Source organism: Hylobates moloch, unplaced genomic scaffold, assembly GCF_009828535.3.
Source record: "Hylobates moloch isolate HMO894 unplaced genomic scaffold, HMol_V3 SCAFFOLD_1, whole genome shotgun sequence".
Classification (NCBI taxonomy): Eukaryota; Metazoa; Chordata; class Mammalia; order Primates; family Hylobatidae; genus Hylobates; species Hylobates moloch.
The window spans coordinates 78,355,109-78,427,197 of NW_026652276.1; the positions used below are offsets into that span (position 1 = coordinate 78,355,109).

General features: G+C 36.2%; 1 protein-coding gene across 1 annotated transcript; it reads right to left on the reverse strand.

The window, feature by feature from the left end:
* Positions 1-19,672: 19,672 nt before the first annotated feature.
* Positions 19,673-28,450, reverse strand: LOC116810117 (ribose-phosphate pyrophosphokinase 1-like). Its single transcript, XM_032754064.1, has 3 exons — positions 28,386-28,450; positions 20,238-20,334; positions 19,673-19,906 (listed from the first exon to the last, which is right to left on the reverse strand). Exons 1-3 carry the CDS (start codon positions 28,448-28,450, stop codon positions 19,673-19,675), a joined length of 396 nt encoding a protein of 131 aa, XP_032609955.1.
* Positions 28,451-72,089: the final 43,639 nt, after the last annotated feature.

The window sequence follows — 72,089 nt, forward strand, 5'->3', positions numbered from 1 at the left end:
TTGATTCTTTAACCATAATCCTACAAAGAGTAACTGGGACTCTCTTTGAGGGCTAAATTTAAGGAAGATTTTTTTTATATTAAAATGATCAATTAAGGTAATGTGTGTCATAAGTAGTAAAGTCTGCTCAACATTCCTCCCAGTTCACATACAGAGACTTAATTTCAATTAAAAATCTTACTTATTTCATGTTATATATCCAATTAACATATTACGTTTCTCAATTTTTAACTAGTTCCAAATTGTCAGAGTTCAAGTTATACCCCAAGCTGATTTCTGTACTATACTAATATACAGTGTACAGCAGGAGACTGTGGCCCAGAATTCTAGATATGAATACAAGCCAGTCAGATCCTACTTTATGTTTTCAACAACATGAGTGCATGCTTTAAATGTTCTTCTATTTACAAATTTTATTTCCTTACCAGAATAAAGAAATAAAAATAATTCCCTGAATTCTGAGACCATTAAACCATTAAAATAAAATTTGTATCTTAAAGGGAGTTACACTCATTCATTGTTCATTTACTCCATAGTTCAATGAATGATCTAAATAATACTGTGAAATTAAATTTTTATTTAGTGCTGATGAAATATTTATTAAAAATGTAGTCATCTGCAATCAAATTTTTACTTCAATCTCTATATTTGGAATCTGCTGATAGTTACTGGAAGCTGTTTGGGGACTGGAACACTCAGCACTATTGTATTGTGATCAATAATTAAATTTAGTGCTGACATGCATCTAGTTTATGCAGCCGTCTCTGACAATCCCATCTTGCAAAATTAATCCTTTCCAATTTATTTAATAGAGGACATGAACAATAAAATAATTCAGATGAGTACCAATGCAGGATTATTTCTGGTCAATATTACTTTATTATAAATTGGGTCCACATACTCATTAGTAAACTAACTGTCAAATCTGAAAACAGCCTTTTTTTGTTTAAAGGTAATTATTGGTACTGAAGACAAGAAGGCACTTAACCTTGCTGTACAGTTGTCCTTACCACAGTGTTTTTTTATTCCAGGCTATAACTAACCCATCAAAGCTGCAGAGGGAAAATAATTAGTGATATTAAAAGGATAAATTTTAACTATTACAAAGCCATAACTGTTTAAATACAGAAAGTACGGCTAAATAATGGCAGAGTTTTATAATTAAATTTGAAGTCTGGGTTCATTTTGGAAATACTCTATCTTTTGCCACCTGAAAAATCTACTGGAAAGAAAAGAAACACTGATGCAGAAAGAATTCTATTTGAGACTCATAGGTTAAAAGTGGCAAGGTTTTGTTTTTTGTTTTTTTTTTTAACAGGAAATGTTATCAAAATTGCTTCCAGTTTTCAGTGAGATTTAACAATTTGGAAGTTCTTTAGAAAAAGCTGTTTTAGAAAAATAAAGTCTCTCTCATATAAGATGTTTTGTCACAGTTTTCAAATTTTTTTCACCATATCAATTAACCAGTTCAGTCCCTGCTTGAATCCACGAAATTATTTTAAAGAGGTACTTTACACAGATACATTAAACAATTCATTTTTAAACTCTGCTTTATTATTTGCACAGAAATTTGGAAGTGTCTTAAACAGACATAATCCTATTATATCAATGCAGAGAAGTAGAATTAATGCAATTATATTTTTAAATAATCATCTTCAAACAGACTTACGAATGTAAAGCATATTGCATGTGCAGAATGACTGCGGTGGGTATCTTTCAGTATTATACATTTTTCTATATTAGAAAAGTAAGAGGTATTTTTTTCAATGTTTTTACCAAATACAAATTTGATGGAGAAGTGCTGAGTCTTATTGTATTCATCGCTGCTACACCTATTAAAGAATTGAAACGGAGTGAGGAGAAAGTGGCAAATATTCATTCTATTGATGTTGTGTGCTATCAATAATCTGCACCTCAAGAAGTCCCCAAATCACATTTGTTAGCTGTTTGATCTATTTATTAAATTGTTCATAATACACAAGGAACACCAGCATATTATTTGTATCTTGAAAATATACTACACCTACAATTTAATCACTGAGCTCGTATTCAGACTAGGGGGACCATGAACTAGATGATAAATAATGAAAATTCACGTTGTTAATAATACACTATTGACTGAAACAAAACGACTCTAGTTTATTCAGCTCACTCACAGATTCTTAGAAATAAGATAGAAAAAATATAAACTCCCAGAGAAATGTCTTACGGTTATCAAAATTATTTACGTAACTGAATGATGGTTTGAGATATTTCCAAGCTCAGACACTCTTGTCACTATTATGGGATGGTGGCTGGAAAGGGAGAGATAGAACCAAGGTGCTCACTCACACTTCAAAACATCATGCAGACTGTGGCTGTTTGTACTGTTACATGTTCTTTATCTTCTTTATTTCTGTGTTGACTGTGTACCAGCTTACAGTAAACCTCCCCACTTTACACTCTTGTTTTCACTATTATTTCTAACATCATTTCAGATCATTCTTTTGCAAGCATGATAAAAAAAAGTCATCTACTTAACAGGCTTAAAATAATTGTTAGCACAATTAGCATTGCAATATTTATTAAATAGTGTCTTGCTAATGACAATCTTAATGTAGTTCTCAAAAGTTAAATACGGCCTTGGAGTTATCAAAATTTACCACTTAAAAGGCTGAGGTGCATAAATGGTATAAAAGGCTTATACCATTGCAATTTGCTGAGAGTAGGTGTAAGAGGAAGACCTATAATATACTTTATCCTGTCTTCATGGTTTAGTATTAATAGGTTTTATATTGTGAAATATTAAAGGGGGATGTAAGTGGCTTCCTCTTCCATTTAGTCAGGGAAGGTTTCATTCCGCATGGTTGTAGACAGTTGTGTATAAAGCAGTGGCTCTGTTCAGCCTGGAGCTGCAGATCCCCCTGGTAATATTGGAGGATGCGAGTGGTGTTTGCCCCGTAAGCTGTGTTGACGGCCTTCTTCACTGACTGTGTTTCACTTGCAGCATTCCAGGATAATAAATATCGGTTGTGTGTAAACAAATCAAGAAAGTCAAGCATGTTTAGGGACAGACTTGTTAATGTCATAAAACCAAAGCTACATCCAGGCAAAGGGTGTAATGTGGTTTTGTAAATTTCAGGTATCATTTATAAAGCTGTGCAACTAGAGTTTGAATACTGACTGGAAACATCAAATGGCAGTAAGAGATGGAACATGTCATTTGCTTTGTTTGAAACTGCAATTACTCCCAAAAGGCAAAGTCCCTATAAGAAGGATTGATTCCAGGTTTCATCCTTGCCCTTCCTCTCTCCACCAGCACCTCCTCTCACTCTGCCAACTACACTTGACTGCCTCACTGTCTCTATATCACACCAGGCTTTCTTCTACCTCAGGGTCAAGCACAGACAGGGTTACTCCTTAACCTTCCACAAGTCCTTGCTTTGATCAACCCCATCCTGTTCTATTTTTTTCTCCATAGTTCCTTTTATATAAAATGTAGCTATAAGTAATACATTTTACATACAATGTAATAGATGTAATTTATGTATTTGTATCACATATAGCTCTATAATATCTGGGATCTCTCCAGTGGTGTGCTGGTAAACGTTTAACAATCAACTCTCGGCTGGGCCAGGTGGCTCACGCTTGTAATCCCAGCACTTTGGGAGGCCGAGGCCGGCGGATCACGAGGTCAGGGGATCGAGACCACGGTGAAACCCCATCTCTACTAAAAATATAAAAAATTAGCTGGGCGTGGTGGCGGGCACCCCCCACAGTTCCTAGTCAGTTCTGAGGGAGTCCCTTACTCTCCTCTGCATAGATGTTGTTTCTTTGTTATATGTGGTTTTGCTGTAATTTTCACTTTGCACTTTAAAAATGTTCACATTACAAAAGTAACACATGGTTTTCTTTAAAAAGTACAAAGAAGGCCCGGCGCCATGGCTCACACCTGTAATCCCAGCACTTCGGGAGGCCGAGGCAGGCTGATCACTAGGTCAGGAATTCGAGACCAGGCTGGCCAATATAAAACCCCGTCTCTACTAAAAATACAAAAATTAGCCGGGCATGGTGGCAGGCACCTACAGACGAGCTACTTGGGAGGCTGAGGCAGGAGAATGGCTTGAACCCGGGAGGCGGAGGTTGCAGTGAGCCGAGATTGCGCCGCTGCACACCAGCCTGGGCGACAAAGTGAGAATCCGTCTCAAAAAAAAAAAAAAAAAAAAAGTACAAAGTAAATAGAGACATATATAAATTAAAAAGCAGAAGTTTCCTTTAACTCCTATATACGTCCACATGTAATGTTAATGACTATCAAACAAGTTGGTATTTGGACCATATCTCAAATTACCTAGAAAGATCTTACATTATAATTCTATAAATATTTATATATCTATCTATCACTAGTCTGTGAGCATCTTAAGAATAGTCTGCTTTTGCAGCCCCTAACACGGTGCTTGGCACAGGAAAGTCAAAATAAATGCTTGATAATGAGACCAGAGCATCCATGCTTGTTAAGCCTGCAGCCGCAGCAAAAAGAGTCAGACCGTTGATGTGTGGAGGTTATTCTGGAACTATTGTAGAGTGACCTTCAATAGCCAGTCTTCATTTTCTTCCAGACCATAAAAGGTACAGCTATAATAATACCGGCTTTTAACTGTCTTTTAGGCTCTCATTAGAGGGGATCTTGTCCGAGAACAGTTTTTAAGTGTCGCTGATAAAGTGGGTTCAGAATCCGGATGTGAAGTCTATAATGCATTGCGAGTATGTGATCTTACACTTGCTAAAATGTTTATGGAGGGTTGCTGGATGAAGGTACCTCATTACACAGAAACTCTGTGTATCACAATTACTGGCCGCATAATATATAAATGAAATAAGCGATAACATATACATTATCTGTAGACTCAATTCACAGAATTTAACGTCTCTGAAAAAAAAAAAAAGGAAGCTCAATTTGGAGCAGAATCACTGGATTAGAATCAGTTTTAATCCTTAGTAGGCATCTGAATTTCAGCAGATCCTTTGTCTCCCCGAGCCGCAGATTCTTGGCTTTGGAAAGATAATGATAATACCTGCCGTAAACTTTTAATAAAAAGTATTATTCCTTTAGGACTATTTTTAACACGTTCTACATGCTAGTTGCTGCCCTCAGAATTTTCTCCTTCCTTCCTTCCTTCCCTTCCTTCCTTCTTTCCTTCCTTCCTTCTTTCCTTCCTTCCTTCTTTCCTTCCTTCTTTCCTTCCTTCCTTCCTTCCTTCCTTCCTTCCTTCCTTCCTTCCTTCCTTCCTTCCTTCCTTCCTTCTCTCTTTCTCTCTTTCTTTTCTTTCTTTCTTTCTTTCTTTCTTTCTTTCTTTCTTTCTTTCTTTCTTTCTTTCTTTCTTTCTTTCTTTCTTTCTTTCTTTCTTTCTTTCTTCTTTCTTTCTTTCTTTCCAGTTTAAAACACCATCTATTTATTATCTCTTAGTTCCTGTGGGTCAGGAGGCTAAGTACAGGTTAGCTAGCTCTCTGCTTGGCTTTCACAAGGCTGAAATCAAGGTGTCAGCTGGAGCTGCCTTCTCATCTGGAGCTCAGGGTCTCCTTCCAAGTGCACTCAGGTTGCTGGCAGAAGTCAGTCCATACTGCTGTAGATTTGTCTGAGGTCCCTGTTGTTGTTGGCTGGGTTCGTTTTCCCTTCTACTTTGAGGTGCTTCCATGTGGCCCCCTCCATCTAAGCAATGAAGCAACTCCTTTTGAATCACTCTTATGGTCCAGTCTCTCTGACTTGTTTTTCTACTAGCTGGATAAAATTCTGTTCTTCTTTTTTTTTATTTTAAATTTTAATTTTAATTGTAAGTTATGGGGTACATGTGCAGGACATGCAGGTTTTTACGTAGGTAAACATGTGCCATAGTGGTTTGCTGCACCTATCAACACATTACCTAGGTATTAAGCCCTGCATGCATTAGCCTTTTTTCCTAATGCTCTCTCTTCCCCCACCCCATTCCCTGACTGGCCCCAGTATGTGTTGTTCCCCTCCCTATGTCCATGTGTTGTCATTATTCAGCTGCCACTTATAAGTGAGAACATGTGGTGTTGGTTTTCTGTTCCTGTGTTAGGTTGCTGAGGATAATGGCTTCCAGCTCCATCCACATCCCTGCAAATGACATGATCTCGTTTCTTTTTATGGCTACATAGTATTCCATGGTGAATATGTACCACATTTTCTTTTCTTTTCTTTTTTCTTTTTTTTTTTTCTTTTGAGACAGAGTCTCACTCTGTTGCTCAGGCTGGAGTGCAGTGGCATGATCTTGGCTCACTGCAACCTCTGCCTCCTGGGTTCAAGCAATTCTCCTGCCTCAGCCTCCTAAGTAGCTGGGATTACAGGTGCATGCCAACACGCCTGGCTAAGTTTTTAAAATATATTTTTAGTAAAGATGGGATTTCACCATGTTGGCCAGGCTAGACTCGAACTCCTGACCTCGGTACCACATTTTCTTTATCCAGTCCATCACTGATGGGCATTTGGGTTGATTCCATGTCTTTGCTATCGTGAATAGTAGTGCAATGAACATACACATGCATGTATCTTTGCAATAGAATGATTTATATTCCTTTGGGTATATACCTAGTAATGGAATTGTTGGGTAAAATGGTGTTTCTGGTTCTAGGTCTTAGAGAAATCACCACATTATCTTCTACAATGGTTGAACTAATTTACATTCCCATAAATAGTTTAAAAGCGCTCCTATTTCTCTGTAACCTCATCAGCATCTTTTGTTTCTTGACTTTTTAATAATCACCATTCTGACTGGCGTGAGATTGTATCTCATTGTGGTTTTGATTTGCATTTCTCTAATGATCAGTGATGTTGGACTTTTATTCATATGTTTGTTGGCCCTATGAATATCTTCTTTAAGAAAATCTAGGCAATACCATTCAGGACATAGGCACGCGCAAAGATTTCATGATGAAATCACCAAAAGTAATTGCAACAAAAGCAAAAATCGACAAATGGGATCTAATTTAACTAAATAGCTTCTGTACAGCAAAAGAAACTATCAACAGAGTGAACAGGCAACTTAGAGTGGGAGAAAATTTTTGCAATCTATCCGTCAGACAAAGGTCTAATATCCAGAATCTACAAGGAACTTAAACAAGTTTACAAGAAAAAAAAAGCAAACAACCCCATTAAAAAGTAGGCAAAGTCCTCAGCATTTTCTAAACCTTTACTCATTTAATCTTCTTAACAATTCTTTGAGTTGTGTACAGTTATCATCAAAGTCCATTTACAGATGAGGAAACCAAAACATATTAAATAATTTTCACAGAGCCACACAGTGTTTAAGACGTGGTGCAAGCTTTCAAACCAAGGTCATCTGTCTTCTGAATTATTCTGAGATTATTTTTTGAAAGTATCTTATAAAATGTAAAGAACTTTGAAAATGAAATGTATAATTATTACAAATTAATATTTTAGTATCAGTGTTTGGTTCCCACTTTTCTTCCTGCTAATAAGCTGTAAGGCCACACATGAAAATAACCCTAGCTACTATGATTTAATATTTTCTGACAATATTGTTGTTATTACAAATAATAAAATGTTATGTGAAAAGCAGAATTTATCTTTGCCCAGAAGTAAAGGGCAGAGGGTAAGTAGGGGTCAGTGTGGAGAAAAGTCCAAGCTGATTCATAAACCTTTAATAATATTATGCTCTGAAGCTCTTGGATCAAGCTCGGGTTTGGGAATTGTTTGATAGTTACTAAAGCTGTTCGTTTCCAAATTTCATTTGAATGTAAACAGAAATGAAACAGGTAGGCTGCAAATTTGGCCTGTGTCACAGCTTGTCCTTGAGCATCTTGTATTTGGGAATTTAAAGTTCTTGGGGAGTTAATGAAGAAGTTTTGCTGATATTTAAGACCTACAAACAGTCTTCTATAATGATTTAATGTAATCTGATGGCAAGATTTAATCCAGCAGGTAGCAATCAGGCAATTCAATAGATACAAATTTCAGGAAGATCTTTTAAGAATTTTCAAGTAAATAGTTAAGATGCTAAAAGTATTTTAATATAAAGAAATGCAAGGTACAATTTGGAAAGTAAAATAATCCAAACTGGACATAGGATTCTGGGCTCATTATAATACTCAAGAGATATTAAGATTCTGATAAAAATAAAATTTAATACATTTCTGTGAAGAAAACATCCAATAGAATGCTGACTATAATAATAATAATAAAGGGCATTGGAAACAACAAAAAAAGGAAATCTAATTGTACAAAATCCCCCCTAATGTATCACCTGGGGTACTATTTGCTATTGTTGTTACTATACCTCAAGAAAGACAAGAATCCTTGCGGGCACAGGGAAGAGTAGCAGACATCATCAAAGGAAGTGAGCCACTGATTCCATTGCTTACAAAACCATCAAAAGCAGCTTAGTGTGCGTTAGTCATCATCACAAAGGTGAAGGCCAATGGTGATTAAAATCTACAGCACCATTTAGAGGAGGGGAAAAGAGAGGAGTGTACCACTTGAAGCTTAAGAGACATCAATGTAGAAAAACTTTAAAAGAAATTATAAACACATGGGTTGGGAAGATATTTAAGGAATTTATCATCCTAGTGCCGAAAATTCAAATAAATTCAAAATAGGTTTAGATTAATACTTAAATGTGAAGCCTAAATCAAGTTTCCATAAGAAATGAAAGTTTGGGGAGTGGGTATTTTTAAACTTTGAAGAAAGGAGTATAACATACTCACAGTTTCTCTGTAGTAAAAATAGCCATGGGTTAACTCAATGAGGGCAGGCTGGAGTTCTTTCATTATACCAAGTTGTTATTAATAATATATTTTTATTTTGATCTTTTAGTACATATTGGTGTTTGTTGATTAAATCCTAGTACTATGCTATATTATAATTGGTCTGAACTGGACTTTTTTGGTTACAAAAGTTTTGGGACATTAATTTTTTTTAAATTTTGATAGTTGGTACTATAGTTGGTAAAAATGTTCCTGAATTCTGAGATGAGAAACATTTGATGAACAGAAGTTAAAGCAGAAAGCATAAGATTGAGAGAAATAATTTATTAGAGAAAGAAAGTACAATGGCTTTGGAGTCATGAAGACTTATAGTTTATTTTGACATGTGCTTGTTATACGTCTGAGCTTGGACAAGTTACATAACATTCTTGAGGCTCTATTTTCTGATCTATGCAATAAAGTAATTATTAGGATTAAATTAGAGAATCTATGTAAAATACCTGCCTTGTGACTGACACAGAGTAAATACTAGTTAAATTTTGGCTAATAATCATGTTAATGACACTATGCACAAAAATAACACCAAACGGGTCTGACGAGAAGTTTGACGAGGGTACTCATGAGTACTCTGAGTACAAGAGTATATTCAAAGAAGATTTCTTAGAGATTGTCCTATACCATTTTATAGTTGAGGAAAATGGAATCCAGAGAAATTGAAAACTTTGTTGCCTTTTATTAGGCATTACAATTCATTAAATGGCAGTGGTGAAACAGCATCAGGAGAAAAATGAAGATTTTCTAAAACATTCTCTGACCACAACCTACAGAGTTCTTTCAGTCAAAGAAATACAATTTTATGAATTGTAAAAGAGAGCAGATTTGATGTGCCCTTACTACTATTAATTGTCATTTCTGATAATATTGCGTGTTCTGGATGCTTTTTGCACATGATCTCTTGTAATCCTCACAATGACTTTTGGAAGTAGGCACGGTTATTATCTTCTCCATTTTACAGATGAAGGAACTGAAGAACAGAAAGGTTTAGTGACTTGCTGAAGTCTTACAACTGGTAAGTAGAACAGGAATTTGAGTCTAAATCTGATGGACTCAGATTATCCTTTTAACCACTGTTCTACACTATGATAAAGGAAAAAAGACCATCTTGAAAAAAATGTCATTTTATCAGGGCTATTCATACAGCTGACACTAGAGACAGGTCAAAATAGCTGATGTAGACATTTTCTTCCAGAGAGGATGCTTGATTTCCATTTTATTACTGTGTAATAAAAGTATCTGAGTAGGGCCTAGTACATTATTGCCATCTGCCTCTTTCCCTACTCTGTAAAATGTGGGTAATTATACTTTAGCAAGATGCTTAGAAACTTAATTAATATGATTGGTTAGAGATTTGCAGATCAATGACCCAATTTTGCTCATAATAAACACATCTGGACATGTTTCACTGTCTTCCACAGTTCTTAAAATAAGAAATCTTATTCATAATAGTCTCAATTTATTTTTGGTCATCATAATTAAATATTTGTTTCTGTACTTACTATCTGTAAACATCTGGATTAGGTAGTGGTGGTTCCTAATACATAATTCTTGTCTTCAAAGAGCTTATAATAGATTTAAGGAGCAACGGCCTTTCATTGTATATTAAATAACAATTGACAACATTGAGATAATTGTAGTCATAAATGAAATGTGAGTTGTTAAGATGGAACAAACACAGCATCTGCTTTGGCTGAGGAAAGAAATATCTTAATTTACTGAATTATAAGTTGAGATCATTATTGACTGAGAATGCAATATGTGTACTTATTAAAGAGGAGAATATAATTTATTTTAGATTGTTTTATTTCTCTGAAACTATTCGATATATTTAAAAGGTCGCTAACCAGAATGCCTCTTCAAGGCAAGGACATTTACTGTAAAATGGGTGATACATCAACCAGTGGGGTTTTTATATTTGGCAGTGGGATGCTGGAAAGAAACTGAGAGCAGAAGGAAATGATTCCCAACTTTCTGTGTGATGTTCATCACCAACTGTGGCCCTCTTGTGGATTGGGAACTTGAAATCAAGATAGATTATCAACAGGAGAAATTAGTACTATATATAACCAGTGCAGATAGTTAGCAGACCCTGAGAATGTGTAGTCTCAAATATTTGTTTTCTGAAATTTTAAAATAAATTCTCTGTTAAAGGTGATTTTACTACAAACTAGTTAGTAGGTTTTGCACTATGACACTAATTTGGGATCCTATTTACAATAGAAAAACCTTAAAAATAGTTTGTTCAATTAACCCAATTCTGATATGTGTGGGACAAAATAGCAACCTAGATTATACATTTAATTCTGCAATCTTAAAGGTGGCATTAAAGCCTTATACTAAGACCTTCATTTATTACCATTGTCTTCTCGCTAATTCAAAGAAGTAACATAATTTGAAGATCATGCTCTCTTGTGCATTGCTGCCAAATTACATCTCTTAGTTGGCAACCATTTACTTATCGTCTCCAACATGAAAATGTAGTATTAATTAGATCATTGAATCAACTTCCCAACTGAGAAAGAAAATGATCCACAGGGGATACAAAGAAAACTAACCTGTCAGTGAGCATATTTAGTAGGGAATCCTCTCTGAGTGATATGACGGACCAACTCCCCATTAGCCACCCTTTTCTGGAATCTCTTAGAAACAAGATAGCTGCCATTGTTCTTCAAAGGTCTGGGTGCACTCATGCTTGACGGGAGCAGGAGAGACACTTGCATCCTTATGATTTTGTAAAAAAACCAGCATGGCATTTAGCATATTATATCACCATTCTTGTGTGCCTGTCTCTTCCGCTAGGACATATGTTCCAAGAAGGCAAGGGCTGAATCTTATTCATCTGTGTATTTTAGCACTTGGCACAATTTTTGGCATATTATCAGGACTTAATAAACGTTTATAATTAGTGCCCAATTTCCTTAAATGTTTTCCAATCCTGTGTTTTTACCTCTGAATAAACCATTTATTAGGAATGGTTTCTGCATTTGAGATAATAGCTGCATAATGCTCATGACCACATCTTCATTTTTCTGGTTCTTGGAGTATGTACATTTCCAGTTCTATATATAATACATTTTAAGATGTATTCTATAATACATAGAAGTGAATGATTACATCCTTTAAGAGTAATCCTTAATCTAAGAATATTTACCCAAAAGCTACATTCTTTTTAAAATTCATCTATAACTGTAAAGTCAATTCATGATGAAATCACCTGAAAGCGACCTTTTATCAACCACAGAGTTTGCCAAGTACACCTGTCCTAATTTTACATGCAGAATGTTCCTGTTGCTATAGAAAAGAAAATGAGAGTTCTCTGGACCTTATAGGAAGGGTTAAAACTCAGTCATTAAAATTTAAAAATAAGAGCAATGGCTAAATTACAAGGCAATAAAAAAAGTTACATGCTCTGCATGATTTTTAATGGCTATATAGTAACAAGAAGGCTATTTAATTATGATAATTTTAACATATTTGGGGTCCAATATGCTTTTATTATTTTATTATTGTCACAGACTAGAACTGTCAATTTATCATAGTATGATTTTTTCATTTCAAAGTTTAAAATTTATGTTTGTTTGCAAAACTTCAAATAAAAACTGTGTATTTTTACATTTCCTGTGGAGGTCTATTAACTCTGTTTCCTGACTGTCATAAAAGTCTTGGTTTAGAAAAGTCTTCAAATTATCAGCTAGTTGATATCACTATTTTCAGATAAATTGTGATCCTGTTGATTTCATAGATGTAGCATTGAAGCCCAAAGAGGTAGCAGGCATAGGAAAGGAATAGAAGTTAGATCTGATAAGCAACTTTCTCCATTTTTTTTTTTTTTTACATCTGACAACTCATGTTCAGTACAATTCATCTTTTCACTGCCTAAACCCTACTTTCTTTCTAGCCTCAAATACTCTTCTTTTTTTCCCCTATATGCTAAAATAACTGTGGTATTTGGTCTCAGGCTATTTAATCTCTTAGGTGTTCATTCTATCTTGATTAAACCAAAAGTCTCGGAAAGAGAGAGAAAGGAGTTTGCATCTATCAATTTATATTCCCTTATCAAAGATTCAGAAACATCTGGAATCAAGGCCCTAGACATTTAAAATTTCTATTATTTTAAAACCCAATGGTATTCAAATGAAAAACTATTAATACTGATGATAATTTATGTGTTAACCATCAATTCCTCAGGTGTGTATTGAATCAGTTTTAACCTGGGAGAGAAAATTTAAAAAACTAAAAACACCTCATAAATTCTTTTGGAAGCTTCCTGCAATTTTTGACATTAACTGAAACAAAAGGAGAAAAAGGAGGCCACTTCAGAATGACATTAAAGTATTTGTCTACTGGATAATATAAGCAATAATATCTTCTTCTTCTACCCATACTGGTTATGGTGATGTCCACATCACGACATGAATTTATTCTTAGATAATGACACTCTTTATAATGCTGATAAAATTTATTGCCACTCGTTTATGTTTACTGCATTATCTTTCATCATGTATTACCCCTTTTCCTCAAGTATTTATACTTTAGTATGATCACTAGAGTGTGATCACTAAAGTATAAATACTCTAGTGTGATTAGTATAAATCACTAGTGTGATTCCATTGAATTTTCCCAATTGCAGGAAGAATAGGAGCATCCCATTTTATGTCCTATATACATTTGGTGAAAGTCTACAGCTTTATAAATAGCTTTCAACCCAATATACATGCTATTTACAACATGAACCGTTATTTGTTTGGCCTCCCTTGATATCTTACTCTTCAATTGTTTCCTTATGCCTCATGCCCTGCTAATTGATTTCTACCTTAAATTTCTCCACTGCAACTTTCTCCAGAATCTCTAGTCCCTCATCTCAAAATTCCCAAAACTCATTTAGTCTAATCTCTCTGGTCAGCGAAAAAAAAGTCTGGAATTCTATGGGATAATTTAGCTACTTCGCAGAGATGGCACATATCCACGAAGATTTGTAAGTGATGAGTCAGCATGTAAGGTTCATTTTAAGATATCATTAGGAGAAAAGTCTAATCACTGAATAGATAAAGATAAAACTTTTTAAGAGGTTCCATTAGAAACACCCTGGTGCTCAAGCAGATCAGGAATAAAATACTAGAAACCTGAGAAGAGTAGATGAAACTCAAAACCCAGCTGCCTTGAGAGCCGTGCCACATGTCCCCTCTTGAACCCACCCCAGATTAGGCAAGATTGGGAGGAGGTGGTGCAGCCATGATGGACTAGAGGGAGTGGCCCTTAATCTAGAGAGTAGTAGTAATAGAGACAGTGAACCTCCTTCTGTAATTTTGACTTGAGCTAGCATCACCACAATTTTGTCTTCTCTTAGCTGGTAAGACCTTAGTGTGTACTATATTGATTGAATACCATAATCAACTCTGTCTTCCACTTTTGTGTCCCCCAGCACCAGTGATGATGACTTGAATACTACTGATGTTTAAAAATTGTTGTAGAAGAAAATAATTACACAATTTAAATAATTTGATAGAGAGCTAGTGTTCCTCAAAACCCAAAATGACACAGTAGATACTTTTATTTGCTATTGAACATCAGCTATTCTATTTCTGCATAGTTAATTTACTGAAAAACTAAATATTGGTTGTACATTAACTTTCTCTACAACATCATTTTCACTCAGTTGCATTTTAATATTTTATCTTGACTTTGAGGTTCTTAATAAGAAAAAATCAAATACGAGTTATTTCTACATTTGTCATAAATCTTTAATTTGAATGTCATCAGATAGGGTATTCAAATAATAGGTATTTAAAATGACAATGTTAATTGTCAATGTCAACTTACAAGGTCTCATATAAGACAATTTTTTTAGAATTTATTTTAAAAATATTTCTGTCTTAAAAATTTAACATGCTTCTGTGATATATGAAATCAATACATTTCCCTTTTTGCCCTTGATTCCAGAGACTTCAGAATTACAATTTATGCAAATTACATTGTTAATGTACTCCAACATTGTTGTGTTTATTTCCTCTTTCTTCCTTTCTTCTCAATTCCTTGTTTGATTTTTATTAAACATATGACTATATATAATTTTAATACTTTTTCTCAAATGATTTTTTGAAAGATTATATAAATACAAAAATAACTCATAAGATAGGTATATTATTCTCCTTTAAATGAACAAATAATGGTAGAGATGATTTTTAATAAGTGATTTTGCAATATTTCTGCAGTACTAACAAAGTAAACTTAATATTTATTTAGAAGTTAATTGATCTTCTTTGATTGTATTGATAAGCCACCTCCTTTAATGGAGCTATTACAAACATTCTTGTTTGAGTCTGCAGCACTACAATACAATAGCATTAACAGGTGCCAATTTTAAAACGCCCATTCATTTTAATGGGAAATTAGATTTGGACTTACTTGTAACCATTTAGAGATTTGTACTCCTTGGTCACTTGTCCAATATGCCAATACTCAGCTTGAAGAATTGAAACTCAATTATAAGCCTTCTTGGTGCTAATCTTTATTATATACATCGAGTCCCTATTCTCAGAAACAGGGCTTTCTAACTGGCCCCTTCAGAAAAACTAATAGACTACAAAATTGGAAGAATAGACAGTCATCTATAATTTATGGCTGATTTTTTTTGAAACATAAATTCATTTTTCTGAGCAACTATATTATCTTTATAAATCAAATAAATGATTAAATTCAACTTTATTGCTGATAAAAACCTTTTAAAAATAGGTGGCTTCTTCATTAACTTCTCCCCTCCACCACACAGCCACACATAGAAACCCGCAATGTTACGTTTATGCACAAGTGAGAGAGCAGAAGTTTTTTCTTCAACTCGGGAACAACAATACTAGTTAACTCCACTGCCCAAAGCAGTTAACCAGAGAATGAAATTCTACGTACAAGTATGAGAATGGAATGACAACATTATTAGTTCTAACTAATACATAGAAACTTTATAGTAATTAAATAAAGCATTAAATATTCAGTGCATTGTGTACAGTTTTATTTTAAAAGTTGAAAAGAATTTTAAATATTGTTTACTTTGTTTATTTTTTAATGTATCATCAGAATAATTGATTTTAGGCATCATTCTGCTGTCTTTTGTTTAATTTAGATATTTAATTTACACTATCTATATCCACTCATCAGAGGGAATCTGTTATGCCTCTTGCTGTCTTCCATTTTTCTGCTGCTTACTATATGTCTCCAAATAACATGGTACATTGATCTATTTCTTGATTGATCTACCTCGTATATTATTAATGACTAACTGATATAATAGGAAGGGATTACTACATGTCGAACTCCCTCTCCCAAAACACACATATACACCCTTTTTTTCCTACACTCTACTAGTTCAGCTATGTCACTAGTAGCTAGTTTGGGTTTTGGTATTTTTGGTAACAGCTTTAAACTACACTTTTAGTGTATTTATACTTTTGTGAGTGTGTGTGTTCATTCAAGAGCAGTAGCACACTTCAGTTTCCTTAAGAAGGTAATAGCTGCCATAGTTTTACTATCTCCTTAACTACTTACATTTGCACTTCTGTTATTTGTACATATATTTTTACATTGTCAAGTTTGATGGCATATTTATTGTATGAACCACTTTATGTGGAATTGCTTGCATACATATATACATATGTATGTGTATTATGTCATTGCCAGCAGGATGTTCCACCATGTTAACTGTAATTATTTCTGATAGTGGTATTTCATGTGACTTTTCATTTCTTGATGGTTTAAAGGAAACCATTCAACAAAATAATTGGGATGGAACTAGAAGAAATGACAAGCTGTATGATCGTCACCTAGAAGAATGAGGTGGAATGGGCATACTGATCTACATTGTCCTGGGCATGGAGAGAAGTGTCAAGCTTCATGAATGACCTTTCATGTAGGCGATATGGAGCTGAGGAAAATAAAAATTTCCATGGTCAAGTAAATTGTAAATTTGGAAATATGAATTCCTTTTAAAGACACATGTTTTTACACATTTTAAGAATTATAATGAAAATGAAAAGACATTCAAATATATTACATAACAAAGCTTAACACATAGGAAACTATCGATGAAGTTCAACAAATTTGAAAAGACAGAAAAATAGTGGTAGGAAGTATACAACATACACCACAAACTTCCCTCATGCCACGAACTCTCCTGCTTCACCTCATGTTTGACTTTTCTGTTTATTTCCAGGACCCTGGGCAGTATAGACCAATATGCCCCATCCAGTAACTCCTGTGGGGAGTCATCATGCACAGCTCTTTTCCCATTTTTTCCGCTGGTAGTTTCCCTCCAATCACTGTTGATTAAAAGTATAAAAAACACACACAAATGGTAAATTGATTTTGCATTTTGCAAACTGTTCAAAATATTTATTTGTTCTAGAAGTTTTCGTGTCGATTTCATAGATTTTAACAATCTAAAAATTAAGATTATTTAAGACAAATTACTTGCTTTCCAATAACTTTATCTTCTTTTCTTTCCTGTGGCAATGGCTAGAACAATATTGAACAGGCATGAATGAAAGTGCTGAGAGTGAACATTCTTGCTTTGATCCAGGTCTTAGAGAAAGAACATTATATTTTTCAGAATCAAGTATGATATTGTTTCTGGGTTTTTTCATAGACACCTTTCATCAGAGAAAGGTAGTTCTATTCCACACCCAATTTGCTGATATATTTTATCAGGAATGGAACACAAATGTCAAATATTTTTCTGCATCTATTGAAATGATCATGGATTTCCTTTTTAGTCTGTTAATACAAAGAATTATATTTTTAAATTTCTGAATGGTAAACAAATGTTGCATTCCTGAAATAAACCATGAAATTGGTAACAGTGTGGTATTTTTTATATATAGTAAGTCTTGATTTTTTAAAATGTTTTTTAAAAATTTTTGCGTCTATGTTCCTATGATATATTGATATGTAATTGTGTTTTCTTGAAATGTCTTAATCTAAATTTGGTATCAGAGTGCTGCTGGTCTCATAGAATGAGTTGGAATGTTATTTCCTCCTCCACAGTTTTTGGTAAAAGTTTATATAGAAGTAGTATTTTTTTTTTCTTTAACAATTTTATGTAATGCACCAGGGAAGCCATCTGGAGCTAGAGTTTTGTTGTAGGAAGGTTTTCAACTAAACATTCAATTTCTGTAATACACATAGGGCTATGCTGACTACCTATTTCTTCTTGTGTGGGCATTGTTTTTTATTTGTTCTTTTCCCAAGAATTTGTCTATTTCATGTGACCAGTCAGAAATACTGGAAAAATATTTTTCATAACATTCCCTTCTTAGCTATTTAATATCTGTAGAATGTGAAATCATATCACCTGTCTCTTTCCTGCTACTGATTATTAATGGCTTCTTTCTCTTTGTCCTGATATATCTGAAACTAGGTTTGCCAATTTTATTCATCATCCCAAAGAACTAGTTTTAGGTTTGAGTGATTTTATTTATTTTTTTCTGTTTTCTAATTCATTGATTTCACGATCACTCTGATTTTTATTATTACCTTTATTCTTTTAACTTTGATTTTGTTTGTTCTTTTGCTAGTTTCTCTAGATAGAGTGTGAGGTCTTTAATTTCAAACATTTCTTCTTCACTGATATAGATGTTTGTGCTATAAATTTATCTTTAAGAACTACTTTGCTGTGTTCAATAATATTTTACATATTATGATTTCAATTATCTTTTATATAAAATATTTTCTAATTTTTCTTATGATACTTTTCATGGATAAGTTATAAGTGTATCATTTAGTTTTCAAATCTTAAAGATTTTTAAATATTATTCTGAAATTGTTTTTCAGTTTAATTCCACCAAAGGAGAACATACATTGTTTTTCTTTTACATTTAGTTAGGCAGCTTTACAACTCACAATATAGTCTATGTTGGTAAATGTATAGACCAAATATAGTTGTGGATTTGTCTCTTCTTACAGTTCTGTTAGCTTTTGCTTCATATGTTTTGAAGCTCTGTTTTAGGTGCATAAATGTTGGGGATTTGTATATCCTCTTTTATAACTAACTCTTTTTTATATGCAATGACCACTTTTCCATGAAAATACATACATTTTTGCTCTGAAATCTGCTTTATATGATGTTAAACAGACTATAGCTTCTTTAGATTAGTGTTATCAGGCATATCTTTTTCTATCCTTTTACTTTATTTGTGTCTTTATATTTTAAGTGTGTATCTTATATGACATATGGAGTTAGGTCTTACTTATTTAGCCAATCTGATATTGTCTGCCTTTTAATTGAAATGTTTCACATTTAATGTGAATATTGATACAGTTGAATTGAAACTTACCAACTTACTATTTGTTTTCTTTTTTGCTTTGTTTTTCAGTTCAATTTCTCAACAATACACTTTCATTTTTCTCTCCTGCCCTTTTGAGCTATATTATCATCCACATTTTACTTCTACATGTTACAAATTCCAACACTTTGTTATCACTATTGATTTAAATAGTCAACTGCCCTTCAAAAGTATTTGTATAATAAAAAGTAATTGTTTATATTTACCAGTTAAAAAGTAACCATTTCCTGTGCTCCTCAGTCCTCTGTACCAGATGGATTTCCATCTGGTATTATTTTGCTTCTGGCTTAAAGAACAGTACAGTAATAATTTTTGGTCCTGTGCGAGCTCCCATCATTTTTTCCTCTGCTTCTTTTGGGTGGTTCCTTCATGAGCTTTGAGTAATCTCCTCATATCCATGTACCCCTTTGTACTCAGATGAGGACTTTAAAAGTACACTGTGTAGATCTCTGGCTATCTCTCTCTATGTAGCTCTTTTTCTCTTTCGTACTCTGTACTGCAAACTGTAGCCAACTTGACCTTCTCAAATTTCTGCTGAAAGGCTCCTATTTTTAAAAACAGAATTAAAAGTTAATATGTTTTAAGAAGATATGACGGATCTGATAGGAAGTTTCCCCAAGTTGAATTCCTTCAGTGCTTTCATCAAGGTTCATGAAAATATTGAATAGTTTAATTTTGAAGCAACAATTTATCTTGCTCTCCATAGGTATAATATTGGTGACTATCACTGCATCAAGGCACAAATTATTGATGCAAGAAATGGCTAGGCCAGAAAAGAGTCCATGAGTCAGGAGACCCTGAAATTAAAGTATTTTCATCATAGAGAATACTATGGCTTTAATGGCAAAAACTAGGCCAACTAGCACTTTGAAACCCACAAGAGTGGTCAGTTGATCTTTTGTGTTTCCTGATATTACAAGGAGGTGCTTGTCCATGGCCTACTTCTCATCTTTATGAATCATGATAAAGGCCACATTAATGTGGTCTTCACTAGAGATTATGCTCTTAGTTCCATGAACAACAGGTGAGAAATAATGTCTTCACTGAGAAATATTATTCTTCATCCACTTTAAGAATAATATGCCGGTTGTCTTCATATACAAGTTATGAGTTGGTATGCCAACAAGCCCTGAATCTTAGGAGTGTATATGTCATAGGGATGGTATGATCACTGCCTGCTGTACATATTATATTTGCAACAATTTTGGTCACAGTTGGGGCTTGGCTTTATTTTTTTTTATGTTCCCAGTCATAAGGGAAATGTGGGTAAAATGTAGTAACCCAGTTGGCTGCAGCAATCTACAGGCATTAATCATGATTCGAAGTTCCAACAGATTGCTACTGATTTTGCCACAGTCACTCTAAGCCATGTAAATGTCTTCCTCTTCATTTACACTCTCACCAATTTCCACAGATATCTCCCAGTCGCCCAATTTTTCAATAAACATTTTGCCTAATTCCAGTCCCAGGCAGTAGGCAATTTTCTGACATAAGTCCTGGTAACAGCTGCAGGTAAAGATTTTGCTATTTGGCACTTTGACCATCTAGTTGGCAACATTTCACTCAAGCAACACTGCTTGTGATGCAGAAAAAATCAAAGTCGTACCACAGACTAAGTTACTAATTGCTTTGTGTTGTTACTCTATTATTTTTTACTGGTTATGTTTTGACTACATAATTATTGTTCACTGTGCAATCAAGTAGCACACAACTATCATCTTACCTTTTTCTTCAAAATAAAAAGAAATTGTTTTGAATTAATTTTGAATATAGAGAAAAGTTGCAAAAATAATATGGAGAGTTCCTATACATCCTTTACTCTGCTTCCTTTATTATTAACACTGCATGTCCATAGTACAGTGATCAAAACTAAGAAATTTACATTGGCACATTATTATTAACTAGTTTACAGGCTTTATTCAGATATACTAGCTTTATTGAACAATATTTTTGAGTTTCTTAATGGTTTTCTTTTTCATGAATTTTTGACATATTTAAGAGCTTCTTAATGCATATTTAAAGAAAAATGATTAATAATAATATAAAATCTCTAAAACTCCCCCACTATTTTTCCTCAGAAATCCTCCTCCTTCATCTTCCATCTGGACTAAATTCTCTCTAGGCCTGAGCATCTCTGGCACCCTGGATTCTTCTTTATTGCTCTCCTAGTTTGTACCCATTGTTTCCTGAATATTGTATTATTGTTTTTCTCATTTTTCACCTCTTTAGGTAGAACACATCTGAAATACTTTTAGAAGAAAAGAGCAAGGGAGATAAACTGTGTGAGTTCTTTCCTGTCTGAAACATATGTATTTCTAGCCTCACACTTGGGTTATAGGTTAGTTGGGTATAGCATTCTAAGTTGATAATTATTTTCCTACAGAACATTGAAGTTTGTTTTCTTTCTCTTAGTTTTCATCGTTGAAGATGATAACTTTGATGCTAGCTTCATTTTCACTAAGAGATCTAATTGTTTTTTTCTGGAGTTTTTTTTTTTAAGTTTTTTACTCTGCAGTTGGAAAGTTTACAATAAAGTGTCTACTTCTGTTTCTTTTTCATTAGCTGTGCTGCACACTTAGGGATTTTTAGTCTTTAAAATCTCTTTCTTGCTTTCTGCAATTACTTTTCTCATAGCATCATATTCTTTTTTATGGTTGTAATAACTTCTTAAAACTTTCTGATTATACTATTTGGAGCTTAGAACAAAATCTTGTATTTATTGAGTTATCTCTGTTTCCCTCTTGATATTTCTCTCTCTCTCTCTCTTTTTCTGTAGCCCAGGCTGGAGTGCAGTGGCATAATCTCAGCCCACTGTAACTTCTGCCTCCGAGATTCAAGATGGATTAAAGACTTACATGTCAGACCTAAAACCATAAAAACCCTAGAAGAAAACCTAGGCAATATCATTCAGGACATACGCATGGGCAAGGACTTCATGTCTAAAACACCAAAAGCAATGGCAACAAAACCCAAAATTGACAAATGGGATCTAATTAAACTAAAGAGCTTCTGCACAGCAAAAGAAACTACCATCAGAGTGAACAGGCAACCTACAGAATGGGAGAAAAATTTTGCAACCTACTCATCTGACATAGGGCTAATATCCAGAATCTACAATGAACTCAAACAAATTTACAAGAAAAAAACAAACAACCCCATCAAAAAGTGGGCAAAGGATATGAACAGACACTTCTCAAAAGAAGATATTTATGCAGCCAAAAAACACATGAAAAAATGCTGATCATCACTGGCCATCAGAGAAATGCACATCAAAACCACAATGAGACACCATCTCACACCAGTTAGAATGGCTATCATTAAAAAGTCAGGAAACAACAGGTGCTGGAGAGGATGTGGAGAAATAGGAACACTTTTACACTGTTGGTGGGACTGTAAACTAGTTCAACCATTGTGGAAGTCAGTGTGGCCACTCCTCAGGGATCTAGAACTAGAAATACCATTTGACCCAGCCATCCCATTACTGGCTATATACCCAAAGGATTATAAATCATGTTGCTATAAAGACACATGCACACGTATGTTTATAGCGGCACTATTCACAATAGCAAAGACTTGGAACCAACCTAAATGTCCAACAACAATAGACTGGATTAAGAAAATGTGGCACATATACAGCATGGAATACTATGCAGCCATAAAAAATGACGTCCTTTGTAGGGACATGGATGAAACTGGAAACCATCATTCTCAGCAAACTATCGCAAGGACAAAAAACCAAACACCGCACGTTCTCACTCATAGGTGGGAATTGAACAATGAGAACACATGGACACAGGAAGGGGAACATCATACACTGGGGCCTGTTGTGGGGTTGGGGGATGGGGGAGGGGTAGCATTAGGAGATATACCTAATGCTAAATGATGAGTTAATGGGTGCAGCACACCAACATGGCACATGTATACATATGTAACAAACCTGCACGCTGTGCACATGTACCCTAAAACTTAAAGTATAATAATAATAAAATTAACAAAAAGAGATTCTCCCTGCCTCAGTCTCCAGAGAAACTGGGACTACAAGTGCATGCCACCACACCCAGCTAATTTTTGTAGTTTTTAGTAGAGTCGGGGTTTTGCCACGTTGGCCAGGCTGGTCTCGAACTCCTGATCTCAAGTGATCTGCCCACCTTGGCCTCCCAAACTGCTGGGATTACAGGCTTGAGCCACCGTGCCTGGCCAGCTATTTCTCTTTCAGACTGAAGAGTTTGATCAAATGTCTGGTGGTCCATAGTAGCTTATTCATAGTTAAGAATGAAATGAGGAAAAAAATCTACTTTTCCATTGTTAGACTTCACTACACAGGGAGTTGTCAATGAGTCAGCTATTACTCTGGGCACACATCCTGCACTACAAAATAAAAATGCTTTTGTTCTGTGCTCTCAAGGTCTGCACAGCTAACCTAGCTTCAATACATACATAGTTTGTTCATTTTCTTTCTTTCTTTCTTTCTTTCTTCCTTTCTTTCTTTCTTTCCTTCTTTCTTTTTCTTTCTTCTCTTTCTTTCTTTCTTTCTTTCTTTCTTTCTTTCTTTCTTTCTTTCTTCTTTCTTTCTTTCTTTCTTTCTTTCTTTCTTTCTTTCTTTCTTTCTTTCTTTCTTTCTTTTTCTTTCTTTTTTTTTTCAGAGTCTTCCACTGTTGCCCAGGCTGGAGTGCAGTGACATGATCTTGGCTCACTCTAACCTCTGCCTCCCGGATTCAAGTGATTCTCCTGCCTCAGCCTCCTGAATAGCTGGGACTACAGGCACCCACTATCATGACTGGCTAATTTTTGTATTTTTAGTAGAGATGGGGTTTCACCATGTTGGCCAGGCTGGTCTCGAACTCCTGACCTCGTGATTCACCCGCCTCAGCCTCCCAAAGTGCTGGGATTACAGGCGTGAGCCACTGCACCCAGCCTCATTTGTTCATTTTCTTTAAGTGAACATTTGTTTCATTCTTCTTTTGTTTTCTTTTTTCCTGGGGTTTAAACATCTGGTTGCTTCAGTTCTGTGCACAGAAGTGGGAGGAGAAGTGACAATTTAATTGTTATGTTTATTGACTTTCCATTAGACCTCTTGATTTCAAGTTCTTGTTCATTTTTGTCCCCAGTCATTCTTTGCCCTTTTAAATCCCAAGTTTCGCTTTAAAGTTTTGCAGGACTTATGGACTCTTCTTTCTGGCTGAGTACCCTCTGCATGGATCTAAGCAGTGATTTTACTTGTCCTGCTTTATGAGTCACCAGTTATCTATTTGCTTTCCACTTTCCAAATTTTTTTGGGGGGGAGGCATTTGAAATTTTTTTTTTACTCATATGCTTGTCTCCCATTTTGTTTTTATGTGTGATTGGTTTATGCCTTTAAGTATCTAGTATTATTTCAATTGGATCTTGGAGGGGTAAAGAGAAAATGTGTGCAGGAAATCAAGCATCTTGACATAACAGCCATAGATTTCTGTTTTGAAAAGATTATCCTTGCAGCGCTAAGGTGACTAGATTGAGGATAAAGGAAGAGAAAAAGGAGAAACCCTTTAGGAGTGTTTTGCTAATGCATTAAAGGCATTATGAAAGTTGAATGGCATAGTGGCAATGAGCAGGGAGGAGAAAGGAGGGATTCTAGAAGTTAAGGAGACCGAATAGACAAGACTTAATGTCAGACTAGATGGAAGAGTATGTTAGATTGCTATTGCTGTCATAACAAATTATCACAAATTTAGCAGCTGAAACAATACTCATTTGTTATCTTGTAGTTCTGTAGGTAGAAATTCAATGGGCTTAAGTGGGTCTCACAAGGCTGAAATCAAGGTGTCCACAGGGCTAGGGGCTTTATGAGAAAATTGTTTCCAGGCTCATTTAGGTTGTTCACTGGGTTCAGTCTTAAGTAGTTTCTTGCTGTCATCTGGGGACTGCCCTAAGCTCCTCTCAGCCTCCTTCTCATCCTTATCTGTAGCCTCCTACATCTCAAAACCAAAAAACATCAGATTCTTCTCGCACTGCCTCATCTCTCTGACTGGCTCTTCTGACTTCCTCTTCTGTTTATAATGGCCCATGTGATTGCATGGATCCTCTTGGATCATCCAGGATCATCTCCCTATTTTAACATCATCTGATTAGTAACCTTAATTCCATCTTCAATGTCCCATCATGGAGGTTCCTAGATTAATGTTTGACCACATAACTAGGGGGCAGGAGTCTTGGGAGTTATTGTTAGAATTTTTTCTATCACTAATAGGATAACTAAAAGAGGGAAATAGAAGATGACTCCAGGTTTCTAGTTGGGATGGTGTCCCTTAATTAAATCCCTCAGTGTCCAAGTTTCCATTATTTTTCATCTGATACACACATACTGAGCATCACAGCATAAGGAAGACCCTTGACAAATGCTTAATTTTGAATCCTGGATAGATTACTACCAATGAATCATTATCTATCTTTTTCCTATTAATCTCAAACAAAAAGCTATACCAGAAACCTAAGAAAACAAAGAAGTAAGCAAAAAAACAGCTTTAAATTTAGTACCGAACTCAACAGCTTCTCTTATTTGGCCCTTTCCTGAAGCTTCTTAGCTTTTTAGGGTTAAAGACCACATCTCAGGCAGAAAGCACTTCCAGAGAAAATAAAATTAGAGGGCAGAAAATTATCTGGGTACCAAATTCAAAGTTCACAAGTATTCCAAAAACTAACAGTCACTAAGTCCTGCCTAAAGTCTCTTTTAGCTGTTAAAGAATTATGTAAAATTCTTTTCACTCAGAAGATAAGTATTCTACTCCCACCACTCAATGTTTTAATTTCTGTTTTGTCTATCTTTATCTCTCTGTTTACTCCACATAACAGCCTACAGACTATCAAGCTCCCTTCCCAGGGGAGATGGGCTGGCAGAATGGAAGATGAAGAGGGGTACGTGAGAAGAAAAAAGAGAAGAAGATAGAAACTGATATCATATAAATAGACATTATTGATATATACTTTCTTCTCTACATAGTTACATTGTTTCTTTAAAAAAGAGACAGAAATAAAGACAAAGGCATGTCTTTACGACCTTGGAATCAAAAAATGTGCCTTTGTGTGGTGTGTGTGCGTGTGTGTGTGTGTCAGTGTGTATAAATTAGCATTTGTCCATAGATATTTTTGTAAATCCAACAAGAAAACATAACCTAGTTGGCTTTGAGAGTGGTTGAATAAACTGCTTTCTATAAGCCAGATATTGTATTTGGTCATGATATAAACAAACTTGTGTCTTCTTTAACAATAGTACCTTTGCTTTTCATAAAGAAGGAGTGTCCCCAAGGAATCTGCCCCGATGCCATGGCACAGCCCTCTCTGTGGACATGAGATTGCTATCTGCTGGATGCTTTTAACAGGGCTAATTAAGTTCATTCACAAATCCTCTTTATTAAAGGCTTCACACTGAAATATCTCTGAACATGCAATAGAACACTATTATTGAAATGTCTTTGTTTCTAATCACAATACCAGGGTGATAATTAAAGACATTACAAAGTGCCCTCATGAGGGTAAGGATTAAGAACGTCATCACTATCTGCTAAAACACTGCAAGGGGACCTATTTGGGCAACAGTACTCCATTAGTGCAGATGCTAGGAATGATTTTGTAAAAGTCTAGACTCTACAAATTTCAGATACTATATTCTGAAATTTGTAAATGTCTTGTTATGTAAGCCATTTTTGTTAATGCTATTCAGAGTATAAATGCATACAGATTACATGATAGAGCCTTTCTTTTAATAATCCTTCTGCTTGTAATTGCCAAATAATTTCTTAAAATAAAAATCAAACCACTAGATGTTTAAGCCAATTTCCTTCGTATTTTTAAAAGTGCTATGCATAGGCTGTGCTAAAATACTTGTATTGGGAGAGCTGTTGTTGAAAAGTTACTGTGCTAGATTACGTAAAAATATTGCCAAACCATTTCTAGAAAGATTAAGAGTGGGAAAATACAATGTATCTTTATTGGAATCTGTTATTATATTTTACATGCCTATTTTAATGTCTTCTTTTCCTCGAGTTTTAAATAGAAAAATTTTGTTTTGATACCTAAGAATTTCAGAGGAGGCATTTCTCAAATTCTCTGTGAAGTCAATTTAAAGTACATTAGCAATGCATGTGGATATAGTCAGACAATCAAGATGTGAAATTTTCAACATATTTCTTTAAAGGTAGACTCTTCAAGTGATTACTGTGAAAGTAATTTATTCCAGCCAAACACACTTCCACATATTGTTAACAGTACTATGTGCTTCAACTCATTTAACAGCTTTTTAATTCAGTAGTTATTCCGATTTAATAGAGCCATTTCTTCATCATTTTGCATTTAGTGATAAATGGTGCCAGAATTTATGATAAATTAAACGGCAAAGGACCATGTTAAAGTTATCTTAAGGGTTTCACATAAAAGGAATCAGCACCTATTTTGTTCAGAACAGCCACCTGAAAGTTCACGTGGCGAAAAGTGCTTCTTGCCAGGTATAAACTATGCGATCTATTTGAAAGTTAAGTTTTAATTATACTTTTCCCTCACCACTTACCTTTGGCAGTGGCCATCCAGCTGGGGGACTAGCAACACGGATGCTTTAAACTAGGGGTTCTTTCTTGTTTTAATATTGGTTTAACAAGTGGAAGAACATTCAGGTTGAAGCTTTGATGAAAAATCCTTACATGACAAGCCACCAGATACAGGGGGCAACTTTGTAAAAGTTTGGTGAAGAGACAAGGCATCACGGGGCTATGGAAGAGATAAATTGGGCAGGGCCAAGTGGTGGGAGAGAGGAGAGGTGTAGTTGGACAGCCCTGCCAATTACTGATCCTATTATCCTTTCTCCCTCCTCACTAATGCACTGGCTGAACAGCTACTGCAAAGGGATATGAGAGGCTGAATTCACAGGCCTCTTCTTTCCTTCCTTCCCATAGGCACATTTTATAAATGAAAAAAAAAAAAATTCCTTGACTAAAGTATTGAAAATGGTTTGCAGCCATTAACTCTACCATTTTCCAGACCTGTTAAAATGTATAAACTAGCTTAATTAGGTTTTTTCCCTTGCTCACCTATACTCCCAGGCAGGCGAGCTGGATAGTCAAACAAGGCGAACTGTATTAGGACAGAGATCGGGACAAAACTATGTAAATGAAAGACTCTGTCCTTAAGGTTAAAAACCTTAGGTCACTCTTGACAACTAATGAGAGACCAGGGACAGCCTGCCCACAGACACATTCACTCGTACCAGAAGATAAATTTCAGCCCCCAGAACAGTCATGAATAACTTACCTGTGTCCGTAACTGTAGGCAAAACGTTTGCAAGGATGCGAGGAGTGCAATCTGCATTTCCTCATTTGTGAAAAACACTTCCTTAGTATTCACCTTTGAGTTTTCTGAGTTCGAATTTTCCTGTTACTTCATGATTGCCTATTTGCCATAAAGTTTTTCTTCCTTTATGGAGCACCTTTTATTAAGAACTTACTATGTGAGGGGGTATTGGTGTACAAAGATAAAAGCCATGGTCTCTTCTTCAGAGAAGCACCTAGTCTGATATGTAATAATAATAAGTAGATATCGAAGCAAATTCTGCGTTCATCAAGGTGGAGGAGTAAGTTGCAAGCTGGGTTAGTGTTGAACTACCAAAAAGAGCAATTGCTTGATTATTTAAAGGGAAGTCTAAATACTTTTGGAAAATAGCCCCAAACTCATTAACCCTGCCTTGTAACTCTGCTTCACCTCTTTTCTTACTCTCAACATTTGTGTATGTATTTGTGTATCCATCTATGTGTATATTCATGTCTATCTGTTGCTGTCTGTTATATAGCATTAGCAGCAATTATTAGGCACTATCTCTGTGCCAGGCAGTGGAATAAGAACATTGTATGTCTCATCATATTTAATGAAAGAAAAAAAGTGACGGATTGGGAATTTGAATGTTCCAATCACAAAACTAGAAGTAGAATATTTTACATCTCTATTTTTAAGTCTTTAAAATAAGAGGAGTCCATTCTAAGTCCCTGTCCAGCTATCGCAAGTCTAAAAAGTTGTGATTCCTGATGCTTTCCTATATGTTTCTTTCACAAGGAGGAGATAATGCTTTATTTTGTTAACTCTCTAACATTCCCTGCTGTATGGATACTTTTTAAGAGAAATGGAATTGAATAACAGGCTACTTTGTAAAAGCTTCACTTTTAATAGGTGGATTAAATTTGAGGACTAAAACTGTATAGGGTTTTAAAAATAAAAATTTTAACAATCATATGCATGTAGAAACAATTTTAGCAGGTAGAAACATTTTTTATTTCTCGATGATTTCCAAAAGGTGTTCCATTAGCCACAAATTTTTTATAGATGAAATATTTGGCCTTTAAAAGTGTAATTTTTAAACTCCTAAAATATTCATGAAATTATTCCTGTAACAAAAGCAACAATTTTAGAAACATTAATATACATTACTTAACCTGAAAAATAGAATACAGGGGATTTTCTATTCATTAAGTTGCCCAATTGCACTGTCCAGGGCCACTCGTCTACCTTCTTGCTGTGTATGTTGCTTGTTATATTTTTCTGGGCTGTTTATTCCGCAAAGGGCAATTGAAAAAAGAGTTTGAAGTAGTTTTTAGTGCTAGGCTATTCTCTAGCTTAAGTTCATGCCCCTTGGTTCTCATATTTAACAGAAGCTCAGATAGCCTGCAGCATCTGTCCTTTTGGTTCCCTTCAGGATTGTGTACATTTCTTTGTCATATCGTCATTTCTCAAACCACAGAGTTTCTTTAAATAGCAGCCCTGTCCCAGTAGAATTATGGGAAACCACAATGCTATAATTTGAAAAAAATTCTTTTCAAAGTACATTGTCATAGTTGACTTAAATATTTGAGACATATATTATAGTGTATTTTCCTGTTAAAGGGAAGTTTAGTATAACCATGTTTTTTGCAATGAAATAAAAAAGAGGATAGTAACTACTTTTTTCAGTCCATATTTGGTTAGTATGATCAATTTCATTGATTAGGTGAGAACACAATCTCCCCAAAATAATCAAAACACAAAGCAAATTTGGCCACTTCACAAAAGGTGAAAAATAAAATCCAGCCACTTATTTACAAGAGTAGTACTTACATATATTTTCATACCATTGTGTTGACATAGTCCAAATAAATAAATACACACATCTTATATAAACAAATAAATATGTCACAGTTTACATCTGTCCTTTAGAGCACAAAAGAAGAATTCCAGGAGCATGAAATTCATCTTCATCACTTCCTCTGTTCCTAAGTTTAGAAAAGTTATCTTTAGAGATAATAATGTTAAAAGAGCCTTATTAGTATGATATACTGTTTTTTGACTTAAGGAAAAATTGACACTATACCAGATGTTTAGGTTTTAAAAAGCTCTTAAGTGTTTTCAACTTTATTACTCACATGCAAAAAAAAATGTCTATAGAAGATTAAACAATGTTTCACTTTTGATCTGGAGAGTGTGATGAAGTATAATCAGACTTGAAGCCTGATACTTTTTATATGTTGGGTTTTTCTGTAGGCACATTTATAAATGGATAATTCTTTTGAGATTCTTCTTGTTCAGTCTCAGTGTTTTTTGTTCTTTTTTTCACAGTGAATTGCAAAATGCCATTTAACTTCAAAGTTGCTAATCGTACAACTGCCCAGCTACCCACCCTTTTATTGACTGCCTTTCCTTGGGTTTTTGTTTCACCAGCCAGATTCTCACCTTACTGCACATTCTTTCAACTCGGCCATCAATCTATAAAGCAGAGAAAATTTTCTAAGTCCTGATGCCTCTAGTAGCATTTTACATACCACTTTTTTCCGTCCTCAGAGAACAGCTCTATCTGAAATGTCTGAAGTGGCTGTTGATGGTGTCTTCACTGCTGCTCCATGGAACCCTTTTTTTTGAATACTATCATCTAAAATCTCCTGAAGTCCAGGAAAGTCTTGTCAGACTGTTTCAGCAATGTTTATATTTATTTGCTTCGGTGTCTATCTCTCCCTTCCTACCTCTGTCCTCTAATTTTTCCTTTCTTTTTAATTTGTGACAGTGAAGTTTTTGGAAATATTTTTATGGTAGGCACACAAGGGCACACGAGTAAACATGAATATATTTTGGTTTGCTTCCTATATCCTAATTTTTGGAAACTACTGGTTTTTTGACCACATAATTATTTAATATATCATATTTATTTAACTTAAAATGTCTGTATGTTTATAATCTATATATATAAAGTTTACATGCACTTACACACATAAAAAACACATACTTATATATATGGTTCTCCTAAAATAAATGTGTATGTATATGTGCGTTTCTTTTGTTGCAGGAAAAATATAATTTTACTCAAAATTAATCGTGTCTAGTATATATCAAGAAAGTGCTTCAGAAATCAGAGATTAAGAAGAATCTACCTGGCCAGATGTGGTGGCTTATGCTTATAATTTCAGCACATTGGGAGGCTGAGGTGGGCAGCTTACTTGAGGTCAGGAGTTCGAGACCACCCTGGCCAACATGGCAAAACCCTGTCCCTATTAAAAATATAAAAATTAGCTGAGTGTGGTGGTACACACCTGTACTCCCAGCTACTTGGGAGGCTGAGGCAGAATTGCTTGAACCCTGGAGGCGGAGGTTGCAGCAAACTGAGATTACACCACTGCACTCCAGGCCAGGTGACAGAGCGAGACTCCATCTCAAAAAAAAAAAACAAAAAATAAAAACAAAAAGAAAGAAAGAAAGACAGATCTAGCTATAAATCACCCACACAAACACATTTAAACACACACACATGCATGCACTCACACATATAATATGAAGTACACATTATATGATATTTTATAAATGTATCATACACGAAATAAAGGCATTCAGGTTCTTCCTTCCTCTAGTGGGAATTTTAATCTGCACTGATCCAATCATGTATTTCAACACATTGTATAACTTCGGCAAATACTGGCCTCTTTTCACAAATCCAGACAAATCCAGAAGTATGCTTGTGATATCATCCCAAGATTCATAAAAGTCAGTTGCATTATTTTTGTGTTGGCCACGTTTTGGCTGTGTCATTTAAATAATTAAAAGTGAATAGATTCATTCCTCTTATAGCTTTTATTTCATAACAGTAATTCATAAGGAGAGGCCAGAGTACTAAAACAGGAGACAGAAGGTCTATAGGAACAAAGAAAATGCATTGAAATTTTCTTGGAAGATGCAATCATATAATAAACTGAGCCATTGGTATTCAAGATGTTTTTTATTTACATGATACAAGATTTTGGTTCATTTCTAATGCTAAAGACAATAGTTCTTGAACTATTTATTTAAAATTTCAGATTGACCAGTATATGTATTATGTTAATGATGAAAATACCATGGCCTTCAAGATATATACTTACCTAGCAACAGAAGTTCGGGTATCAGATCTATGTATCAGAGTTAAAAGAGTTTTGAGAGAGCCCATGTGATGATAGACGGAATATAGAACAGAATCACTAAGTGTTAAAAATTGTATTTTTTAACTCATTTTTCTTTAGAAGTTTGAATAGGGAAAAATAGACAAGAATAAAGATAATATGCTGATAAACTAATATTTTTAAAGTCAAAATTATTTCAATATATTGAAACATGAAAGTGTAATATAATAACTTAAGAAAATATTTTAATTTAGACACTATTTGTTCATAAAAATACCCTTAACTATAAAGGTGAAAATTAATTTAGAAATTCAGAAAATACAGTATTATTGAGCTGAAAATCTAACTGTAATGTGTATAACATAAACTTTTTCTATTATAAGCTAGATATTATAAACTAGTTAGAATAAAATTTGATTTATTTAGGTACTCCACAAATCATAAATTGTAACTATGAATTCCAGCTATATAACTTATGAATAGAATTTAATCTTTTAAATGATTTATTTATTGAAACGTTTTGAATGGAAACAAATTTTAATGAGCTATCTTTTTTTGCCATTGAATTTTGCAGGAAATTCAAGAGCAGTTAATATGCATCTATATTCTACATGTTACTAGCCAATCTTTTAACTTACTATCAAAATTGTATTCATGTACCTTATTATATTACTTGTGTGATTTTTTAAAAATTTGTTAAAATGTATTTAATGAGTTCGTTAGATAGTATGGGTATAGATGAAACAGCAATTTGGTCAGTGGTATAAAGCAACAAAGTTGGGCCATCTGAAGACAGAAAAAGTAAAAGCATTACACATATATAATTTTCCTTTTTTCCGTTTTCCATCTTGCACCTCTCCATGGTACTGTGAGACCAGGCAAAACTTTGATTTGCAATTTTTTCAAAATTTTGACTGCTAAAATTATTGCCTGCAATGCTCTGAGTACCGTAAATAGTAAAGCATTGAAAGGATGGATTTTAGAGACTGTTTATGTGAGTATGATGGAAAGAAATGAGTAATTGTGCATAAAAGTCATTGCATGGGAGAAGTAGAATGAAGACAGAGGCTTCAGACATACTCTTTAATCATAGACACTTGGTCTTTGAGCATCAGAAGACCTTTAATTAGGTTTCATTTTCCAGGTGGTGTGAGAACTTCCCCACCAGGAGAGTTCCCTGGCTTTTACAAGTAAATTTAATGATTCTGCTTGTAGGTAGATTCCCAAGGACAAGCACTGGAAATTAACATACAACATAAATGTGTCATAAGGAAAAGTTGCAAATTGTGGCTTATAATGAGTTATCTGTAAATAAATACACATACTTCTATCAAGAACCCTTTAAAATAATGAGAATTATTTGAGATTATGTGTTCTGTAATTGGCAATTTCAGTTTCAGAAGAGAAAATTATTTACAATATTGCATACTTTTCGTTAAAAGTGAATGACAGAAAACAGCTTTTTGTGGCCTATGAGGCAAATATATTATTTACAATAGACTTGTGTAATTGTTTTATTTATCTATTTCTTTTCTCTTTTTTATTGTAGGAAAAACACTTAACATGAGATATACCTTTCTTAACAAATTAAGTGCACTGTACAATATTGTCAATTATAGGCAAAAGGCTGTACAGCAGATGTCTAGAACTTATTAACTTCATGTAAATGAAACTTTATACTCATTAGATGGCAACTTCCCATTTCCACCTCTCCGTGGCCCCTGGGAATCACCTTTCTTTCTACTCTCTGCTTCTATATGTCTGGCTATTTTAGAGATCTCATATAGGTAAATAGAATCATGCAGTATTTGTCTTTCTGTGACTGGTTTATTTCAAATAGCATAATGTCCTCCAGTTTTATCCATGTTGTCCCATGTGACAGGATTTCTTTCTTTTTTAAGGCTGAATGATATTCCTTTGTATGTATATACCACATTTTCTTTATCTATTTACCCATTAAATGGTCATCTATGTTGTTTCCACATCTTGGCTATTGTGAATAATGTTTCAATGAACATAGGAGTGTAGATATCTCTTCAAGACAGTGATTTCAATTCTTTTAGATATATATCCAGAAGTAAGTTGCTGCATTACATAGAAGTTCTATTTTTGTTTCTATTTTTGAGGAACTTCCATGCTGTTTTCCATCTTGACTGCACTATTTTACACTCCTACCAACAATGTAGAAGGGTTTCTCACCAACATCTTATCTTCTTTTTTTTTTTTTTTTGGACAATAGCCATCTTAATAGGCGTGAGATAATACATCTGAGGTTTTGATTTGCATTTACATGAGCAGTGATTTTGAGCACCTTCCATACACCTGTTGGCCATTTGTATGTCTTCTTTGGATAAACATGTATTACTTCCTATGTATATATTTGAATCAAGTTATTTGTATTTTTGCTATTGAGGTATGTGAATTCTTCATACATTTTGGATATTAACCTGTGATCGGAAGTATGGTTTATGAATATTTTTCCCATTCCATAGGTTACTTTTACTTTTTTTTCCTTTGCTATGCAGAAGCTTTGTAGTTTGATATAGTCTCAGTCATCTGTTTCTACTTTTTTTGCCTGTACCTTTGAGGTTGTGTCCAAGAAATCATTTCCAAGACAAATGTCAAGAAGCCTTCCCCCTATCTTTTCTTCTAGGACTTTAATAGTTTCAGCTCTTACTTTAAGTCTTTAATCCATATTCAGTGGATTTTTGTGTGTGGTGTAAGATAGGGCCCAATTTTATTATTTTGCATGTAGATATCCAGTTTTCCCAATAACATTTGTTAAAAAGGCTAACCTTTCCTCTTTGTGTACTCTTGATCCCTTTGTGGAAGATCAGTTGATTGTGTATGCATGGGTTTATTTCTGGGCTTTCTATTCAGTTCCATTTGTCTATATGTTTGCCATGCCAATACCATGCTGTTTTAATCACTGTAGCTTTATAGCATATTCTGAAATCAGAGGCTGTAATGCCTTCAGCTTTGTTCTTCTTTCTCAAGATTGCTTTTGTTATTTGGGGCATTTGTAGTCCCATATAAATTTTGGGACTTTTTTTTGTTCTGTGAAAATGGCCATTGGAATTTTGACAGGGTTTGCATTGAAATTTGCGATAGATTGCTTTGGATAATATGGCCATTTTAACAATATTAAGTCTTGTAATCCATAAACACAGGATATCTTTCCATTTATTTGTGTCTTATTTAATTACTTTCACTAACATTTCATGTTTTAGTGTACAGGTCTTTCACCTCCTTAGTTAAGTTTATTCCTAAGTATTTTATTCTTCCTGATGCTGTGGTAGATTGTATGGTTTCTTGATTTCCTTTTCAGATAGTTTGTTATTAGTGTGTAAAAATGTAACTGATTTTTGTGTGTTAATTTTTTGCCCTGAAAACTTACTGAATTCACATTTCTGACAGTTTTTTGTGGCGTTGTGAGGATTTTCTAAATATAAAATCATATCATCTGCAAACATAGATGATTTTATTATGTAATTGTTTTAATTTCACTTAATAAACGATTTGCTTTGACTTTTTCATGATAGAAATAAGATATTCTAGATATATAAGTATATATGCTGGCTGTTTTAAAGAGGTTATTTGACTTGTAGAAATATATTTAAATTAAGGTATTTATATAACACTTTTGAATATAGGTAAAAAGATACATAGATCTGTTTTATTAAAGCCTCGTTAAGTTTTCTTTAAATACTAGATTATAGTGTCAATGATTTACTTACATGGATATTGTTGCTGTTTTTCTCTTAACACAATTATATTAAATTTTAATGACATCAATTGTAATATCTAACTGGTATCTGGAAGCTTGTGGAGAGCCCAAAGGTTTTATACAAATTTATATGTGTAAAGCTTTCACTGATATACTTTGCCAGTAGATATTTTACCTTGAGTAGTCAGCTCTGCAAATCCCTTCCCACAAAAGATTAAAAACATCCTCCTATTACATCTAGAGATTTCTTTTTGTTATTCAAAGCCATGAATAAATTTAGGAAAATGTATATGATTTTAATGCCTTAAACCAGAAAGCTTCCTTGATTCCTATTAAAAAATGGAATATTTAATGTTTTCCTTCTTCTGTGGTACTTTTTTTGATATTGTAGCAAAGAACAAAAAAGAATTCTGAGAACCTATAAAACAAAAAACTGTGTTTGAAGTATTATAATAAAACACCCTTCTTCCTTTAATGCTAAGTCCCTTTTTAATGAAGATCCTCTGGCAGCTCTTGAATGTATAACTAGTTTATATCATGGGATGAAGCTGTCTGTTCTGATGATTGACATGAGCCCACATTACAATGTGATTCTGAAAATTAGTCCATAGAGGTCCTTTTCAGGTACTTCTCAGACTGAGAGCTGCCCTCCAACTACAGTAGAGCCTTTTTAACCCCACTCATTGGTATTCTAATCTGGAAGTGCTGTCCTGCCTTTTAAATAACTCAGGCATTCAGGCTTGTACCCCCCTTGACACATTACTTAGCCAAAGGATTCAAATGAGATTCAAGAAACATGCAGTACAGCACAAAGGGATTGGAATATGCACAATTAATAATCACACAGTTAATTCATTTTTAATGCAAGGAGGATTTCTGAAATTTCACATTCAGATTTGTAACACAAAGTAATAGCTGTCTATCCTGATTACATTTTCAAAATCTCAAAATATAAGCACTGCTCTTAAGTAATTATTTTTATTTTAAATAGATTCTCCTGAAGGAAAGCTTTAAATAACATTAAGGTAATGAAGCAAACTGATAAAATTTGAAAGTGGGGCTCCCTTCAATCCAGATATTGTTTAAGTAAATAAACAGATTTTGAGTATTTACAAAAATGGAAAGAAGATACACCTCTGATTAGGAAAGGCTTTGATGGGGTTTGGATTATCTTGGGTCCAAACCAGTCAGCTGCTTTACACAGTACCGTCATTCATATCTCACATTGTTTTCTTTTTGATATATATTCCTATATCCAGTGTTAAAGGTCATGTTGCCCGCGTTTGAGAAGTGTGTATGAGTTTATTGCAATAAGCATGTCTGTAAAACTACAATTGTCCTAAGATTTTAGAACTACCCCCAGGAAGACAACCAGTCATTGAATCAATAATTAGTTGCTAGATTCTTTCTATGTATGGGTGAAAAGTAAATTCATTTATTCACCATTTATGGATGGCATGTCTTCTACATGCCAGATCCTGAGGAAGAAAGCAGTAAACAAAACAGATAAAGTTCCAGCTCATACAATGTATATTCTAGTACACAAATTAATAAACAAGATAAATTCAAAGAATAGTAAGTTCTATGCAGGAAAAAAAAAGCATGGCTAAGAGAATGGTGTGACAGGTTTGGGTAGGAGGGAGGGGAATTGGAATATGAGTAAGAGACTTAACAGAGTAACATACAGGTCAGAGAAAGAAGCAGGAACAAAGCCCTGAGAAGGTCGTGAGCTCCTCAAGTTTGAAGAAGACAAATATGGCTGGAGCAAGAATTGAGTGAGCAGATAAAATATCTCACAATCAATTGGTTCATCCATTTTTGAACCTAAATGAGCCATTATATTATTGCATAATCTATTTAGATCTACTGTGTTTCTCCTTATAGAAATGGCCTGGGAATTAGCAGGATAAAACATACAGAACATGGAGCAAGCAAGGTAACACTGTAGGGAATTGGAGTAAAGTGATGACCTCTTTTTTTTAAACACTCAGCTGCATTGACTGCCTGCAATAATTATTGGGTGGCTTGATACTTGCAGCATCAACATTATTATGTATTTTTAAATCATTTATGCTTTATTACAATGACTTGCAATCATAGCTATGGAAGCTTCACAGTGAACTTAAATTCTGCAATTGAACATTTAATCACAGGATATTTGTACCAGTACTTTTCCAAATGATTCAATACCTCTACCTTAATTTTTCTTCCTCATCCTTAAGCCCCACCCCACTTTAACCCGAAGTAAAAGGAGGAAAAGTCTGTACAATTGTTCTTTCATGCAAGCTAGGCTGTGTCTGAAATCTTAAACATGGTTGGCATAACCCTGTCGTATGGAATAAGGGACTTGTACGCTTTTGGAGTACACACCGTGTCTTCAGACTCTGGTTTGGAAAGTAGCTCCAACCAGGGATCTGATGCTGTCTTCCAATGATTTCTGCAACCTGTTTCTTAAAAGTGCAAGCAGCTTTTTGGCACCTGCTATAGAGTCTCCTGGACTAATTCATTGCTGGCTGTCATCAAGAAAGGGAAGTGGTTCCATCTTTTTTCTTTCCTTCTGTCTTTTTCCATTTTTCTTCTATCCTTTCCTTCCTTTTTTCCTTCTTATTTTACTTTACTTATTGTAAATTATTGAGATGGACACATGACCTTAACCTAGACCACCAATGCCAGTTTTCAGGCATGACTTGAGCTCTCAATCTCCACATCACAGTAAAAGATAAACTAGTTTTATTTGATGTCTTACTTTTACTAGTGTCCTGAAAGGTGAAATCATTCATGCATAGGTAATTGCTCCAGTGAGTTTCCTTGATCTGCATGTGTGATTGTAATTTTTAAATATCAAGTGTGTAGTTGCTGGGAGAGATTTTAAAAGCAAATGTTTTTAATGCATGGTTGACACATTTCATTCCCAACTGATTATATTATTTACAATATTAATGAACCTGATATTCTTTCCCCCATCAAAGGCAACATTAGGTTGTTCTAATGCTCAGTAGTGTGACCAATGCATGCTTTTGTCTGGGAGAAAACGAGGAAGAAAGTTTAGCTCCCCTAATATGTTATCCTCTGCCATGCTTTGCACAACCCATATGTTGATCTGGTGCACAGAGCTCAAATTAGGTCACAATCTTGAATGCCTGAAATATAAAAATTGAGAGGCATTTAGCATTAAACCCTTAATATCATTGTCCTTGAATAAAGTTGAATATTGAAGTGAAATTATGAAAAAAATTGGTAGGAGGTACACAAAACTCCCATATTAGTTATATCTTTCAGGAGATTAATTCATTAAAAATTATTGCTATTAGTGAATTTTAAAGCAATAAAATAAATTGAAATCCCTTCTATGGAAGCTTTCCCCTTGCAGGCTGTGTCAGGTCTAATGTCAAAAGATACAATTTTAGGGCTGATTTGATGGCTCCTGCTTGTCATCTTAGCATTTTGGGAGGCTGAGGTGGGAGGATTGCCCAGGAGTTTGAGACTAGCCTGGACAACACAGTGAGATCCTATTTCTACTAAAAATTTAAAGGAACTATTAAATGCGTATGTGTGACGGCATGCACCTGTAGTCCTAGCTACTTGGAAGGCTGAGTGAGGAAGATTGTTTGAGCCCAGGAGTTCAAGGTTGCAGTGAGTTATTATCATGCTACTGCATGCTAGATTGGGTGACAGAGTGAAATCTGATTTTTTTTAAAAAAGATGCCATTTTATATTCATGATTTTGTATCCACGGGCATTTCCTTTGTCAAACACCACAACTGGATTATTTAGAGAAATCTGATGCCTAATTGCATGGGTGGTCATTTTGGTGATGAAATAACATTACCTCAATATCGTGAAGCAGATGTAAATAAAATCCAATTTAATTTTGTCCTTGCCTTTTGAAAAGCACGATGCCTCCAAAGCAAGGAAGGAGAAGAGAATTCCTCTCATCAATTTCTACATAACCCCAACTACAACTTAGGAATCAGAATAAACCACAAAGCATTTTATCCATGTGGCTCTGCCTGTCCATAGGTCAGGTATGCTTCCTAAGATCTGATTACAGAAGGCCAGTGAGACAGAGTGTTCGAGATCATCTTCCTACAAAGCTGTGAGATGCAGCCTTCGGCTCAAAGTGAAGAAGACGCAGAGGGAGCAAATAATCTTAGCAGTCTCTACAATAGTGTATTAGTCTGTTTTCATGCTGCTAATAAAGACATACCGAAGACTGGGTAATTTGTAAGGGCAAGAGGTTTAATTGTCTCACAGTTCCACATGGCTGGGGAGGCCTCACAATCATGGTGGAAGGCAAAGGAGTGGCAAAGTCGTATTTTACATGGCAGCAGGCAAAGAGAGCCTGTGCAGGGGACACGTTCCCCTTTATAAAACCATCGGATCTTGTGAGACTTGTTTACTATCATGAGAACAGCACAGGTAAAACCTGCCCCCAGGATTCAATTACTTCCCACAGGGTCCCTCCCATGACACATGGGAATCATGGGAGCTACAATTCAAAATGAGATTTGGTGGGGGACACAGCCAAACCATATCAAATAGCAATTCAACCACCCCACTCCCATCATATATCTTTAAAAGGAAAAGCTGAATTGACTGAAAATGGGCATCTTTCATGCCATGTTCAAAAAAGAGAAGGAAAAAAATTATTTGGGTTTTTCAGTTTTAATCTCTCTACCATGAGGGGGAAATATGTGGAAAGACAAGGCAATTGCACTTGTTATTTATACTTAGGTTAGGTAAGGATCACTTTAAATGTGTAGGCTTCCTAATTATCACAACACATTTAATAATGGATAGGTTCATAAAGAGTTGTCATAGCATATAGATTAGAAAGAATTCATATTATAAGTAAATTTATTTACAGGTCCGTATCTACAGGAGAATTGCACAAAAAGATAGTCATAATAAGTCATAATAAGTCTATCACTCTCTATGTGCTGATAGATATTCATATTGTGCAGCAATAGTCAATATGACTATAATATTGACTAATGTTAAAGTAAGAAAACTGAAATGTCTTAACTAGAGGGTGTGATTCTTATCTCACTCATTTTTTAAAAAATTGTTTTCAGATTCTTTTACCCTTTTAAGTTCAAGGTACAAGTATAAGTTTGTCACATAGGTAAACTTGTGTCATAGGGGTTTGTTGCACAGAGTATTTCATCACTCAGGTATTAAAACAGGACCCAATATTTATCTTTTCTGCTCCTCTTGCTCCTTCCACCCTTCAGCCTCAAGTGGACCTCAATATCTGTTGTTTCCTTCTTTGTGTTTATTAGTTCCCGTCATTTAGCTTCCACTTAAAAGTGAGAATATGTGGTACTTGGTTTTCTGTTCCTGTGTTGGTTTGCTAAGAATGATGGCCTCCAGCTCCATCCATGTCCCTGCAAAGGACATGACCTCATTATTTTTTATGGCTGCATAGTATTCTATGGTATGTATATAACACACTTTCTTTATCCAGTCTATCATTGATGGTCATTTAGTTTCATTCTAGGTCTTTGCCATTGTGAATAGTACTTTAATGAATATACAAAAGATATAAACCATTCTGTTATCTTGTTTATTTTTATTTATTTGCTTATTTTTGAGACATAATCTCACTCTGTCTCCCAGGCTGGAGTGCAGTGTCCTCCAACTCCTGGATTCAAGCGATTCTCCTACCTCAGCCTTCCGAGTAGCTGGGATTACAAGTGCACACCACCAAGCTTGGTTAATTTTTGTATTTTTAGTAGAGATAAGGTTTCACCATGTTGGCCAGGCAGGTCTCAAAGTCCTGACCTCAGGTGATCTGCCCTCTTAGGCCCCTCTAAGTGCTAGGATTACAGGCTTGAGCCATTGTGCCCAGCCTATTACCTTGTTCATTTTTTCTGACTACTTCTGCTCTGAGTCTGTGTATTCACTAAAGAGAAGACAATTTGGGATACATTCATAGATGTTTATTTTCTATTCCACTTTAGATTTATGTTGTCATCTCGTCCAAAGATTTTGAGGTATTTTCCAAAAATGTTTGGGAATATAATTGACTTCACTAACAGGAATTCAAAGGAATTAAACAGAACAAGAATAATAGCAGAAAATCAATCACCAAGGTACTTGAGTTGAAAAACACATCATATTTTCTCTGAATTAAAGTGCTCACTATTCTGCTCTAAAAAAGTTTTTAAGTGAATAATTTATTCTGTATACTCCAAATTTTAAATATCTATATACTCCAAGTTCTCACCTTTGAAATGAGAGCATCTTTCTCTACCAGGACTTGCTCTAGGTAGTTAAGGTGAGAGGCTGATTTGCAGACCCTCATGGAGACATAACAATGCTGTGATCGTCAAGCACTTGTCCTCAGCAATTCCCTCTCACAGTTCATTTTATGGTTTAAAACAGCATTACCAGAAGGTTCCTATTATGTGAGAGATATATCAAATTAATGATTTGGACCCCATTGATACATTAACTAAGACGCATTAAATACTTAGCGTGTATTCCACAAAATACTAGATACAACAGTATTTGTGAAAAGAATAAAATTATATCAAGAATTCAAACTTCATGTAATCTAACTTTTTTCATATATTATTTTCCAATCGTTGATAACACACACAGCCATATAAAGTATTTTAACAATATTTTCTCATTCAATTTATAGTTTCTGTCTTTATTATAATTCTTTGTGGCTACCTAAGTTTGGAGAGCTGTTGTCCCATGGTATTTGACTGTTTAGGTTGTATTCAATTGTTTGAGCTATTTTTAGATGATTGTGAATGTAAATAGTACCTAAATCGGTACATATTATTATCTCTGGATTAACAAGATTTCCCTTCTTAGCAGAAATTGCAAGTAGTGCCTGTTGCACACATTTAAAAATCACCTTGATTTGATGATACTCTTGGGTACGATTTCAATTCTCTCATTTTGGAGAGCTTTCTCATCATAAATATATTTTAAAACACAAAACGAGGTGATTTGGCCCATTTTGCTATGTATATAATTTAACCTTCAAAGGCTTATGGTCTATGGAGCAAACAGGTTAATAGGGAGGTTTTAAAAAGACATTTTTTCATCTGATGGGACATAATCGTTCCTAAGGAGCTGTTATGGTCCATTGTATAAATCCTTCAAATTCATGGACTATTGGCCCAAAACACAGTAATGGAGCTTGTAGAGCATTGAAAATCTATCATGTTAATATAGCTGCTGCATATGCAGAGTATGAAGTTTACTCTCCCGTCCATGCCTTAGGGATTTGTAGGTAATTCTCATATTAATAGGACTGATTTCTTTACCCCTGATGGGATGTTTTGCCAAGCCCGTTACAAGCTAAGCAAAAAAGAGATCTTCTCAGGATTTGCACTGAAACTAGTGATAATAACATATGCCTGGAAAATACTGTCATGTCTAACAAAAATATTTGCTTGCTCAGAATTCCCAGAGGAATCACACCACTTCACATTTGTAAAGCAACAAAGAGCTTTTTTTAAGTTGTTAGTTTACAAATCAGCACCTGAAATTATTCAGTCGTATTCAGTTAAGTGCCAAAGTACAGTCCCTTCAAAACTTCTTTCATTGATGTTGGCAAGAATAGTTTTGTTCTGAACACATGTGTATATTTCTAATTTTAAAGACTCGTGGGCCTTTTTGGAAAACATAAGGGGCTCTGAGCCGCAACGTCTCAATTCCCCTTAATCTTGTTTTCCTCCTTTCCCCGCATAGCTGTAAAAGCCAAGGCTACTGGCAGTGGCATTTTATTGGTCACTCAGAGCACAGATCTGCAATGTCAGAGAACCCTTGATCCTAAGCTCTGTGTCTGTCCTTAGCTGCACAGACGTAATAGGGATGAACAGGCTGGAGCCAAAGCAGGGTATAATCAAGTCTATAAGGACCCCCTTCATCCATTTAGGCCCTCTGATGGAAGGGTGCTGACAGTTGAAGGAATATTTCTATATGCTTTTAATCTAACTAGAAAGGAACAAAGGAGATGAAATAATGTCTTCCCTGTGTATTAACAATGTTAAACCATTTTCCAGAGGTATATTATCATCAATAGATTCAATGTGAGTCTAACAACTGTTTTTACTTTAATTGACATGTCAAGGGCTTGGCAAGTATTAATTTCTTCATTACTATCTTCACTACCCTTCTGCCGACTGTGCCACTGCCAAAGGTGATTCTCAAAGGATTCAGGCAAAGCCAACCCTCCCTGCAATATTCAGGGCATTTCTTTGTTACATGATGTGAGAGTTGCTGAGGCAAACACAAAGGTGTGCCAAGAGGGTGCTATCTCAGTTCTGAAAACCTCAACCAGATTCAAAGAGTGGAGCTTGTCTGATCATTTTTATTGATGAGTTTCTTGTCATTTTTTCCAAGTAGGAGACAAATTTGGCAGGAAGTTAGACTGTACATTTTTATCCTGGTTTTTACATTTTTTATCTCTATAGCGTTTTGTTACTCAGATTTGTTGCTGGGTCCCACATTCACTCTGCCCAGCTCAGGATGGTGAATTTGTTATCTACTGCTACTTCCCGGTTGCCAAGGATTCAATATCACATCCCCCATTGAATCAAGTTCACTTCCTTGCTGTAAATGTCCATTAAAAAGTTAAAATGAGGTTGTACAAATCCCCTTTTCTACTTAACTCAGTTTGAATTGGGTTGTCTGTCACTTGCAACCAAAAGATCCTAACAAATTCATTGAGCAATTTTGGCAAAGTCACATCAGTTTTCTCTTCAGAAAAAAAACGGAACTAGTAATTATTTCTTGTGAAGATGACAATGGTTTATTTAAGTCACTATCTTACCAAAAATGTGGGCTCAAAAATATTTTCTTTAAAAAGTTAAAATGAGATTGTAATTTTTAAAAAGTTAAGCAAGACTTATGTTTGTGTTTCCTTACTAGTTCATAAGAAGAACACTTTTTTAAAGTGTGTATATAGATGCTACTAAATTGACTTTATTGATTCCGTATGGCCACCATCCCATTTTGTAGAGAAAGTATCTTCCTTTCTTTGAAATCTAGCCCCATCTTTCCACTTCTTTCATCTGAATATAGTAAGCTACCACGTAGTATGATGACACACAACTGCTGACCACAGCTGATTGATTCAGGAAAGGGTTCCTAATCCAAGTAAGACAAATCAATTGATTCTCTAGTTACTGTCCCCTGGCTACAAACAGCTATCCATCAGTAGGCACCCTGCTGAAGCTGAACCCATGAAGAACTGTCCCAGAATTTTAGAAAAAGAAAAATGTCTGCAAAATCGTTTCTCCCTGGGAATTTGATGCTGTGCTATATGCAATGAATGAGAAGTCATTTGCCATGTCCTCTGCTTGGAAGACCGGAAGAGCAGTGATAGCTGGTCTGCTATCCATGTCCAAAGACCATGGAAGACAGATATGTAGGGAGAATCCTAATACTACTTTTGTCCCTGAATGCAATTGTTATTTTGTGCTTGCTTTGTGAAGATCATGGTATCGCTAAAATAAATTTCTCCTTCTTAAATTAAAACATGAATTAAATTGTTGTTACATACAACCTAAAGTCCTAATATATACATAAGTTTATTTCTTAATTATAAAATATATTTTAGTAATAGAATAATGTAAATCGTTTTATAATTATTATATAATTAGTCCTATTTGGAATAAACAAATAGTTGAAATTGATTTTAAATACAATTTCAGAAAAATGTAGATCTCCTTCTAAGTTTTTAAAATAGCACACTAATTTTGATGTCATATAAGCCAATCCTAAATTCTAGGGCTCAATTGACAACAGACGCCTCAGTTTTACATTTTAACTGTATTTAACTGTACTTAAATTAACTTTGGTTGATGATGTGTTTATTTTAGGCCTTAAGGTAAGCCTCAAAAGTCCTCAAAATACTGTGTCTAAAATGTATTCATTGATATAATTTATTCTGGAGCTAAAAGTAAACCCAGAAGCATTCCATACCTTCCATTTTTTTTTCAAATGGTATAGTGGTAGCTAAATAAGGGGTCTCAGTGAGGGATTTATGAGTTGGTCATTAAAATACATCAATGAGAACAAGAGTCTTCTGTCACAGGAAATATAAAAAGTTTTGCATTATGGTTTGGGTGTGAAACGACCCCTCATCAATTGCTTAAGCCAGTGAAAGTATTTAAAAAGATGAACATCTTCATATTTTTATAAGCTAATCTAAACTTAGATGGATTTCAAAAAAATGGAAAAATGAAAACAAAAATAGCATTAATCTTTTATCTACTATGTACCGGATATTGAATATTATTTGGCTTCCTAAGATTGAGTGACCTATACTGGCAAAATAAAATAAATATAAGTTGAGAATATTGCGAATCGACTCTGATTCATTCTTATTTAGCTCACTTTCACAGGTTGCCTCCATTAAATTCCTTTAATATATGACTCATGAGAACATAGAATTTTATTTAGCTATTAATGACATTGATTTATAGAGGTAAGATGTGTTTTATAAAAACAGAAATTACACTTTCTTTTTAAATAGAGGTAAAGAATGTACAAAAATAATTCAGACACATTTGTAGTCAATAAAGCATTCAAAGTTACTCCTCCACCATGGTTCACAGATAACTTTTTCTACATATGTGTTGCAAATTTAACAGTAACAACTAAAGTAACAGAAATGGGGCAAATAGCTTTGAAGGAAGCAGAGAGGAGTAAAAAAGAAAATTAAAATAGTTTTTTTTTCCAAAGAAAGGAAGGAAAGGAGAAAATTATCGAATAAAAAAAAAAACATGGTAAGCTGAGAATATAAAATAATAATATAGAAATTAGATCAAATATTTTAACAATTATAATAAATGTAAATGGCTTAGACTCACCAATTAAAAGTCTGAAATTCTCAGATTGGAGTTTAAAAATCCAATACAGTAATACAACTGAAAAGAAAATCATAGACCAACAATGCAATAACCAAAAGAAAGTTGATGAGGCAATGGTAACATTGGCAAAATAGAAAAGCAAAACTAACATATTAACAGAGTTAAAGAATACAGAAAAGAAAAACAAAAAAGGTCATCCCAAGAAGAATAAAAATCATGAATTTGTATGCAGCTAATGATGTAGCCTAAAAATAAGTAACAGAAAAATAAACTGAACTACAAAGAAAAGTTTGATAAATTTAAGCCATAAATGAAGATATCAAACAATTTTCAATCATGTGAGTGATTTATAAATCATACATAATAATTTATAGCAATATGTGTATATGAAATATTAAATATGTCTTTAAAAGTCTTAGCATGAGGGAAAAATATTATTTCAAAACAACAATCATGTATGGAGAATTTCTTGAATGCTTTTCTGGGGGAAATCAAAGGATATGTTGCCATAAGTATAATTCATTCTCAAATTCTCTCTCTGTGTGTGTTTGTGTTTGTGTGTGTGTGTGTGTGTGTGTGTCTGTCTGTCTCCCTGTCTTTCTCTGCTCTGTTTTTACACTCTTTTTTCTATAAGTAGGAAGACTTTTACTTGAATAGGATTCATTTCTAAGCATAAAAATTACACAAAGAGCCAAAAAGGAAAAATCAATATGTTTGAAGTCATTGCCAATATATAAGAGAAGCCAGAGAGATGGTTATGACAAATGTGATAAAGCAAGGTTTAATAGTCTTAATACACAAGGAATTTCTCCACATTTATAAACACAAACAAAACTCAATTGTAAAATGGGAACAAGCTATTTAAAAATAATAATACAATATTTTATGTTCTTCTTGAATTGTTATCAAGATTTTTGTTCACTTGTTTCCTAATTTAGGCTAAACATTATACCACAAAGAGCCTCAAATTTTGCACTCTATATTACTTCTCTTATACCGTTTCCGTATTTTCACACACACAAAACTGGGGAAGTACTATGACCCTTCATGGTAAGGTAACGTTGTAACTGCTCATCTATAATATTTAGACTTGCTCCATGTGATACAATGTGGAGTAAACATTTACTTACACATCTTATTATATTTGCCATGTATGCAAATCTAAATAGTCAGGAATAGGAAATCTTAATTCAGGTTCAGAAAAAACCTTAACTGAAGTGCGCAAAGAATTTTGAAAAAATTAAGACCAGAGTTATCCAGCTGATTTCCTAAATGCTTCCTTGCATTTTTTTTAGTCTTGGATTACTAATGGACAAAATTTATTATGTAAATTACAAGAGATTAATAAAATGTCTAGTAGAGAAAGAACCTCCCTTCCTGGATGCTATTCCACGTTTAGATACATAAAATGGTGAAAGTATCAGGGACTCTTCAGAACACAAGCTGGTTCACTTGGCTTCTAGGCTTGCAGTATGTTTTCTCTGGATTTCTTGCCTCCTCACATGCAGAAGCAAGTAAGGCATTTCTTATCTGCGCATAATGCCAGTCCTCCTTTCAGCTGCTTCTGAATAAGCTAGCTGTTTCTAAAACATGGTCCCTCAGTAGGACCCAGCAGCCAAGTCTGTAGGAGTCTCTCCCCTGCAAGACACACACCGAGCACAAGCTCCTCGATGCTGGCCCTTTTCTGACTATGGTTATTGGTCTTGTCAGCCTAATGCTCTGCTCTGAATTGTCTTCAGGATGTCATTTTCCACAGACCTCAGGGAGCTTATGTGCTGTTACTTATTTGACAATAAGGTCGTAAGCACATTTTGCCTGTCAAGCATATGTATGATCAAAAAGGTGTGCCCCCTGCTCATTTATGTTCATGCTGTAAATCTGCTTTCTGGCCTTAGAGCTGATCTCATCAGGGGTAAACCTGGAGCAGCACTTCCAGACAGTTATATTGAGCTTGTAACCCTGTGTGGCGTATTGGCCTTTTCTTTCTGTGAATCAAGTCATAAGCCCTGCCTCAGCAAATTTAAATAGACAGTTATTGAGATCAACAGGATCTTCCTTGCAAGATGTCCAGAAATTGCCCAGTTGAAATATTAAAAATGGAGTAGTTTCACTGGCCTAGTGTGAATCATGTTTTAGTTCTCTCTGCCTGCTTCACATCTGTAAAAAAAATATTCTTGCTAGAAAAGGAAGTTTGTTGGTTCAGTGGTAGACCACTGTCACTTGATGTCTGTTCTTGTATCGATACATCCCCCAGAGGCTCAGCTGCTGGTGTCTATGGAACTGCAGGTTGGAATCCTTTTTGCTTTTTGTGATGGCTTTGCACTGTGCCAGCTGAGTTAAGCTAGAGCTTTGTTTCCCAGAACTGCCTTTTTGGATGGTGGTAGGTTAGGGTTGACCACGATAATAATTTGCACGCAAGATTTGGAAGACAGAAGTAAAGGAGCAACCATTTCTACTTTGGGAATGTTTGCTGCAGTTCACACATTGCCGTGATCTGCTGACTCGCCCCATTGGTGTGGGGCAGTAACTGGGCCACCAGCAACTCTAGCAGCTCCCGTAGGGTCTCCTTTTTTAGCTTCTCTGAATCTCGGATCATGTGCATGGGCAGCACCAAGGTGAAGACTGCATCAGGTCACCTGGATCAGTGATGTTGGAGGCAGTGAGAGACAGGTGCCAGTTCCAGTTTGTCCTTGCTCTTCCCCACTTCCTGTTCATTATTAATTCCCAGCTGTTTGCTTTGCCAGCATCATGCCCGGTACAAGAAACAGGAGCAACAATATTCTATACATGGTTTAACCAGCTCCCAAATTGCATAAAATTAACTCTGTAACAAATCCTTTATTTTGTATCACTCATAAGGTCTCTCCAAATCTGGCCAATCTGTAATCTATACACTGTGGTTGAGAGTTCTCTTATCATTCATTTTATATGGAACAACAAGAAGGGCAAACATTTTCCCCTTTCCCCATTCGGTGGATGAACTGGTAGCTTTTTTTTTGTATTGGGAAGATGGTAAGATTTTAATCCTTTAGTATTCGTGTCCCTCCTGCACTCTTGCACTTCTGGTTAAGTAGAGAGAGTAACTATCTGTCCCTTGGTGAATATAATGCCAAACCACACATGACACCCACTTCATACTCCCTATTAAAATTTTACAGGTCAAAAATCCAAAACCCACTTAATAAAAATTGTTCTTCATCATAAGTGACAGGAAAGAACAGGTCAATCTATGGAATAATTGTGCAGTAATTAGAAACTTTGTAGTTGATAAAGTGTGACTGCTAATCGATGTTTGGCTAATTAATCAATATTTTAATCATTAGACCTTTTAAATTCATTTTAATGAGCATTTCCTCTAATTCCCCTGATCTCACTGCTTCCAATGTTTCTTTTATCACTGTTAAAGAACACAGCAAAGATTTGTCTGTTCTGAGTGTCCAGCATATCTAAACACTTTGTAGAGTGATGCACCTCATGTACATAGAGATATCCAAGTGCCCAGATTTAGGTGATTAAACAAGAAAGTTATAAAGTCACCACATTATCATGCAACATTTGCTTAATGGCAAAAAGTTATGATTTAGAACATCACGTTAAAACCATCATAAACATTCCATTCTCAAAGGATGTTTGGAAAATTGTGTTTCTTACCCACTGTTAAAATTGGGCAGTGTTCATGAAATCTTTATGTCTCCTATGTCACAGTCCGTATTTGCTCTCATGCTGTGTCATAGCTTCCATGAGCATGCATGCCCATTATTTTGTCCTCCTTTTCCTTATCCTCTTTTTTCTTTTCCCCATTCTTCTTTTTCCACACTTACATCTTCTCTGCCTCTTTTTTCCCTCTTTTTCATCAACACTCCCTCATCTTCAGCCTTTATGCTGCCCCAAATATCTCGACAGAAATGATTACAATTGAGATTTGTGTGAATGATGTAAACGAGGACAACATTGGACTAACACTTCTCCTTATTTAGCAAGAAAAGAAGTGAGGTTCATACAGGTTCAGAGGTGTGCCCAAAGGACACACAGTCTAAAATATAACCTGAGTCCCCTAAGTATTATTTTATATATATATTCAATAATCTTCTTAAAGTGACATGGAAATTTGAATTGGTTTTTCAGTAGGTTTGAAAGAAAAATCTTTCATTTCCCTGTAGTCTTTGTGCAGCAGCTACCATTTCCCATAGTATTCATTCTAAATCTATTACACTGAAAGTAAAGACACAAGTTAAAAAATGTAGCAAGAAATATTTTTGTATATGCCTTTAAGACATTCTTAGGAAGATGCCATCAGACAATGCAGTGGCTTAAACTGGGCACCTGTGAGAATATGGGGTTACAGTGCTGTAGGTCTTCCCAAATTACACTGTACACTGTGTAAGTACATGACAGTGCCTGACACGAACAGAGATTGGAATCACTGTGTCTATACAGGTCTCAGAGAGTCTGAAACACTGAATATTAAATACTGAACCCTACTAAAGTACTTTTGGATATCCTGATTACTCTGTAAATTCACGACACTTTGTAAATTGCCATAGTCGTTAATAAAAAGTATATTTAAAGATTGGCTGTCAAGTACAATTGATTTGCTCTAGAATTTTGGTAATGATGTGTGTAGTAATCAGTAGAACTATTTGCAACATTCATAACTTTTCAGTTTTCTTTTCCTTCTGGGTACATGGTGAGATTACTACCACCTTTGATGTTAGATGTGGTCACTGACTTGCTTAGGCCAGCAGTGACATATATCTCACTTGAGGAAAAGGGTTAAGAACCAGTAGGTGACTTTCCATCTTCTCTGACTTCTGTTGTCAAGGTTGTGAAGGTGAATCTCTGACAGCCTGTGTCTCTGCATGACGGCAAGGAGCACAGGGATCCCTGAGAACTGCACTGGGCATGTAGCATGAGCCCAAAACGACTTAGTTGTACTGTCTTTCCTGACTAACAGAGCATGTTTTCAGAAAGTTGCAGGGTAGTTGACACTGTATACAACATCCTTCCTTTTCCCATCACTTAAAATAGCATTGCCCTCTACAATGTCATAAGAACAACATACTCTTCTCACACATGGGTGTAAAAAAAACTAGGGAGCTAGGTTTTACGTGTGGATTTAGGTAATCAATCTCATTACTTTATGACAGTACCTTGTAGACTCTATTTCATGTTAGGACCACAGTTTCTTATTGAACAAATTTAACTCACCTTCATCTTTTACAAAACCTAAATGTTCGCTTTTGCCTTGCTCCTTATTACTCAAGATTCACTATATCTGGTACATCTATTACCAGTGAATAAAATTCTTGAAGATGGATAGAAAATGCCTACAGTTATATCAGGATTTTTGATACTTTCTAAGTAAGGAATTCACTGCCATTTTTAGGAAAAAAAATCCCATAGGGACATCTTTATAATACATTTTCTTTTATATTACCTACAAAAAGCAAAATATCATGTTCAAAAAAGAAGGCCTTATTGATATCTAGTATTTTTATTTTGATAATTTCAGCCCTCATATGTGTGGGTCTTATATTAATTAGTTAGCATCGTATTTTGACAGTCTTTGTCTGAGTGAGATCTTTTGACATAAAAGGGCAAGAATCCTGGAGGTAAGCCATTAAGATCCCGAACCATCAGACAGTAACAGATTTTGGGTTTTAGGGGGTCAAAAATAACACCACTGTTCCCAACCTGAGATCAGAACCAATTTAGAGAATGATACAGGAGTCAGACAGTTAGAGATCAAAATGTCAGCTTTATTACTGATAAAAGCAATAGTGAAGGACATAGCTTAGATAAGTCCTAATAGGCTTGCTAAGGCTCCTCTGAATTGAAGTCACCCCCCTTCCCATTACCACCGAACAGACAACAAACAAGCCCCCTGCAGTCCTGCAGTGGTAGGAGCACAGCCTGCTCTACCAACTTTATCACATGGCTGACAGCAGGTGGAAATCCACCTACTCTGTAGGCTGTCAGATTCCAGAAAGAAAAGCAAAAGGACAGGCTGCGGCAGGCATGTCTGGTTTATACTTGCAAACGAAATAAGCTGCTCCTTTTCTCCAGGAAAGAGAATGTAAGATGTAGTGAGTGATACTGAAGACATCACTCTTGGGCAGAGTTTCTCAACTGCAGCACTATTGACGTTTTACACTGGATAACTCCTTGTTGTAGGAAGCTGTCCTGTGCGTCGTATCTACCCAGGAAATATTAGTCTCACCCCTATTAGTTGTGGCAACCAAAATGTATCTAACTATTGCCAAATGACTGGGGTGGGAGTGAAAATGTAGAATTGCCCCTGGTCGAGAGCCACTGCCTAAAGGCTTCTTTACTTGGAAGTGTGAGGAAAAAACAGTAAGTGTTTTCCACTGCTGAAAACTAGCAAGCCAGTGAAAGTGATGACTAGATTTTAAGTTCTCTGACTACTTCTTTGTAAAGTAGATCCTAGAAAAGTGCCTTTCAGACTGGCCACAGTACAACAAAATTCTAAGCAATGATAATTCAGGCATTGTCAGAAGAAAAATCAATGTTCCTAGGAAGAAGAAAAAAGAAAATTGCCATCATTTCTATGATTATTTCAGAAAACATCAGTATTCACATGAATGTTATTAATAAGAATTAGCAGAGAAAGGTAAAGACAAAAAAGGGAAAAAAATAAAGGGGGTGAATATTACCAAATTAATCCCCCCAGTGTTTACATGTTTCCTATACACAGAAAATTCTAGATATTGTGGGGGATTATAAATTGTGTCTGTACTATATCATCTAAACTATATCTTCTCTGTCATGAAAAATATGGACGTTATGACATAGACCCATAAAAAGTTCAATATCAATATCATGCAGGACGTGATTCAGTGCAATTCAGTCCTCATCTTTTGTCTTTTGGAATTTATCTTTTAACTCCCTGAAGTGAAGAAAGCCCTCGCTTTGTTTCCTTCCTCCTTCTGAAAGCCTAATACCTGTGTAGCTACAGAAGCTGTGCAGTCAAATATCAGAAAAGAAAAATCCTATCAGTAACAGGCCTTGGCTAGCTAAGGTTATGGCATAAGACAAGAAACCAGGAATAAGAGAATCAAGTGTACAGTGACAGAGAATAGACTAGACCTTATCATGGGGCCATTAACGGAAGTCATTTAAAGGGCAAAATGGAAATTGGATTAAAAAAATAGGGTTAAAAATGAAGACCCAACTAGATAAGGGCTCTTAACTTTTTTGATGTCATTAAATATTTCAAGGATCTGACAAACTGTATATACCCTCTCCCCAAAGAAATGCATGAACATACATACACAAACACATATAATTTTGTCTAGGGTTTTAGTGGGCTTCATAGACTATTGATCTAGGATAAAGCAAGGTTATTGGTCAAAAGTCTGAGTAACAAGAAACCATGCCCACAGAGACTGTAAGAGTTAGAGCATTCTCTTTCATAATTGCTATGTGGGATAATGCCTTAAATAAAACTGTAGCATCAAAATAGACCGTGTGGGCAGTTACATGGATAACCTGGATCCAGAAATCTTTTTGAAGAAAAAGAAATGTTTGACTTCCATTATCTTTTGATTAAATATTTTTATGGATCAAAGTCATGAGTTCTCAATCCGTATTGCCTGTGGACAAAGCTTTGGTCTAAAAATCACAACTCCTAAAAGTCTAATTTTTCAATTTTTACCACATAACTGGTCCCTTAATTACACAATTTTAGAATCTGAGATAGAAGAGAGAACTGATCTGCTAGGCAATGTAGTAACGTGTCCCCATAGACCTACACATGTCCTCCATTCACGACGATTCCAATTTAGATAGACCCATGGTGAACTGGAATAAGAGCTAACATGTATGGTGTTTACCACATATTAGGAACTGTCCTAAGTACCTTATATGCACTATCTCATTTAAATCTCAAGGAACACTGTGAAGTAACTACTTTTATTATTATTCCCATTTTTCCAAATAAAGAACCTGAGGCCTAAAAGATTGAATGACTTTTTGATCACCACTACTAAAAGCAATAGAGTGGGAATGCAAGCTCTGGCTTTTGGTTCTCAATCCTGAGCTTTTAACATCTCCACTATACCACCCTTACGGCATACAAAAGGCACAATTCTTTGAATTTTTAGTTCTCTTCTTAGTAACCATTATTTTTATTTTTCAAAACTTCTGTTTTCATACATCTTTCCAGTATGTGTATTTTATATGTAATTCAGAAACAATGTTAATTTTAATATATCTCAAGTCGATTAAAAGAGAAGGAGCTATGTTCACATTATAGGGCATAACTCTATTCCTTGCACAATCCCAAAACAGGGTTGGTTGGCCTTTTCGGATGCATTTTAAGTATTTATAAAGCATTTGCTTAACTTGTACTTGAAGTCTATTTCATCTATTTCCATCTTTCTTCCTCCTACAAGTCTGAAAATATCTACTGCAATTTTTTTTAATTTTATGCCTTAATTTTTCCCTCCTCTTATATTTTCTACTCGTACCTCATAAGAGAATAAAGCCTAGTCGAGTGAAGAGAGCACTTTAAAGGGTTCAGATGGCTGAGATTTTATTCCTGACTCTGCTACCGACCTATTGCATGCCCTTGGGTTTAACCTCACTGCACCGGACTTGGTGAAGAGGTGTATCAGCTTCTCGGCTAACATGCACTCAATGGGCCAGATCCTTCAAATGAGCCAATTGCACTTGGGGATTAAGTTAAGCCATTTGGAGGGGCACTAACCCTTTCTGGTCAGTGAATTTTTTATGCACGAGTAGAATAACTTACTAAACAGTGCCTACTGCCCTTCACTACATACCCCTTCTTCCCCAATTGCCTAACTTACACAGAAAGTGTCACACTCGGTCAATAACTAAGCAGTACTTGAGAGAAGTGCTGAGCAGTGAAAAAAAGGAATGCCAAGTAAATGAAACAATCCTCAACAAACAGGTGAACAAACTGTGGAAATCAATGACATGAAATGGACTGCTTTCCTCTCCTCATTGACTTTAGTTGCCTGTTTGTTTCTCCTCCCTTTTGCTGGCTGCTAGCATTCCAGGAGTACACGTGTCATAGAACAGCCCTGCATAGTCACCACATTGTCTGTGAAAGAACCCATTTGTTAAGTTCAGGAATGGTATCCACTGCCCTCTAGATCATGGATAAATTCGTGACTGTTGCCTTCAAAGTTGTCCATGAGAAGGACTCAATCCACTTATTCGTTTTAATCTTGAGGCCATCAACACTATTCTGGCCAAGCTTTCTCTATTGAGTTGATTCACAGTGAGTTCCTCCTCTGCTGACTCTAGTTCTGTTTCTGAAACTTTTTACACACATCTTCCTGTGTCTTGTCTTTCAGTTTCAACAGGTTCTTTCCTTTCACTAGAAACACAGGTAGGCCTCCTCCAAAGCTTCCCATAGTCATTTTTTTTCAAGGAAATCCCTGAGGAAGTCAGGGCTATTGAGACTATAAGTGTGCTTTTCTTTATGGTGAAGATGGGGGAATTATTCTCCTATTAGATTTGTAAGCTTCTTGAGTATTGGGGTCCTTTTATAAACTTGCCAGTTAGATGTCCAGTCCATAGCCAAGAGACTCATTGATGGTCTAAGAAATGAGAATCCTAAATTTTACAACCTAGGATGCAGCAGGGCTCTTACATTAGTTTCACAGATATTGTGAACATTTATTTTCAATACGGAGTGTATAATTATTTTTATATAGCTATTTACATGTCATGCATGGGTCCCTATCACAAAACAAGGAACACAATCTCTCTAAAGCAAAAGTATTAGAAAGAAGGAATGTTTTTATTTTTTTCTTGTTAAACAATTTACTTAAAATCTGAAACTGAGAGCAGAGAATGTGTTGTTTTGTTTTGTTATTTTAAACAATTCATTTGAAATCTGGAACTGAGAGCCCTGGGTTAGAAATGAATAGATGCTAAATAATATGTGATCTATTTTATTAGAGCAGTCCCAGGCCAAACTTGAACTAATAAATAATGGTGTGAAGGCCAGGTGTGGTGGCTCATGCCTATAATCACAGCACTTTGGGAGGCCAAAGCAGGCAGATCATGAGGTCAAGAGATCGAGACCATCCTGGTCAACACAGTGAAACCCTGTCTCTACTAAAAATACAAAAAATTAGCTGGGCATGGTGGCGGGCGCCTGTAGTCCCAGCTACTCGGGAGGCTGAGGCAGGAGAATGGCGTGAACCTGGGAGGCGGAGCTTGCAGTGAGTGGAGATGGTGCTACTGCACTCCAGGCTTGGTGACAGAGTAAGACTCCATCATAAAGTAAATAAATAAATAAATAAATAAATAATAATGATGGTGTGGCCTTGAAAAATTACTTAATCTCTTTGAGCTTTAGTTTCTTCAATGTGATACAGAGCTAATATCACCTAACTCTATGGTAAAATGAATGAGAATGAAATAAAGTAACTCATATAGCCCTATTCTTAGCACATTATCACAAACTAAAAAAATACACCTTTTGTGATTGTCTCTCCTCTCTCTCTTTCTAGTTTGTACATGTGTTACATATAAAAACTACGTATTTTAACTTTTACATCTTGCTGAGAAGGGTATTAAGTTTGGAAAATAGAATAGAAATAAATACAGGAAAGAAAAAGAAATCTCCATGGGTAATTAAATACTCATTCAAAAAGGTGAAAAATGGAAGTTTTAATTTAAAATAAGCTCTTCTAGCTGACAATCTGGATGTAACCCATTAAAATATATAAGATACAGGAAAATAGAAACTCATAACAATCCTAAAAACTATAGCTGCCTGTCACTCTATTGTCAAAATCTGGACAACATATTTAGTAACATTAAGACTGATAAAACTATACTGAAACAAACAGTTGATAGCCCTGTCTTGGTATAATTTAGAAAGAAGCACCTCTGTTTTCTTGAAAGTTGTCAGGAACACCTTTAATTTCTCTCCTCATACTCAATTTCCTGGTTCAGAAACACAAGGTCATTGCCAAACAAAACAACTATAAAGGTGCTGGGTATTTTGTTTGTTTGCTTGCTTGTTTTTTTGTTTGTTTTAAGTAGCTAGCATTCTGGTAAAATATATCCTGGCAGCATAGTAACCACAATAAATATGTGATGATTAATACTGAGTGTCAACTTGATTGGATTGAAGGATGCAAAGTACTGATCTGGATGTGTTTATGAGGGTGTTGCCAAAGGAGAGGAAATAAACCCTGCACTGCCTGAGGCAACAGTGATGGCCTCCCCTAAGGCAGTTGCCAGGCAAGATAATGTTGATTCTCCATAGTAGTCACCCCCAACACTCCATTTGCTTCTAGACCTATAACTAGACTAAAGTCCCTGTGGGCCCCTAGACGTGAGGTTGAGAGTGTGACCCATTAGGAGGTTCGCTACACTCAAAAAGAACTGTTTGAGTTTTTAATTTATATAAACAGAAATCTGGAGAACAGGCATGGGAATGGATACTAAGGGTGTGGGATAATGGTGTAACGAACATAGAGTTGGATCATGCTGAATTTATTGATTTGGGTCCACTAAGTAGGGACTCTGCTTTTAATGCTGCAGCTTGAGGAGTCAAAAAAGGTTCTAATAGTTTATTTGCTTGGTTAGCTGAAATATGGACTAAAAGATGGCCCCTGTGAGCAAGCTGGAAATGCCTGATCTCCTTTGGGTTAATGTAGAGGAAGGGATCCAAAGGCTTAGGGAGATTGGGATGGTGGAGTGAGTTAGTCACTTTAGACCTACTCATCCCAGCTGGGAGGGTGCAGAAGATATACCCTTGACCAATGTCTTGTGAAATAGATTTGTGAGGGCAGCACCTAGATTTTTGAAGAGCACTGTAATTGCTCTTCTCTGTATGTCAGATCTAACAGTGGGAACCGCAGTCACTCAACTACAAAATTTAAATACAATTGGAATAATTGGATCCCGAGGTGGCAGGGGCCAAGTGGCAGCAATCACCCATCAAAGGCAAGTGGTCATAGCTACTGTAATGGATAGCAGAAGCAAAACAGCAATCAGAATAGTGTGACTCATGTAGAGCTCTGGCATTGGCTAATTAATCACAGTGTTCCTAGAAGTGAAATTGATAGGAAGCCTACTACATTCCTACTTAATTTATATAAGCAGAAAACTTCCAGGTCGAATGGACAAAAGACTAATTTTAATTATAAAAAACAGAGAATCACAGCCCCTCAATCAATTTCCAGACTGGAGCCAGTTTACTGACCCAGAACCCATTGAATGAAAGGGAGACCGGGTCCCCTTGAGGAAGGACCCCCCTACCTTACCAATGATGTATGCTGTTAATCTTTCTCCCCTGCTTCCCCAAAGAGACCTCTGGCCTTTTACCAGGGTAACTCTTCACATGGGAAAGAGAAATGATCAGACATTTCAGGGACTACTGGACACTGGCTCTGAGCTGATGTTGATTCCAGAGGACACAAAACATCATTGTGGTCCTCCAGTTAAATTAGGGGCTTATGGAGGTCAGGTAATTAATGGAGTTTTAGCTCAGATCCAACTTACAGTGGGTCCAGTGGGTTCAGGGACTCATCCTGTGGTCATTTACCCAGTGCCAGAATGCATAATTGGCATAGGCATACTTAGCAGCTGGCAGAATCCCCACATTGTCTCCCTGACTAGTAGGGTGAGGGCTATTATGGTGGAAAGCCACCATAATGAAAGCCATTAGAGCTGCCTTTAACTAGAAAAGTAGTAAATCCAAGACAATATCGCACCCCTGGAGGGATTGTGGAGATTAGTGCCACCATCAAGGACTTGAAAGGTGCAGGGGTGGTGATTCCCACCACATCCCTGTGCAACTCTCCCCTTTGGCCTTTGCAGAAGACAGATGGTTCTTGGAGAATGACAGTGGATTCTCATAAGCTTAACCAAATTATGACTCCAATTGCAACTGCTCTACCAGATGTGGTTTCATTGCTTGAGCAAATTAACACACCTCCTGGTACCTGGTATGCAGCCATTGACTTGGCAAATGCTTTTTTCTTCATTCCTGTCCATAAGGCCCACCAGAAGCAGTTTGCCTTCAGCTCTCAAGGCCAGCAAATATACCTTTACTGTCCTACCTCAGGGTTATATCAGCTCTACCACTTTGTGTCATAATCTTATTCGGAGAGACCTTGGTTAATTTTTCCCTTCCTCAAGATATCACACTGGTCCATTACATTGATGACATTATGCAGATTGGATCCAGTGACTGAGAAGTAGCAAACACACTGGACCTATTGGTGAGACATTTGTGTGCCAGAGTATTGGAAATAAATCCGATTAAAATTCAGGGAACTCACACCTCTGTAAAATTTCTAGGGGTCCAGTGGTGTGGAGCCTGTTGAGATATTCCTTCTAAGGTGAAGGATAAGTTGCTGCACTTGGCCCCACCTACAGCCAAGAAAGAGGCACAATGCCTAGTGGGCCTATTTGGATTTTGGAGGCAACACATTTCTCACTGGGTGTGTTACTCACACCTATTTACTGAGTGACCCAAAAGGCTGCCAGTTTGAATGGAGTCTAGAACAGGAGACGGCTCTGCGACAGGTCCAGGCTACTGTGGAAGCTGCTCTGCCACTTAGGGTATATGACCCAGCAGATCCAATGGTGCTTGAGATGTCAGTGGTAGATAAGGATGCTGTTTGAAGCTTTTGGCATGCCCCCATAGGTGTATCACAGTGGTGCCCTCTAGGATTTTGGAGCAAGGCCCTGCCATCTTTGTCAGATAACTGCTCTCCCTTGAAAAGACAGCTCTTGGCCTGTTACTGGGCTTTGGTGTAAACTGAACCCTTGACTATGGGTCCTCAAGTCACCATGTGACCTGAACTGCCTATCATGAACTAGGTGCTTTCTGACCCATCTAGCCATAAAGTGGGTTGTGCACAGCAGCCTTCCATCATCAAATGGGAAAAGTATATATGTGATCAGGCTTGAGCAGGTCCTGGAGGCACAAGTCAGTTACCTGAGGAAGTGGCTCAAATGCCCATCCATGGTCTCCACTCCTGCCACCCTGCCTTCTCTCCCCAGACTGCACCAATGGCCTCATGAGAAGTTCCCTGTGATCAATTAAGAAAGAAAGAGAAGACTAGGGCCTGGTTCACCGATGGTTCTGCACAATATGCAGGCAGCACCCAAAAGTGGACAGCTGCAGCACTAAAGCCCCTTTCCAGGACATCCCTGAAGGACAGCAGTGAAGGAAAATCTTCCCAGTGGGCAGAACTTTAAGCAGTGCACCTGGTTGTGCACTTTGCATGGAAGGAGAAATGGCCAGATGTGCGTATACTAATTCATGGGCTGAAGCCAATGGTTTGGCTGGATTGTCAGGGACTTGGAAGGAGCATGATGGGAAAATTGGTGACAAAGAAATTTGGGGAAGAAGTGTGTGGATGGACCTCTCTGAGTGGTCAAAAACTGTGAAGATATTTATATCCCATGTGAGTCCTCACCAAAGGGTTACATCAGCAGAGGAGGATTTTAATAATCAAATGGACAGGATGACCCATTCTGTGGATACCACTCACCCTCTTTCCCCAGCCACCCCTGTCATTGCCCAATGGAGCAATGAGCAAAGTGGCCATGGTAGCAGGGATGGAGGTTACACATGGGCTCAGCAACATAGACATCCACTCACTAAGGCTGACCTGGCTACAGCCACTGCTGAGTGCCTAATGTGCCAGCAGTAGAAACCAACGGTGAACCCTCAATATGGCACCATTCCTCAGCGAGATCCGCCAGGTTGATTATATTGTACCTCATCCATCATGAAAAAGGAAGAAGTTTGTCATCACTTGAATAGACACTTACTCTGGATATGGGTTTGCCTATCCTGCATGCAATGCTTCTGTGGATTCACCTGCGGATTCACAGACTGCCTTATCCACCGTCATGGTATTCCACACAATAATGCCTCTGACCAAGGCCCTCACTTTATGGCTAAAGAAGTGTGGCAGTAGGCTCATGCTTGTAGAATTCACTGGTCTCACCATGCTCTCCATCATCCTGAAGCAGCTGGATTGATAGAATTGTGGAATGGCCTTTTGAAATCACAATTCCAATGCCAACTATGTGAGAATACTTTGCAGAGCTGAGGAAAAATTTTTCAGAAGGCCATGTATGCTCTGAATCAGCTCCCTGTATATGGTACGGTTTCTCTTACAGCCGGGATTCATGGGTCCAGGAATCGAGAGGTGAAAGTGGAAGTGACACCACTCACCATCACCCCTAGTGATCCACTAGCAAAATTTTTGCTTCCTATTCCTGTGGCATTACGTTCTGCTGGCCCAGAGGACTTAGTTCCAGAGGCAGGAACACTTCAGAGGGAGGAACAGAGACACAACAACAATTCCATTAAACTGGAAATTAAGATTGCCACCTGGATGCCTTGGGCTCCTCCTACCTTTAAATCAACAGGCTAAGAAGGGAGTTACATTGTTGGCTGGGGTGATTGACCCAGACTATCAAGATGAAATCAGTCTACTACTCCACAATGGAGGTAAGGAAGGGTATGCATGGAATACAGGAGATCCATTAGGGTATCTGTTAGTATTACCATGCCCTGTGATTAAGGTCAATGGGAAACTACAACAGCCCAATCCAGGCAGGACTACAAATGGCCAAGACCCTTCAGGAATGAAGGTTTAGTTCACTGCACCAGGAAAAAAAAAAGGGGCGGGGGAAGCTGCTGAGATGCTTGCTGAGGCAAAGGAAATATAGAATGGGTAGTAGAAGAAGGTAGTCATCAATACCAGATATGACCACATAACTGGCTGCAGAAATGAGGACTGTAATCGTCATGAGTATTTCATCTTTATTTTACTAAAAACATGCTTGTGAATGTATACACTTGTTCTAAGAAAATATCTTCATTTTATTTCCTTTTTCCCTTATCATGTAACATAAGATATATTGACTTCATTTAAGTATTGTTAACCTTATGTAATAGCATGTGGGTTGGGGATTGATGCATTTCTGGTTATATGAAGGATAGTTGTATTCTGTTAGGCATAATTATGACTTTATTATAGTCTTTATTTGAAGATGATGTATTATCTCAGGAGATGTGTATGGGTTTAAGTTAACAAAGGGTAGACTTGTAATGGTTCATACAGAATGTCAACTTGATTGGATTGAAGGATGCAAAGTATTGATCCTGGGTGTGTCTGTGAGGGTGTTGCCAAAGGAGATTAACATTTGAGACAGTGGGCTGGGAAAGACAGACCCATGATTAATCTCTGTGCACCATTTAATCAGCTGCCAGAGAATATTAAGCAGGCAGAAAAATGTAAAAAGGCTAGAATGGCCTAGTCTCCCAGCCTTCATGTTTCTCCCATGCTGGATGCTTCCTGCCCTTGAACATCGGACTCCAAGTTCTTAAGTTTTGGGACTCGGACTGGTTTTCCTTGCTCCTCATCTTATAGGCATCCTATTGTGGGACGTTGTGATTATGTGAGTTAATACTTAATAAACTTAGTCTGTCCCACTAGAGAACCATGACTAATACAAAATATTAGGAGATTAAAAAGAAATGGATGCACAGCTAGAATGGGCCTTGAAAATACAACACATACTAAGGATTGTAATGTAATATGTGCTGCCTCCGTACACAGTGTTGGGCTACAAGAGTGTAGGGGATCATGTCAGGTTGTTATCACCTACACTAACTGAATATATTACAGATAGGAGTTGTGATGGAAGATGTGCACTTCAAAGTACTGACTACATCTCGATCTGAGTTTGGGAAAACATTTGAATTTGTCAGACTTGGGGGAAAATGTTATATAGATAATACAATGTTTCATAATAAATACTGAATTTGGATAGACCTCGGCAAATTTGAGTTTGAATAAACCAAAAACAACAGGCAGCTTATGGGGGAAAAGGAGGAGAGGAGTCAGAGAACACAGTGCTATATAGATCAGGAGCAAATCCTAAAAAAATTTAACCAGGTCTAGAAGAAAATTTTATGAACTGTTTGATGTCTTCGATTAAGGTCACATATAGCATCTGTTGCCCTCAGCATCACAAACACTACACTATTGTTATTAACGTTCTCCATTAGCAGGACTCACTAACAAAACAACAATCATAAAACCCCTCATGAAACAGGAGCCAAAATCCACAAGAAGAGGAGATGATGAGATGGAAACAGTGAAATATAACAGAGATTTGGATATCATAGGAAAGGATAGTAACTCTGGACAACACCTTTACAGAGCTAGTAGGAGGTATAGCAGCTGATTTTGAATTCTACACAGATGATTAAGTTTCAGATGGTTATTTCATTCACTCATTGATCAAAAGTTTACTGAGGTTTCCTCTGTGCCATGTAATGTGTAAGCTGTGAAAAAGTTATAGCAATTAACAGCAGAATTTAGGTCTCTAATCTTAAGGAGCTTACATAACAGTTAGGAATGCAGATAAAATAAAATGGCTGATAATGGTAAGTGCTAGAAGTGGAGGAAATTATAATAATTATTATTATTTGAAATGGTGTCTTGCTCTGTTGCCCAGGCTGGAGTGCACTGGCATGATCTCAGCTCACTGCAACCTTGACCTCCTGGGCTCAGGCAATCCTCCCACCTCGCCTCACAAGTAGCTGGCACCACAGGGGCATACCACCACACCCCACTATTTTTTTTTTTTTTTGTATTTTTTGTAGACATGAGTTTTCCTCATGTTGCCCAAACTAGTCCCAAACTCCTGGGCTCAAGTAATCCTTCCACCTCGGCCTCCTAAAGGCTGGGGCTAGAAGCATGAGCCACTGCACCCAGCCAAAGTGGAGTTAATTAGATAATAGAAAGTAAAAGAGTGACTACTTTAGAAGTAGGTAGTGACGGGAGTTCTCTCTGAAAAAAATATGTAAAACTGAGACACAAACAGCAAGGAGTCCGTCTTTCTGAGAGAAGGGGGAGCATTATAAGGGAATATTTTAGCACCAATATCTCAGTGGCAGAAACTTGGTTATTTCAAGGAATGGAAAGAACTTTAATATGGCTGAATCTTAGTGGAAAAAGGCATTGTGTTAAGATAACTGGAAATTAAGCCAGAACATGTGGAGTTTTATAAGTCAGGGAAAGTAGCTTGGATAGTATTTCTCATGTGCTGGAAGACATTAGAGATTTCCACAGAAGCAGAATCTGAGACAAAACTTAAATGTGGGTGATTTCGGGGAGAATTTGATTCAGGAAGCAGCTAGGAGAAACACGGGAGCAATTCAAAGAATAAGGAAGAACTAATACAAGAATATAATGCATTATTAATTTGGCCAACACTAGGGGTGACTGCTTGCTAGATGCCAGGAGACTATCTGAGAACTATATGGAATGTGTCTTTGAGAAGTCTGTCCAGGAAATGTTAAGGGAAATCATTTTATCACCATTTCTCCATCATTTCCCAGTTCCCACTTATCAAGTATCTTCCCTACAGGATAGTGATATCCCTACACTTCTGAGTTGTGCATGTATGAACAGTGAGTGGATTCCCGAGGCATCTCATACCACAGAATCAGGAGCATGAGGTGAAAGGCTCATGGTGTAAGCCTTAGCTTAGGCATTGGCAGATTGTACATGCCTATGGTTGATTAGAGCTGTCACAGCAGCACTGGCACAAGAAACGAATGAATGAAGAATATCTCAAGAAGTAAATAATAGGATTTGCCTTTACTTTATAAAGATTATTTTGGGTTACATATGGAAAATAGTTTGTTGGGGAAAAAATAAAATGAAGGTAGAGAAGAGCATGTGGAAAGCCTTTGCAGACACTTACGCAAGACTTGATGGTAACTGGGCTTGGGGTTCAAGTGGAAAAGTTGTAGTACAGGTGGAGAGAAGATATGTCTCAGAGGTAGACTTTCCATGAAACATTAAATAAGATGTGAAGAGTGAGGAGAATTTGAATAATCTAAATTGGAGATGTGTACGCACCCATACACAAACACACACAAATGCACAAACAGAACTTATGTATTTAATTTAATCTTTTAGATGAGAGTATGTCACAAAGTATACTTTAATAAATTCTTAAATTTAGAAATTGGAAATGAACAATTATAAATCAGCCCAGTTCAACCTCTTGGATATTTTAAAACATTATTAGTACCAAGTAAGTCAGTCAAATAAGAAATTACTATCAGGCGGAGCCTGCAGTGAGCCGAGATTGCACTACTGCACTCCAGCCTGGGTGACAGAGCAAGACTCCGTCTCAAAAAAAAAAAAGAAAAAAGAAATTACTATCACAATTATAGGATGACTTATAAAATAAGGAAAATAAAACTAATTCTTAAATAAAGTTGTGAAATAAAGCTAAATCTCTGCACACAAATACTGTAAAAATTTCTTATGCATGAGCAAGATGAAATTATATTGTTCAACACAAGAAACCATTAAGGAAAACCCTCGGGAAAGTAATATTAAAGAAAAATGGAGTATGAAGAAAGAAATTGACTAGTGAGAAAGTGCAAAATTAGAATTTATCCAATTCAAGATTTACTTTTTCTAAAACAAAAATAAACAACATGGCAAATAAACAAAAAAAGCAAAGAAACTAAACTGTATTGAAACTAACAAAATACAGTTTTTAGTCTGCCCATGATGGAACAACAAGAATTTGATTTTCCCTTTATGATATTGTGATATAACAAAAAAAAAAAGTCTTCTTCCCTAGTTCCTGAGTCCCAGAATACAGCTTCTAAAACCCTTGGAATCCCCAGAGTGATGTTTGTTTTTGTATGCCAATAAGATAAGTAATGGCTGTGGGATCCTGGATTGCCTCAGGATGAGGGGGCTAATTTCCAAGGGAGCCAACCTTAAGATTAGAGGGTTGGAATGTTTAGCCCCACCCTCTAACTTCTGAGGAAGGAAGTAGTGTTACTACTTTCCTGGGTTCTTGCAATCTCCCAGGATAGAAATCAAAAGAAATTACCAAACCCAGAAGCGAAGGAAAATTTATTTCAGCTTGTGCGCAAGGCAACCAGCCCCAAGTAAGGAAGAGACTGTTCCCTGAGGGTAGTGTGGGGGTTAGTTTTATGGGGTCTTTCTATAGGAAATGGTTAATTACATCAGGGTATATATAGGAGGAGTTTTTCTAGTGCTTGGGCAGTGACTCATACAATGTGTGTAGAATTAGCATTTTAAATCTCCACCCCTGGACATGATTTTTAGCATTAAAATGAGGAAGGGGGAACCATAGGTTGGAGTTTAAGTCCAATTGTGCATGTGGGGCTCCAGGGAAGTCCCTAGCCCACTGAAACAGGAGCTTCTTGGGTATTTTGTATTGATTGGCTCAGAACTAGATAAGCTAGAGCTTGAGTGAGGGGCTTTTATCCTTTTCTTAGGGTCCATTTTAAAAAAGGAAACCAATCAGCCTGCCTGTTTCAGTAGGGCTGAAGGTTTAGTGGCTCACCAATGGCCAGTGATTTAGTCAATTATGCCTAAGTAATGAAGCCTCCATAACAAATCTAAAAGACATGATCCAGGGAACTTTTAGTGATGAAAAAACAAAACAAAACAAAACCAAAAACCACATCCATGTGCCAGGAGTGTAGCGTGTCATAACTCCATTTGGGTAGAGGCTCTTGAGTTTGGGACACTTCGAAACCTCACCCTGGGGCACTCTAAATCTTGCCCTGTGTTTCTCTTCATCTAGCTGGTCATTTGTATTTTTGAAAATATCCTTTGTAATAAGTAAGTAAAGCATGTAAAGTGTTTTCCTATGTTCCATGAGCCAATCTAGCAAACGGATTAAACTCAAGGAGGGTATCATGGGAATCCTCAATTTATAATCAGTTGGTCAGAAGTACAGGTGATTGGCATTTGAAGTTGGGGGTGTTTTGTGGGACTGAACCCTTAACCTATAGGATCTGACACTATCTCCTTAGAGATAGTGTCAGAATTAAATTGAATTATAGGACAACAGATGGTGTCTGCTGAAGAATTGCTCAGTGTGTGGGAAAACCTCCTGTTCCATGACCGGTATCAGAAGTGTTGTGTTGAGTGACTATGTGAGAGAGCAGGAAAAAAGTTTGTTTGTTTTTCTCAGACTGTCTCATCTTTACCAAATATAAAACTAGACAAAATCCATAAAACAACAATTTTTAGACATTGGACAACCAGCAGAACAAGACAGTCATCCCTGAAAAGTAAAAGGAAACAGATCTGGTGAGGCCCAATTCACTGTGTAGAATATTCAGTTTTCCGTACTGCAGCACAGAATGGGGAAACTGAACAGATCGTGCAGTTTTGCTTAGTTTAAGAGACATAATTCAAAATGCTGGGAGGCAGGGAGGAAAAGTTGGCTGAAATCTGCAGCAAAATATCGGTGGTGAGAGACTTGAAAGAATAAGACTGAGAGAGACAGAAAGTAAGGGGGTAGGGCTGGGGAGCTGTGAAGAACTGCTGAGGAGAATAGAACTTGTAACAAAACACAAAGAATCAATAGAGACAGATCCAGAAATGGTGAAGATGATAGAAGTAATAGACAATAACATTAAACCAAGAAGGTTTAGCAAAACGTATGCATGATAAGGAGACAAGTAGAAGATACACCAAAGACCCAACTCTAACTTCTAGAGATGAAAAATACATTATTAGAAATACATATAATAGATGAGATTAGTGGCAGATTGGATAAGATAGAAGGAAAATTTAACAAAAAAATGGCATTAGAAACTATTCAAAATAAAACATAAAAAGAATAAAGACTGAAAAATCAACAGAGCATTAGTGAGCTGCTGGGTAATATCAAGATGTTGAGCATATATATAATTGAGCCCCAGATGAAGATGAGGAAAGCAGGGGGAAATAGTTAAGGAAATGGTGACCAAATGTCTTCCAAATTTGTGGAAAGCTACAAACCCACAAATTCAATGAGTGCAATCAATCCTAAGCAAAAGAAACATAAATAAAACTATACTAAATCACACCATAAACAAATTGCTGAAAACCCTTAAAAGCAGCCAGAAAAAAGGATGCTATCTATAGAAGAATAGATATAAAAATGGTAGCAGTTTTTATGAGAAAGAAGATAAGTCAGAAGACAATAAAGAAATATCCTTAAATTGCAGAAATGATAAAGGGTAGTGGAGGAATAAAGAGAAGAAGAATAAGAGGAGGATGAGGAAGGGGAGGAGAAGAAGCAGGAGGAGCAGAAAATTGTAGCAGCAGAGAAAAAAGAGAAAGAGCAGGAGGTTAAAAAGGAAGATTGAAAGGGGAAGAGGAGAAAAAAAGGAAGAAGAAGAAGAGGGGATAGAGGAGAAGAAAAACTAGCATACTACATTCACAAAAAATATTTTTATAAAATAAATGCAAAATTGCAGGCACGCAAGAGCTGAGAAAATTCACCACCAGCAGCTTCCAAGCTTCTAGTTTCTTGATGAACATGGGGATAAAAAAAGTGGACTCCCTAAACAATAATAGCAACTTTCAAGCCACACATCCAATGGTAAAAGGTAAAAATGACAAACAGGCCAGCACTATAAGAAACTTTAAAGGAAGTCATTAAGGAAAATTATGGCAGATATCTACACAAATGTAGAAAGAAAGCCAGCAGGGACAAATGTGTGAGACAAATATTAAGTGGTAGAAAAATATAAAACTAAAACATTTTTTCAAAAAAAATTTTAAAGAAAACTCACTGTTCAAAGCAAAGGCTGGGAGTAAAGAAATGAAAGTGTTGATCTCTAAGGTTTTTAAGCCATACTGAAAGGATTTTTTTAAAAAAACACATAGCTAATAAGCCAATAAAGAAGATAAAATGAAATCATAAAACTAATTCACACAAATCAAGACAAGAAAATAGGTAAAAGAGAACAGTTATTGAAAAAATTTAAATAGCAAGATTTAAATTGAACCCTATTGGTAATCTCATTAAATGAAAATGGTTCAAACAACTACAAAGGCAACAATTACCATGTTGAATTAAAAAAAAAGCCCAAACTACTTACTGGCTATAAAAACCCCTAAAACTTTAAACACAAGATCACAGAAAAGTTGAAAGTAAAAGAATGAGAAAAGGTACAACATGCTAACATTAATTTTTAATGCTATATTACTATCAAACATTACATCTATGAAAGCACTATCCTTATAAAAGAAATCAAATTTTGTTTACAAATCTTCCCATAAGAGTTTTCCATGTCTGTATATGATATAATAGGACTCTACTAGAGAATACTGCCTGCAGAAAATGACAATAAAATCAAGACATGCTACAAAACATATTTGGCTACCTGAACATATTTGAGAGGCAACAGAAGCAGGCTGTTTTAGGTAGGGAGTTCGTACTTGCTTGGAGGAGAATAGGCAGCTATATAAATTCCCACCCGTGACCTTGAGTCGGTGCTTAGGTACCAGGCAAGATGCACAGGCAGAAAAGACAAGGTCACGCATGGAAAAGCGTTCAAACTTCCTGGCCTGGGGAAGGAGAAAGAAGATACTAAGACATTTTGAATGCTGAAGAGAGCTGAATAATCCCATGAGGGAAAGAGTCAGAGAGAAGAAACCCAAACTCTGTCTACCCACGTCTTCTGAGACTTGAGCTATGCATGTGAGGAACAGCATCTGGGCTGCCCAGCTAAACACAGATCAGAACAGAGGCTGCATCTGCTGCACAGGAAAAAGAGTTTGCAGTTTGAGCTCAGCCCAGAAAGTCATCTGATAAGGTTTTTTCGTGAGTCAGCATAAGCCACTTGTTCGTCAAAGGAGAGGTTGATGTACCTTTGGGCAATTAGATTTTTATCTTTTATCATTGGATGTGTGGCTTAAAAGTTGCTATAATTGGCCGGGCGTGGTGGCTCACGCCTGTAATCCCAGCACTTCGGGACGCCGAGGCAGGCGGATCACGAGGTCAGCAGATCGAGACCATCCTGGCTAACACGGTGAAACCCCGTCTCTACTAAAAATCCAAAAAAAAAAGAAAAAAAATTAGCCAGGCGTGGTGGCGGACACCTGTGGTCACAGCTACTCAGGAAGCTGAGGCAGGAGAATGGCGTGAACCCAGGAGGCAGAGGTTGCAGTGAGCCAAGATCACGCCACTGCACTCCAGCCTGGGCGACAGAGTGAGACTCCGTCTCAAAAAAAAAAAACAAAAAACAAAAAACAAAAAAAACAACAAAAAAGTTGCTGTAATTGCTGAGAGAGTCTATTTTCCTCTCCATGTTAAACCAGAAACTAGAGGCTTAGAGCCTCCCCCTCTGATTTCTACTGAAAGGGTAGATATAGTTTTGCATATGCACCTGCTAGGGATGAGTGTGGTTTTATTTTTAAATCTAGCTTTCTGTGAGTTACCACCGGGTCATGGTAGCTTATTGCTCAGTGTTTGGTAAGGGGCTATATTAAAGCCCTTATGCCAGTGTGGCTTCAGCCTTATGTTGATGATTCTGTGTATGGCTTGGGGAACTCTATCTCATCTGTCCTATGTCCTGCTCTGATTGCTCCTGAACGGGTGCAGTCCAGCATATGCACACAGGCCTTCTAACCCTCCACAGTTGTCTATGATCACAGGAGGTTTCTTCTTGGTGGTATCTATTACACTTGTTGCTGCTCTGCTGCTGTGCTTGTATCATAGCTACCAGGCTCCTCTTAATTCTTCACCAAGATGACCTTTTTTTTTTTTTTACAACATTCTTATACATGGAGTTCTCTACTGTTTTGTAAATAAAATTAGTTCCCTCAGACAGAGCTGTGAAGATTTTTGTCCTTAGAGGCTCCTGTCTCTCCCCTCCCCTGCAGAACAACACCAGAGCCAGGGCCTGTTACCTGTTTTCCTTGAGGTAACATGAGTGGCACTGAGGGGTGGGTGGGCTTCTCTAATCTTCTCTGCCTGCTTCTGCTGACATGAAACTTCTACCCTTTGAGTGAGCTTTGTGGAGGTGACCAGGTCCCCAGTGTTTTCAGCCTGATGGACTTGAGGCAGAACTTCTGTTACTCAAGTAGAAGCTGAATGGTGGAAAAGAGGCCTGTTCCTCTCACCTACGCCTGCCTGGAGTGAAGCTCCTGAAGCAAAGGGCTTA

Bases quoted from the DNA above. Each gene is read 5' to 3' on its own strand.
- LOC116810117 (XM_032754064.1), bottom strand. From the start codon at position 28,450: ATGAGGAAATGCAGATTGCACTCCTCGCATCCTTGCAAACGTTTTGCC. The intron at 20,335-28,385 runs GTAAGTTATTCA...AAAAAAATAAAG, and splicing joins GCCTACAGTTACGGACACAG to CCAAGCCCCAACTGTGACCA. The intron at 19,907-20,237 runs GCTTGTTGGCAT...CTTTAATTTCAG, and splicing joins ATACACTCCTAAGATTCAGG to GGTCTCCTGACTCATGGACT.